The 72,089-nt window shown below is 29.0% G+C and overlaps 5 protein-coding genes and 1 long non-coding RNA gene across 9 annotated transcripts; 5 read left to right on the top strand and 1 right to left on the bottom strand.

The window, feature by feature from the left end:
* The first annotated feature begins 13,281 nt into the window (after nucleotides 1-13,281).
* On the top strand, nucleotides 13,282-15,024 carry LOC114189661 (uncharacterized). Its single transcript, XR_003605714.2, has 3 exons — nucleotides 13,282-13,388; nucleotides 13,500-13,571; nucleotides 14,719-15,024. It is a non-coding gene; the product is annotated as an uncharacterized LOC114189661 (long non-coding RNA).
* A 5,918-nt stretch (nucleotides 15,025-20,942) lies between these two features.
* LOC114191449 (sodium/hydrogen exchanger 2) lies at nucleotides 20,943-27,177 on the top strand. Its single transcript, XM_028080621.2, has 16 exons — nucleotides 20,943-21,244; nucleotides 21,327-21,476; nucleotides 21,835-22,162; nucleotides 22,756-22,874; nucleotides 23,590-23,687; nucleotides 23,797-23,856; nucleotides 23,934-23,980; nucleotides 24,062-24,256; nucleotides 24,400-24,446; nucleotides 25,091-25,157; nucleotides 25,248-25,348; nucleotides 25,436-25,537; nucleotides 25,808-25,946; nucleotides 26,028-26,090; nucleotides 26,250-26,333; nucleotides 26,589-27,177. The coding sequence occupies exons 3-16, from the start codon at nucleotides 21,989-21,991 to the stop codon at nucleotides 26,919-26,921; spliced, it is 1,629 nt and encodes a 542-aa protein (XP_027936422.1). The 5' UTR covers nucleotides 20,943-21,244; nucleotides 21,327-21,476; nucleotides 21,835-21,988; the 3' UTR covers nucleotides 26,922-27,177.
* Nucleotides 27,178-33,337: 6,160 nt separating this feature from the next.
* Nucleotides 33,338-35,746, top strand: LOC114190161 (protein CANDIDATE G PROTEIN-COUPLED RECEPTOR 2-like). Its single transcript, XM_028078951.2, has 6 exons — nucleotides 33,338-33,788; nucleotides 34,386-34,577; nucleotides 34,669-34,831; nucleotides 34,995-35,097; nucleotides 35,203-35,284; nucleotides 35,416-35,746. Exons 1-6 carry the CDS (start codon nucleotides 33,522-33,524, stop codon nucleotides 35,491-35,493), a joined length of 885 nt encoding a protein of 294 aa, XP_027934752.1. The 5' UTR covers nucleotides 33,338-33,521; the 3' UTR covers nucleotides 35,494-35,746.
* A 3,224-nt stretch (nucleotides 35,747-38,970) lies between these two features.
* On the bottom strand, nucleotides 38,971-41,614 carry LOC114190448 (acyl carrier protein 1, chloroplastic-like). Its single transcript, XM_028079335.2, has 4 exons — nucleotides 41,417-41,614; nucleotides 40,514-40,624; nucleotides 39,483-39,605; nucleotides 38,971-39,365 (listed from the first exon to the last, which is right to left on the bottom strand). The coding sequence occupies exons 1-4, from the start codon at nucleotides 41,477-41,479 to the stop codon at nucleotides 39,237-39,239; spliced, it is 426 nt and encodes a 141-aa protein (XP_027935136.1). The 5' UTR covers nucleotides 41,480-41,614; the 3' UTR covers nucleotides 38,971-39,236.
* Nucleotides 41,615-59,879: 18,265 nt separating this feature from the next.
* Nucleotides 59,880-64,136, top strand: LOC114191602 (uncharacterized). Of its 2 annotated transcripts, none has more exons than XM_028080872.2 (8): nucleotides 59,880-60,475; nucleotides 60,599-60,669; nucleotides 60,762-60,843; nucleotides 61,223-61,338; nucleotides 61,425-61,601; nucleotides 61,972-62,709; nucleotides 63,386-63,463; nucleotides 63,764-64,136. In XM_028080872.2, the coding sequence occupies exons 1-8, from the start codon at nucleotides 60,424-60,426 to the stop codon at nucleotides 63,872-63,874; spliced, it is 1,425 nt and encodes a 474-aa protein (XP_027936673.2). In that variant the 5' UTR covers nucleotides 59,880-60,423; the 3' UTR covers nucleotides 63,875-64,136. The 2 variants fall into 2 exon arrangements, with proteins under 2 accessions (XP_027936673.2, XP_027936674.2); XM_028080873.2 differs by having other exon boundaries at nucleotides 59,881-60,475; nucleotides 61,425-61,595.
* Nucleotides 64,137-64,432: 296 nt separating this feature from the next.
* Nucleotides 64,433-71,065, top strand: LOC114190529 (bifunctional 3-dehydroquinate dehydratase/shikimate dehydrogenase, chloroplastic-like). 3 transcript variants are annotated; one of them, XM_085675929.1, is made up of 12 exons: nucleotides 64,433-64,769; nucleotides 64,861-64,922; nucleotides 65,119-65,348; nucleotides 65,424-65,529; nucleotides 67,230-67,448; nucleotides 69,050-69,396; nucleotides 69,547-69,610; nucleotides 69,699-69,807; nucleotides 69,897-70,037; nucleotides 70,134-70,282; nucleotides 70,490-70,652; nucleotides 70,739-71,065. In XM_085675929.1, the coding sequence occupies exons 2-12, from the start codon at nucleotides 64,896-64,898 to the stop codon at nucleotides 70,780-70,782; spliced, it is 1,599 nt and encodes a 532-aa protein (XP_085532055.1). In that variant the 5' UTR covers nucleotides 64,433-64,769; nucleotides 64,861-64,895; the 3' UTR covers nucleotides 70,783-71,065. The 3 variants fall into 3 exon arrangements, with proteins under 3 accessions (XP_085532055.1, XP_027935255.1, XP_027935256.1); XM_028079454.2 differs by lacking the exon at nucleotides 64,433-64,769 and having other exon boundaries at nucleotides 64,776-64,922; XM_028079455.2 differs by lacking the exon at nucleotides 64,433-64,769 and having other exon boundaries at nucleotides 64,776-64,922; nucleotides 65,109-65,348.
* Nucleotides 71,066-72,089: the final 1,024 nt, after the last annotated feature.

The following is a 72,089-nucleotide window of genomic DNA, read 5'->3' as shown; positions in this document are numbered from 1 at the left end:
ATATATATATATATATATATATATATATTGTGATAGATTTAAAAAAATTGGTTAATAGTTGAATTTTATTATTAAAAGTGTAAATTATATATAAAATTTTATTAAAATGAGTTTTATTTTATAAACTTTTATCTATCTAGCAACTTTTCTTTAAATCTCCATTATCAATTCTCTAAGTTTTTAATTCATTTTTTATTTGTGTGAATATTTGAGTCTATCTTTTAACTCTTGACATCGAAGACTAACAAATTTGAGTCTACCTTTTAACTCTTGACATCGAAGACTAACAAATTTGTTTATCAGATTTGTGAATAGAGAATAAAATCACTTCTTTTCTCTTTTTTCTTGAGCCAATTCTTTATTCTGTTGTATGGGACTTTAGGTTGTTCAGTTTGATTTTCTACTATTTTGTGGTTTTGAGGGTGTGTTAAGATAATTAATCTTGAACTTTTTTTGTGTAGTTAGAGCTACTTCAATATTTTGAATGTGAGGAGTCTCTATGAGTGAAAAGAATCTCCTTTTTAAGGTAAGGGAAGCTACTTCAATTATATTAATTAAGTTCTATTTAATAAATTGATGTTGACGATGAACTAAAATTGTTAGTATATTAAATTGGTTGTTTGTTTGAATAGAAATTTTGTGTGTGGAATTGATTTGATTATAGTAGGATTATGAAATTTGCTCTATCTCACGTATCTTTTGAACTAAAATAAGGCATTTTGAACAAATTAAGGATGGACTAGAATTGTCTAGATAGGCAAATCGAATAACCTATTTTAATTAAATTAGGATTTGCTTTTATATAGTGTTGAATGGTACCATAGAATCGTTAGGCGCCAAGTAGAGAACTCAAGTTTGTGAACTCTAGAGGTTTAGGGCATTGGAAGCTACCCTGAAACCGGGGCGCTCACTTGACTGTGAGTTCTAGTGGTTTAAGGAGTTAGGCACTGACCTAGGACCGTTGAGCTCTCACTTAACAGTGACTTCTAGTAGTTTTGAGCATTGGGGACTACCCTGGGACCATTGGGCACTCGCTTGGCATTAAGCTCCAGAGAAGTTGGGGTTGGACACCCAATGGACATCGCTAGGCACTTCAGAGTAGCGTTGGGAGCCAAGAGCCTGGCGTTGGGCGCCACATGGAATTAAATTCCAAGGAGCACTAAAGAATTATGGCATTGGGTACCAAGGATTTTTTGATCGAGCACTGCCTTTTTATTGGATAAATTGCATGTTTAGATTGCTTTAATTATGCATGTGTTGTTTCCTTGACAATAATAAATAATGCCATATGATATGTATGATTTCTTGGTTGTATAGACGATGAGGGTGTGTGACTTCCAAGGAGGAAGTGCTAAATTGATATTGAGTTTAAGGTGTGATTTGATGAGATTATCCTGACTTTGCTAGTATCCAACTCACATAGAGAAAAATATATAGTTGTCAGGATCGAAGGAGGTTCCTATAATCCGGTGCTTCATAATGAAACATGATTGAATCACACAAGTACAAAGAATTTATCCTACCATACTTGAGGAGGACATTGGTCCTAAGTTATTGCTTTGTGAGAGCTTGCTCTTTAGGAGTGTGAAATGATATGATAGGTACATAATCTTTGAATCTACTTAATACATGAGTCTTTCGGAAATAAAGTCAAAATGTCAAAGTTTTATGGATCATTGAGGATCATATTTGTGGACATTTAATTATTGATGTCTTACATTTCAGGATTATAATGATAGAAATTAATGAACATATGAATGTGTATGAGGGAGTTATGGACAACAAAGAATTAGTACTAAACAATTGAGTTATATTCTTTTGTATACACACACAAGTAAGTAAAAGAAAAAATATTGTGAACTTCATCTATCATTAATTTTCTTTTAAAATTTCTTTATACTTTTCTTTCTTTATTTTTCTCATTTTTTTTTTCGAACCCAAATAATTAGTTATTAATGGTTCGGAAAGTCCAAAATTTTAACTAGGGTAAAGGATATTAAAATTAATACTTGGGAAAATGCATTTTATAAGGCGAGTATGTAATAATTGAACCAATACAATATGAAAATGACAAATATTATAAGGAAAAGGTTCCAATCAAGAAACCAAAAATATACACAATATATTACATAATTTTATCTTTTTTCCTGACATACCAAGAAAATGTAACTTAATTTTAAAAAATCGTAATTAAATCATGATATTTTTCATTTGGATATTTTTAATTGATATTTTATTGAATATTTAAATTTTTTTATATTTTTATTTGAATTTTAATGTTATTGCTTTTATTAAATATATTTTAGATAATGAGGTTGTAAACTTGCACATCATCACTTACGGCAATCAAGAAATTGTTTCTATTACTCTTATTGATGAAACTATTTTTATTGTTCAACATTTTTTTTTCAATAAAATCAATAATCCTTACTTGTTATTTTACATTATTCAAAATATAATATTATGTTAACTCTAAAATCTCATATATTTTTGCATCTAAAAATAAGTAAGCAAGATAACACTCAACTTATCTAGTTAACAAAAATAATTAAATAATAGATACTTAGCTAAAAAAATATAAAAATATAAAATATTCAATGTATACAAAATTTTAATATACATTGAATAAAAAATATACAAATTTTTGTGGATTTAAAATTTAATGAAGTTTTTTCTATTATCATATTTATCCTTTTGTTCTCGTGTCCAATAGATTCAATACTTATCAAAATAAATACTTGTGATCAAGAATTATAAGAAGTTTTAGTAATAAAGTTGGAAAGGAGATTTGAGGTTGTGGGTCCAACTTCTCTTAACCACTAACAATTGTTGTTAAAAAAAAAACTTGTGAACTATGTTGGTTAATTTAATAGTTGTTCCTCTTAATTCTAATGATTTTTACTTCTATGTTATTTTTTGAATTTATTAACAATATTTTCAAAATTAAAATAAACCATAAGCTTGCATTATTAAAAAGTGTAAATGATAAGATGTCTTTATATATACATCACAATAATCAATAATATTTAAATTATATTTATATAGATTTTATTTAAATAATATCGACTTAACTAACAATATAGACTTAATTTAAATAATATAAATTAATTAAAATAAAATACAATTACCCGTTTCTCTTATCTCAATTTATGTATTTTTTTTTAAAAAAATATTCTAAGAATATCAAAAAAGTTAAAAAAAGCCTCACCAACTTTTATATGTTTGATTTACAAATAAATATTTCATTATAAATTTAATGTATTAAGATTTACTTTTATATTGGCGGATCTTCACCAAAAGGTTTGGGAAGACAAAATAATATACTCAAAATTTATATATTTAATATTATTGTGACTAATTCAATTAAAATGAATACATAATCTAGTATATTTATAATTATCAAATAAATTACAGATATATAAAGGAATGTCTATCGTATTTTCATATTTTTAAACTTATGGTAATTGAATCATAATTAACTTTTTCAGTTAATTTTTTTTGATGTAAATAACTAAATTATCTGCAAAATATTCATCTTCCATTTTATTAACGTGCATTTGATTCAAAAAGTCTTCACAAGCTTTCATTTTATTGTTATGCGATGAACAACCATATTATCATGTTTTCATCTTCACCGGTAGTTTCTCTATCAATTTTAAAGAATAAATTTATTCTTTTATTTTCATCAACATACCTATTTAAAAAATAAGTTTAAGACTAGAAAATAATTTATAATAATCTAATCAAAAGTTGAGAGACATAATTACTAAAAAAACCATGATAATCAAGTTAGAATTAAAAATCGACTATGAAAAATCACATAGTATATTGTTTCATCTTCTATATTAATAAAAAATAAATATACAAAAAGGTCATGAGATAAAAAATAGTACTAAATGTTAAACAAATATTTCACTAGAGACAAAAGAAAGTTAACTTTTTATTTACTTATTTAAGAATAGAAGAGGAGATATGAAAAAATGATTAGTTTACGTCTAATTTTTTTTTAGTAGCAAAAGAAAATAAATAAGCATGAGAGATCAATACAACATATAAAAAATGCAAAAGACAATGAGAGAAAAAATAAAAAATATCTTAATAATTATATATATATATATATATATTTGATTTTATGTTTTATTATTTATTGTTGTACCTTATAAAATAAATAAAAATACTTAATTTAATTTTTATTAATTTTTAATATAATATTAACTTAATTTAAAAAGATACATACAATTTTTTAAAATTAAAAAATTTACATAATTTAAAAAATTTAAAATATAAATAATGTAAAAAAAATTCAAAAAATTTGGGGGAGGGGGTGGTGGCCCCCCGTCTACCCCTTATAACATTCGTCTCTGTATACGGTAACAAAACTCTTCGCACGTGATTAGGATAGAGGGGATAAAAATGTTATGAATGTTGTTAGTCCCTTAATTTTGATATGAAATAAGAAGTCGCTATCTGATATTTTGATATATGTTGGTCCTCAAAATTTTAAAATGAATGGTATAGTCATTTTAACTCAATTGTGTTAAATTTTTGATGTGTCAAATGCGTTTTTTAGCAGATATTGAGACGAAAATATACCAAATGATGTAAATAACTCAAATGCTAACATAAAACGCGTTTAACATGTCAACAAAATTAAGATAATTGGGTTAAAATGACTATATTCATTCATCTTTAAAAGTTTGAGAACCAAAATGTATCAAAGTTTCGAACTGGAACAAACTTCAATTTCAGATCAAAATTAATGGACTAAAAACATACTTAACAAAAAAAAACTTTAGATGTGAAAAGAGAAAAAAAAAACCTTAATTAAATTAAAAATTTAATTTATTGATTTTAATTATTCATATCTTTCTATAAAGAAAAAAATTAAAAACATAAAAAAGTTATAGTAAATTTTACAAGAAACAATTTAAATAAAAAATATAATTTACACATAAATCTATAAACAATTAAAATTTTAATTTACATACTAATTTTAAGTCTTATTTTAAAAGAATCACCTTTACTAAACTAATACAAATTTCAGAACCACAAATTAACTGCAAGTTCTCTCAAAAATTAGTTGACTCTGTTAAAAAGTGGACTTTAATATGATATTATGTTAAAAGATAGATTTTAAGTCTAATTTAACTCACAAAATTAGTTTATAGGGTGAGATTTACACACACTCACATATTATGAGATTATCTTATCTTTAGTCGATGTAAAACTTCCATCGTACTCGATCAAACTATAAAAATTAACTTTTAATTCAATAAAAATTTGAGAGTAATTTTTATCTTTTAAATCGATGTGAAAAAAGATATTAAATAAATTATACAATGGCATATATATCCAAACACATACTAAGAAGAAGCTTGGTACGTTGAACAAAAATCCCAACAAGTTTGAAGTTGAGGAGTTAATGCGAATAAAAGGAACAAATCATGATGTTATGTGCCTCTCAGACCTTTCTTTCAATTGTTGCCTGTAATAACCCAACCGTCATTATTACACTCCTCCATCCACCGTACATTAAGTTCTACGAATAATAATAAATCTCAATAACCTTCACGCCAATTATTCATAAAAATACAAATTTAAATTTAGAATTATGCTTCTACACCTTATTTTCAAATTTCAACTCAATGATCTTATAAAAAATTAATGCTTCATTTAATAAAGAAGAAAAAAGATAAATAAATAAATATGAAGAAAGAAAACGAAGACAATATTTTACTACAATACTGTTTTATTTATTATTATTATTATTAGTATAATGATTATTTTTACGATATTAAATTAAAATATTTGAAAAAATATATATCCAATGTAACATCCAAGTATAAAAATAATAAAAAAATACATTTCATAATAATATTCAAAGACATATTATCAGAATAAAAAAATATATTAGTATAGTCCTTTAAGAGTTCAAACTATAACAAAAATAATGATATTTTAATATACTTTTTTTGACTCACTTTTAACCCATCACTTCAATCACCTTTAGATCATCACATCACACCATTAAAAAAATTAAAATATATAATTAAAGGATAATCGGAGTGGTGGATTAAAAGTTGGTCAAAAAATTTTGATTAAAATATTATTATCCCTATAAAAATGTGTCATTTATACAACAACACCAAACCTACAAAAATATATATATGCCGAACATACTAACCATTCATACATCCATTGAAATCTCACAACTTTAACTACAAACTTTTCATCTTTCAGAGATGTCTCTAAACCTGCATCTTTAAGTGCCCTCACCAGAATGATGATCAAAAGAATAAAACAACACAAGACCACAAAGTGCAAGGGTAAGTTAGTATACAAAAGAATTATCCTAAGACCATTTAAATCATATCAATTATAAGTCATACATGGACAAATTACAATAATTCACATAATTGCACACTGACAACTGATATTAAACTCAATTATCTGGATACATGCATTTGGAATTGGAATTACTAGAGACTTGCATTTGTGGTGGCCTCACTACTCTGCATAGTCATTGTCAATGAGTTTCACCCTACCACGCACAAGGTTAATCCATCATTATCTAATGTCATTATCCTGTCATAGACTAGGACCTCCTCCTACTCTCACAACATGATTCATTCTACTCTATTTGAGTGTGAATGATCATTAGAGTTTCAGAATGTCACTTAACTTGAATCCATAATTCAATACATACACTAAAATAACACCACCATAAAATTTCTCCATCAGACCCATGGAATTACATCAAACACATACAATGCTCATATATATATATATATATATATATATATATATATATATATATATATATATATATATATATATATATATTAACAAACTCATTATGATCACAGTTTCACAACAATACTTTCACAATCATATACATCCTTAATCACATTTTAATATTCACATCTCAATCATTCACATTTATACAAAAACATATCAAGTCAAGGCTCAACATACCAACATCATTCATGTGTAGCTTCATACATCATATTTTCATAATTATCTTAGTCAATCACATATTAAAATAAGAAATTAAAACAACACAAGGTTTCGCTTGAGCGAGATTGTTGTCGCTTGAGCGAGATTGTTGTTGCTTGAGCGAGATTTTTACAGAAACTAAAATAAACCACTGTAGCATTCTCGCTTGGGTGAGATATTCTTGCTCGATGCGATAAGGGCTCTCGCTTGAGCGACATAGTTGTCACCTAAGCGATAATTAAACAGAGAAAAAAGCAGTTAGAGTGGTTTTCTCCCCTAAGTGAGAAGCTTGTCGCTTGAGCGAGAAGTTGTCACTTTAGTGACAACTCGAACAAAGAGCAAAGTGTAATTCTAGCTATTTTTGTTTGAGCTATATTTCTCTCGCTTGAGCATAAATAACAAATTCTCACCCTATTCTCAGCACCCAACCTTTAGAAACATATACCACAACAATTTCACATGCACCCATCAATTCAACACACCAAATCATAATTAAATAACAAGATGAACAGTTCATTTTGAAATTTCCACAAAAACCTACACCACAAAATAAAAAATCCTCAATTAGAAACCAATTTTAAAACCAAAAATAATTAGTCACTATCGTGACCAATTTAGATACCAACTTACAAAATTAAAAATTATTGGTTACTGAAATAGTCACTATTATAAATAAAAAATTATAATTGGTCACTAATTAATTAGAGACTAATTTATAAACTAATTCACTTTGGTAGCCAAAATCTAGGTAGTTAATTTTTAGTGACCAATTTTCTTTGGTAGGTAAAACCATGATTACTAATTTTAAAGACCAATTTAGTGACCATTTATAATTTTTTATTTATAATAGTGACTATTTTTGTAGCCAATAACTTCTAGTTTTGTAAATTGGTCACTATAGTTACTAATATGTATTGGTCCCTAACATTGGTCACTATTTAGAAGTTTTCTTGTAGCACTGGCTTTCCTTACCTGACAAAACGACTCAACAGACTCTAACAATTATAGGAACATCAATACATCTTTAGCCCCACAAGATGCTCTACTTATACCTATATTGTTATGATCACTGACCAACAAAGACTCATATTGATTATTAAAACCTCATAAGCAACCAAAAAAGACATGCGAGACAGAACATAGAAGACCCACAGGAAGATGAGCAAAAATTCAACTTACACGATTGAAGGAACTGATCGGACATAAAGGAAGATTTCACCAAGAGGATCATCCCAGCGGTCTCCGATCTTCAAACAAATGAACAGAATATGAGAATTTCCAAAAAGAAGTCAAAGAAGTCTAGAAAAGTGAAAAAAAAAGTTTTTAAAAAGATTGTATGTTTTAAAATAAAGAAAGTCGTTTATAATAAAGTTGTTTATACTGAAGTCTTATAATATTAAATTAATCGAGTCTCATTATTTTAAAATCACTATTACTTCTAAAATATTATTTTTTTGTATAAAACGGTTAATAAAATCGATAACATGAAATAAATTTAAACATAATTAATTATACCTTATTTTTTCGGAATTTTTTTTCTTTAGTTACTCTCACACAGAAACAAAATCAAGATATGAGTTTCACTTCTTTTTTTCAACGAAATCAGTCTTTTCTCTCCTTTTTTTTTCTTCTACTTTTTCTCTTTCATGCTTTACCAACAAGAAAACATTAAATAAAAATGGAAAAGTAATTTAAGATGGATCCCCCGTGATCACTGAGGCCATTAATTTTCATGAGATCTCCGTTAACCAAATGTCTTTTCATAAAAAAGGAGAAAAAAAGTTTTATATATATTTTGATTACTATACCCGTGTTTATGCACACATGTTAAGTTTGGGTTTTGAAATCTTTTTATATTAATAGGATTTCACATGTTTTGAAATATATTTAGAGTTAAAATGGTTGAATTCCATTTAAAAAATTTATGTTTAGATCGAGAAGGAATTAAATAAGTTACATATAAAACCATCAAAAACCACATGTCTTAAGAGTAAAATAATCAATTTATAAATTTTGTATTTGTATTCATAACATGTAGAATATTTATGATTTAAAAAAAAATTATATTAATATGATTTCACATGTTTCGAAATATATTTAGAGTTAAAATGGTTGAATTCTGTCTAAAATTTTATGTTTAGATCGAGAAGGAATTAAATAAGTTAGATATAAAACCATCCAAAACCACATGTCTTAACGGTAAAATAATGAACTTACAATTTTTGTATTTGTAATCATAACATGTGTAACTATTTAGGTTTTAAAAACTTTATATTAATATAATTTCACATGTTTTGGAATATATTTAGAGTTAAATGGTTGAATTCCATTTAAAAATTTTATGTTTAGGTCGAGATCAATGAATTAAATAAGTTAGATATAAAACCATACAAAACCACATGTCTTAAAAGTAAAATAATCAACGTATAAATTTTATGTTTGTAATCATAATAAAATGTGGAACTATTTAGGTTTACATGCCCAAAAAAGAAAACACTTAACCTAACCATTATCACATGACAAGACTTTTGTTTATTAATAGCATGAATATGAATAAAAAGAACTTTAGAAATGCCAGCCATTAAATCCAAAAATTTAATTTCACAAATTCAAATCTAACAAAATTTAACAATAATGGATCGGAATCGAAAGAGAAACATCCATGTGGGGCTGGGAATGCAGAACTTGTAATGTTTTGATAATTTGTGCTTTGTTTTCAATGCGATAATGATGAATAAAAAAGTTAGAAGAGAACAATTGAATCACGCAATTGGTCTAATTGATACATAGCCCCACTTATATAAGTGGAATGAGGTGTCCCGTTTTGATGAAAAAATGGATTTGAGGTGTCGTATTTAAAATGAAAACAAACACTGGGGTCGGTCCGTGAATAATTTAACGTAACCACATTTATTTAGTCATAATTTTTAAAAAATTAGTATATATTAAAAAATCTTTTAAGAAATTGAAACAAATTAACATTGTATTTTTTGATAGTTTTAAATTTAGCAATTGTGTGTTCATTAAAATTATTTATAAAATAAAAAATAATAATGATTATACTTACATGTTTCGGGTATAGGGACTAAGTACATATGAAATTTGTTTCTTCCGTTTGCTGTCTCGTTCTTTCTCCCGCTCGGTTGTCCAGACGATCGGGATACCTGTTTAAAAGGGTTCTGATACTGAAGTCAATTCAAGTCTGATTGGGATAGTGCAATTAATGTTGTAATAAATGCGAGTCAAAAGTCCTCATCAACTTAACTTGGACTCCTATTTATAGTTTTTGGTATGGGTCAGGGTTTTCTTAATCATGGTCCAATTGCTTCTTAAATTTGATTAGTGACTTATATTACTTTAATTTACTTTTTAACTTAGTGATTTAATTTTGGTGCGGCCGCCCAATCGGAGGACCATGCGTCCTGGCGATTGTCTCCATAAATGTGGAGACAAAGTTCAACTAAAATGAACGCGGAAGCCATTCGGTCGCGAACTCCCTTAAAACACTCCGGAGAGATTACCACATCAACAATCCAAGAAATGATCTACCTGTAACAAAACTTTTATCCTTGAGTTGCCTGACCGATAACGGTAGACCATACATTACATTATCTTTTCAAAACTTTTATCATCTTTCATATAATTCATCTAGTATAATCTAACTTTAATTTGTTGAGATATTAATCTATATGGATACAGGATTTAGAAGTTAAATTCAATTCGACTAATATTTTATTTGTGTTTCTCCATTCTATTAAAAATAAATTTAATTGATTTTATTCATCTTCTGTGAAAAATATTTACATATTGAAGAAGTATATTGTGGGTTTTGGAAACCCTGTTGAGGTTTTGAATAAAAATGTTAAATTTATATTTTTTTTTATTAGATTTCTTTTTATATCACTAATATATCCTCAAAATATACTGATTGTAACTTTTTTTATATTTTTGAAATATATTAAAAAAAATTATAATATACAATATCAACATATTTTTATTGTTTGATGACAACATAATAAATATGGACCTGAGAATATGTGGAGTCAAAGAGCTGTAAGTTCTGAAATAATGTATATTTAAGGAATATTGGACTTGGGATCTAGATTTCAGTATGTTCATTTTTATATATTTAAACTTTATGAATGTTAAATATATTATATAAAATACTGTATAAACATTCACACCGTTCAAATGCAAGACTTTGTTCAAGGGTTTCTATTTAGTATTCTTCACGACAATTGACAGGTTGACAGGGAAATTATTGTAGTTAGCTAGGGAATGATATGACGGGGAAATTATAAATAAAATAATACAAAATGTATGTAATAGAAACCTTGAGATCAAGAGGCTAAAATAATGTTGTTTTTTTTTTTTTCAAATTACATTGATATTCTATTTACTTTCATAATAATAGTTTTCCATGTATTACTCAACTAAGAATTTAATTTGGAATACTATAATAGTTTTGCATGTATAATGGGTATTTTAAAATATAAGGTGAAATATATTTTGGATTTTGACTGGTTAATCTGCGGAGTAACATCTGAAATGTACTTTTAAATACAAGAATAAAATAATATTAAAAAAAATTAATTTGGGAATGAATTCATTTTAAAAATTAAGAATTATGATAATAATATTAGAGATAGAAAAATGTACATATAGTTTATAATTTAAAAATAAAATGAAAAATGAATTGAATGACTTTCTTTTGACAGAAGTCATTAAGTTTAATTAATTTACTCAATTAATTAAAATTCAATAAAAATTAAAATTAATTAAAAGAGTTTCAAAAAAAAAAACACTTGATATTTTTTGTGTGATTAAAACGCGGAATTTCCCAGCCAATGAATGCGCAGTAAATGACTCATGAATAAAGAGGTTGCATTAACGACGATAAGAAATTATTTTGAATGATGTTGTACTAACTCCATACCTTTTAATAATATTTAAGTATCTTTTCATATATTTATATTATGGAGTATAACTAGTTAAAAATAATTAATATATTTTGAATTTTATAAAGTATATAATTAATTATAATAATAAATAAATTTTGATTTAATTATTATAAATATTATTTTATTTTATTTAAAAGATAAAAATATTTATAAGTAATATACAATTTTAATTAATAATTTATTGGATAGATATTATATTTAATATTATTAAAAAATTAAAAAATAATTAAACGTAAAGAAAAAAATAATTTGAGAGTGACAAAATATATTATTAAAAGATGAGAAATGTTTTCACAATAGTTTTATCACATAAAAATTTGAAAAGACAATAATTTTCAAAGAGATTTTTTTTTAATTAAAGACTTTACCTTTCAAACATTTTAAGTCTCCATTAAGATACTTTTTAAGTATTAAACATATATTTTTTCTTACATACTAATAGAAGTCTTAGAAATTTAAAAATTTTTTGTATGAGAAATATTGTTTAGAAATTTTGAAAGACATTTTTGTTTTTATAAAATCTGTTATATAAATTTATATTATTTTAATAAATAAAATTAATTAATTCAATTTTTAATGTAAAAATAATAAAATTAAATATAATTATTTTTACTTTAATCAATGTCCTAATGACATTAGGATTTTCTTGATGCCAGTTAGTATTTTCCTCTTATCATAATGGTTGTTTGATTATGGCCAAATAATATATTGTTAATTACTGTTAGAACAAATAATCTTTTGTCTTATATTTCAATATTTATACTATTTTTTAATACTTTTATTTATTATTATTGTTACATGGAAATATTTGATTATTAATTTTAAATGTTCAAACGCATAAACCTTACATTAAGTAGGTAATATAATTATTTATCTTTTTTATTCTCTTTCATCTTTAATTTTTGTTTTATATGAAAAATTTTTGTTTTGCTAGAACAATTTTCGTTATCTTTTAACAATTTCACTACTTTCATCTTATCACACATTTAGTTAAGCATTTGTTTCCCTTTATTTGATTTCATTAAATTATGCATCAAATTATTTTTAAGACCAATACTTAATCATTTTTACTCTTTGTTAATATGTTTATTTGTTGTTTACTTTATCATGTAGAATATTGTTTTGATGATTTTTTATATAATTATTTTTATTTTTTAACTCATTTCATCAGTGCAATTTCATCACCACAATTGTTAGACCCGTTTTATTTTCCTTGTTTTTTTAGGATTGCCCCAAACGGTTGGGCCTAAGGGCTGGCCCAAAAAGGGGGGAAAAGGAGACCCTAAGTCTGCCCTCACACTTTCATTTCTCTTGCCCTCAGATTTTCACAGCCGTCAAACCCTTTTCTCTCTCTCTCTCGCAACAGGAACCTCTGCTAGGGTTTGATACCAGCCCTTGGACAAGACAACTCTAAGCTCCGCTCTACTCCAAGTAAGTAAATCTCGAGCTCATACTTCTCCCTCTCTGGGCATCCTTTCTCTCGATGATCACAGTAGGGACTTTGTAGTAGTCTCGTTCCTAATCTGCTCCCCTCGTTTTCAGCCTTTTGGCTCACTCTTAGGACTGTGGTGCTCTCTGTGTGTGTGTCGGAACTCCCCGCTAGCCCATTTATAGGTAAGGGAAGCTAGACCTTACCATATCTTCGGTAGAATATGCCTGTTTTGATGAGTATATGATGTTTGAGCGGCCTGTGTGTGAATATAATCAGTTGGAAATGCATGTTGGACTGCATGGGTGTGTGTGGGTTACCGTCGCTCAAAAGAACAATGGCGGGTACTGGTTTTCTCGCCCAAGCGAGCATGCCTCGCCTAGGCGAGACTGACAAAGGCTCGCCCAAGTCTTCCTACACGAAAGGTCGCCCAGACGACCTGGCTTAAATTTTGAGCGAGGTACAATCTCGCTTAGGCGAGAAGGGGGATCGCCTGAGCGAGACCCCGCAGAAGGCACTGTCCCTTTGTCGCGCTCTCGCCTAAGCGAGATGGGATCCGCCTGAGCGAGAGGGTCCCCTCGCCTGAGCGAGCCCCGTTAGCTTGGGCGAGGCAGCGGACAAATTTTTGATGTTGTCGTTGAATGATTCATTGATGTGTGGTTTGTTATCTGACCCAAATGCTTTACTAGAAGGGTTGCGTGTTGATGGTATGATTAATGTGTTACATTTGAAATGGAAATGGCATGTTAGTTGATTGGGTATGAATTAGAAAGCATGAATTGTATGAATTGTTAATTTTACCTGATATTTATATTATGAGAGATTCTTGATTGGTGGGTGGAACATGTTTAAAGGATGAGTAGGGCATAATTCCATGACTCTTGTAGTGAGAGATCTTGGTGGCGCCTCATAGGTTGGACATAATTCCATGGACCCTCTTAAGGGGAGTCCCTGGTGGTGCCTCGACAAAAGGATGTAATTTCACGGGGGGTCGTGGTGGTGCCTCAGGGCCAGGGCATAATTCCACGAAGGCCACGTGGTGGTGCCTCCTGTAAGGGTATAATTCCGTGAAGGCCTCGCGATGACGCCTCATTGCTAGGACCTAATTCCACTGCCACGTGGTGGTGCCTCAGTTAAGTATCCGGATAGTTTAATCTTAGGGTTTTATATGGATAGGTATTTCACATGGGATAAATGTCATGTATGATTGAATATGAATGGTGTTTTGTGTGCCTGTATGATGACTTTTCGCTAGCTTACCCTTTTGCTTGCTTGTGTGTTATGTGTGGTCTCTTCCTTTGCAATGATCATCAACCTCGTTGATGTGAGCAGACGTGAGAACTCTTGGCAGTGGTGATGGAAATAGGGATGCTGCAGCTTGAGGCATTGGACAAGTGTTGGGCCCACCGTGGGGCCCATTACCGGCAGATTCTGTTATTTATGTTTTTGTGTACGAACAAGATCTACCATTCTTATTTGTGTTATCTTTCAGTTTAGTTCTGGTTGGGCCATGTGGGGCCCTTTTCTTGAAAACCGGGGATATTTGAAGTATTGTATACATTCTTACCCTAAACCCAGTACTCTCTGACTATTCATGCATGTGATGTTTTATTAATTGAGGTTATTTAGTTTTTGGGACGTTACAACAATTGCATCAAAACATTTTATTTACTATAATATAATAATTTAGTGTCATCGTTATGAATATTGTTTATCACAATCCAACATAGATTGAAGTTAAAAATATGAAATAAATATGCTAAATTTCAGATATTATTAATTTAATGATTGTTCTTTACAAGATTTTATTTAAGTGATGTATTACAATTTTTGTTATGTTCCTACTTAAACTCTGAAGCGAGTTTGACCAAAAACATTTACTATCTCTTTGGTATTGTGTCAAGAATTTTAGAAATTTTCCTCCCTTTTTCAGTTACCTATTGTTCTTTATATACTGATTATATGTTGACTAATCCATATGTCACAGGTTGCCTCACCTCGGTTCATGTCCCCTTAAGTGGTGAGAATTGTTCCACAATTATTAATGTCTTTTTACGAAGCGCAAGTATAAAGCCACGTGGCAGCTTCCCGTCACGTGATCCTACAAATAACATCGCACATCTTTTGAACATTGACCACATAGTCTCCCTATATCCGGCGGCATACCTCATATGCGTGGGGTCTGGGTATTCACACGATTTACGAACAACTTTGGTTGGTAAGAGAATCTCGTCATACGCTCATAACCCCATACCTCTGTTGGCGGTGGATCTCTATATCGCCCTATAGGAGATATACGGATCAATTAGTGTATTAAAAAAAGATTTACTTAGAATTTGGAGTAAGGAAGTAAAGACATTTAAAATATTTTCAAACTTTGATACTTTTTTTATAATTTTTTTAAAGTATTTTTAAATTTTATTAACTTTGTTTCATTAATGTTTGCAAACTTAATAAATATTTTATTTTTAAGGAAATTTTATGTGATACTTTAATTTGAAAGTTATACAATTATTATTTCTTTATAAATGTTTGATACTGAAAGCACAAGAATTCATCATTTTGATATTGAATATTTGATAATAATGTGTTTCTTTTGTCGTAATTTTTTATTTTTTACAAAAAAATAATTAATTGACATTGAAATAGTAAGAAAACGGATACAGTGTATACCCATTACTCGATAGGAATGGTGATGGGATAAAAATGTTATATCCTTTGGGTAAGGGTATGCGTATGGGGATGAATAGATGTTTTTTTTTTGGATGAGTACAGGGTTGTGGATGATTTTTTTTTCTTTGAAAATGGATATGAAATAATAAAACTCATCCCCACCCCGTCTCGTTGCCAACTTGTCATCCTTACTTACATATATACAATAAATCATACATATTACAATCACATCTTATCCGTACTCTAAACATTTGGAATATATATAATTTCAATTTAATCATTATTCTAACTATTAGAAATCAAGTGTTTATCTCACTCAAAAGTTTACATCTCATGTTATATGCTACTAACATGAGGTATACTCTTTTGACTAACTCATATTTTGAATTAAAAACAAAAACTTGATTTTACTTTAGAAAAATTTGTGCATCGAATCAGATCCAAAGATTTTTATTTGTCATAATATCTTCACTAAATTTTGACCATCCATATACACTTATTTTAAGGTTAAATTATAGTAACAATACCATCGATATACACTTATTTTAAGGTTAAACTATAGTAACAATACCATCGATAATATATACACTTCACATTATTTAAATATTGTACAAATGATATGATTTAGTTGAATAATGCGAGTTTAAATACAAAATGTATTAACTACCCCAAAATTTAATACCACTTATATGATTAAATAATTTCAAGGTATTCACTGATAATCTTCACATTAACCACCAATATCATATACACTTCACAATACTTCAATACTCATATTCAAAGATATTAATATAAACTTTTACATATTTTTCACCTCTTAATTAAAAGTAACACGTTTATTAACCAAATCTTTCATAAATTGAATTTAACTTCTTTACAAATTAAAAATATATATAATTTTTTAAAATTAAAGATAAACTAGTTTTAATTTATTAGGAATCTCAAACTTTTTAAACTGTAATTTGTTTTGAAAATATTTATCCAAAAATTATACAATGAGATAAACATATCATACTTTTACATGAAAATTAAGAGAAAAGATATATAAACTTTACTTTTATGTTCAATTATTATAAATAAAATTTACAATTAAACACAAACAATATAATAATAGAAAGATGTTTTTTAAAATAATTTTATCTGTAGTGTTTTAGATCTCAACTAATAATTTTTAAAGAATGTACCTTCAAAATATTTTAGTATACCCAATTGCATTTTATTTATTTATTAATATATAACATTTGTACTAAAGTTTGACGAATTCTGAGATGATACTATCAAAGTATTAATTAATATAGCGGTGTTCCCAAAAAAAAAAAAAAAAAATAAATATTAGTATGATAACGGTGAAGTTGTATATTTTGAATACGCGTTTTTTTTTTTTTTTTTAATTCACTTAATAAAAATGTGCACAAATTTGAAAGGTGGGGGAAGGTGAGGTTCTCTTCATAATTTAATGCCTAACTCAGGTAGGGCAGATGCAAGAGAAAATTATGGTACCAATAAGATAAAATTAATTTATATATAATTTTAAAAAATTTAAAAACTTATATGATTTTTTTTATATTAATTCATATATAACTTTGGTTTAATTATACAAAAAAAAGAAAATTTCTAATTTTTTATTTCTTTTTTTTATACATAGAAAAGCTCACAATTCATTATAGAGATTGAAATTTTGCATCTTATCTCTCTTCATATATCCTTTTCATTTATTTTTATATTAAATATCATATTTGTTTGAATAAGAGTAATTACAATTTTTACAATTAACCAAGAACATCACCACTATGGGATAAAGAAATATTAAGATATAATAAAATAAAAAGATGATAAAATATTATATAAGGCAATAAACTAAAAATATGAAGAAGGTCTTTTAATTAAATTATGTTAGTTTTACTTACAACGACATATATTTGGCTGAAAAGGGACGTATAAGTTATATTTTTGACAAATTATGGAAATTATAAATATAACTTTAACTCAACTACATAAATTTGTATTTTATTTACAAAAGTATTTTTCATATTATGAAAACATATACAAGATTTTCAAATTATAATTTTTATTTTAAAAATATTTAAATAATTGTTATGCAATCTTAATAAATAATACAATTTAAATTTACGTGTATCAATAATTACAAACATAAACATAATATATCAAACAAAAATATATTAAAAAGTTATACGAAAATATATTGTATTTATACAATTATGTTTTTCTATAATTATAAAACAATTATAAAAGTTTTTAAAATTAATATAATAACTTAAATATTTTTTTTAAATTAAGATAATTTAATTTTAAATATACTACTTACCAAATAAATATACTTTAATTCACTATTTTCTATACGATAAATATATTTGAAAATACACTTTAAATAACCATACCAAACAAATTAACCTATGTTCTATAAGCTTACTAACTTAGGTTATTAACTTACGGTATACACGACGATGACGGCAAATTTGAATTTTTATCTAGCCTCTTAGCTTCTCAACTAGTTTTTGTATTTAAAAAAACAATAACGAGAATATGTTATAATTATGTTTATTTAAATTCTAATACAAAAATATGTTAGAAATAATTTATTTTAGTTGTATAAATGTGTTTTAGATAGTTTGAGATGTATTAATTCAATTGCAACTAAGTTAATTTCGTGTGTAAAAATAAATTGATTAAAAATTTCATTACTCTTTAAATATAAAGTTAATAATAGTAAATAATTAAAGTTACAGAAATTCAAGTCAAACATTATATACAGAAGACAAGAAAAACAATAAAAAGTGAAGAAACAATGACCGCTGAAACTAGAAAGAGAAACAAATAAAAAAAATTTGATTTTATAGTTTTCTCTACTTTTTTTACAAGAAGACTTTCAAAATTCAATAATTTTTATTGTAAGAATAATTTAACTTTAAATATTTTAATTGATATTTTTAAAATTTTATCTTATTTAACTATATAATAAAATATCAAAAGATATCAATTGTCAAATCTTTTGAAATATGACAATATCTTCTTCAACATTTTATATTTTTAAATCTTTATGACAACTAAATATTGAAGATATTGAATTTATTTAAAAGAAAAAAGATTACAAAAACAAAAAAGAAAAAAATTCAGTCCAATTTCTATATAAAGACTTAAGAAAACACATTAAAGAAATCCTATGAGGAATCTAATTTAGACTTCTTCGCCACCTTCCATGTCCTTTTCCCAATTTTCTTATATCTTTATGTTATTTTTACCCTTCATGGAGTGCTAAACCTCTAAAGTTGATTATAGTGTAATTTCTTAACTGGATTTTGAAGTTAGATAATATAAATTTGCTTGTCTTTTTTTTTTTTTTATCATTGTTGTGATTTATATTTATGGGTTAAATATGTTTTATGTTTTTAATACATGAACTTTAACGCAAAATAAGAATTCGCCATTGTTTGAAACTTTGATATATTTTGGTCCTCAAACTTTAAAAGTGAATAAAAATACTTTTTTAATCAAATTACATCAAATTTTGACGTGTCAAACATGTTTCATGTTACTATTCAAGTTGTTCATATTGTTTGACATGTTCTCGCTTAGTAATAAACACGTTTTACACATTAAAAAATTTTATCGCAATTAGATTAAAAGAATTATTCATTTACTTATAAAATTTGAAGACTAAAATATCTCAAAGTTTCAGACAAGACAAACTTTAATCTCGCATTAAAATTTAGGGACTAAAAACATATTTGACATTATGTTTATCTATGTCTTATCACTTAATTAAGAAGTAATTAGATTTTAAGAAAAAATATATAAAAATTTACTTAAAATATAAAATAATCTTAAAAAAATCAATGATATAAATCTTATTTAGAAAAAGTTATGGAATGTATCATTTTCATTCTTTTTTATGATTTCTATCTATTTTATCTACAATTTTATTTTTTTATATTTAACCTTTTTTATCTTTCTTATATTTATTTATTTGACTAACGGTATACTTTTTATAAAGATTAATTTATTAGAAATCAACTTCAATGTTTATTAAGAGATGAGTTGATTTATTTATACTCATATTAATATATTTTTTAATTTTTTAATAATACTAAAATTGTTATAAGTAATATTAATCTGATATCTTTACGTTATCAATACATAACCATAAATTTAAAATATAATTTATACATTCTAAAAAATAATTTTAATTTTTAAAATAATATACTTCATATATTTTAAAATATCTTGTCTATTATAAATTTGAGCTATATAAAATGGTATATATTTACACATTTTAAAAACGAGTTTCACAATTAAAAAGATCCATTCATACATATGTTGAAGTTAAAATTTTTACACTATCAATTAATAACAGTATTTTTAAACATATTTTGTAAGATTATCGTTACTACAGTGAACAAATTATTGATATGTTGTATTAAATATATATTATTTAAATAAGTGTGAAATCTAGATTAGTGTATAAAAAATTATACTTTAACTTCTATTTTTTAACTCTTCTTTTTGTTATCTATGTAGGTTAGTGTGACCATCGATTCTTTAAAAAAAAATTATGACATATTAATTAATGACCTAACATTAAATTATGTATTAAATAATAAAAAATAAAGTAAAAAAAAAGTCATAATATTATTATTTTTAAGGTATTGCGATAAGATATTTTAGTGAAATTATCTCAGGAACCGGTCGTTAAATAGTTAATATGTACTAAATGATTACAACTTTATCTTATCAAAATTATGATTAAAAGGGGAAGATTAATTACATGAGGATTGGGTTTATTGTAATAATTAATGCTTCGGGAACAAAGTTTGACACACCAGAATACAAGAACACCATCACATGATTATAAATCCCAAATCTGATTGATACTCGTAGCGTCAACTGCTACAGCTCCGACGGAGCAATCTCCTACTTGCCATCCACACGTTAACAAATTATAGATCAATCTCATTTTCTTCATCTCTTCTCTTCTCTTCTTTTCTTTTCTCTTCTCTCTCTCTTTTTTTTTTTTTCTTTCTTGTCCCTGTCTCTTTGTCTGTCCACACGCTTTCCTCTTTCTCTGTCTAATTTCTAGAGCTTTCGTAATCCCCTCTTTTTCGCACGCTTTGGTTTCAATACCAGAAAAATTTTCCTTGTTGATTCTCCCAGCCGAGTTCGCTTACAAGTACGTTTATTCCTTATTCTTTGTTTGTTTTTTCTTTCAATTTTTAGTTTTCCTTCGTTTCTTACTTGATCCCCTGTCTCAGAGCTGAAACGTGTTACAGTTACGCCAGAATTCGAACACGAGATTAGTTTGTGGCTTTCTCTGTTCGAGTTCTTTGAAAGTTGGATTCGTCGGGTTTCCGCAACACTAACCAAATCGTGCCCTCTCCGCAATGCTGCAATCGTGAGTTCTGGTCAGGAATCGCTCTTGTTTACTTCGCTGACACGCGAAATTGTTTTTTTTTTTTTTGTGGTGGCTGGGTTTCATCTTTGTTGAAGACCGCTGAAGGAAAAAACGGGACAATCATTGCTGCATGTTTTAGATTCCGTTCTGAATTGTGTACTTTAATTCAGTCATGCAAATCTTTTTTATTTGTCTGTCTTGGGATTGATGATTAATTTCGTTGCATGAATTTTTGCCCAATATTTTTGTTTTTCTTTTGCTTTTTTATTGTTTGCTTCTGGAATAGAATCATCATAGGTGATGGTTATTTTTTATTTTTTTTCGTTGTCTTGGAAAATCTTAAAAGCGTGTTTGTTGCTGTATTGCAGTGATTTTTTCCATGGCGAGATCGTGAAGATCTTAAAATGGGAACCTCGGAGAAATAGATTTGCATTGTAAATTGGGTTTGAACTTGGCGACTCAGCAGGAATCTGAATTGTGTAAAATCTGCTTGTGCAATTATTATCGTGGAGGGTGGACAAAATGGTCTTTGAAATCAGTTCTGTTGTTTCAAAATTACAAATGGTATCCACTTCGGACCATGCCTCCGTTGTCTCCATGAACTTATTTGTGGCTCTTCTCTGTGCTTGTATTGTCATTGGCCATCTTCTTGAGGAGAATCGGTGGATGAATGAGTCTATCACTGCCCTTATGATTGTAAGTATGCACTGTCCTTGAGCTATTTGCCCCATGCTATTTAAAAGTTTGTGTTAAATTTTTCAGTCTTACTGCTAAAATTGATTTTCCTCTTGGTCCGTTTGTGGAAAATTCTATATTTCGGCCTCTACGTGCAAACATGTTTACAAATTGGTCTTTGTTGTTTGAGAATGTTACAAGAACAATAAATTTACTCTCTGTATATTATTTCTCTTGTCTGCTTATGATTGGGTTCCAAAGTGAGAATGGTCCATACATCTAAGAAGTTTTTTTCTCTTTGGTTCCTGTAGGGAAAATATTTTAAAACCTTTACATTGTTAACAAATGCTAGGGAATAATCTGCAAAAAAATTTCATTTAGGAATCAATATGTAGGATTCTTTTATGCGGAAACTTAACTGGAAAATAGTGTCAAAGTATAAGGATCAATTTTTTTAATTTAACCTGAATTGTCCAACTCCTCCAAATATTTTGCCATCCTTTAGGAGACAATGGTATGCGTGTATTGATGCCTAGTTTGAACAATGGTTCGTGCAGCTTTTCTTTTTCTTGTTTTTATTGGACAATGATTAAATTTCATATTGATTTTCTCAGGGTATTTCCACCGGCGTAATCATTTTGCTGTTTAGTGGTGGTAAAAGCTCACATATTCTTGTTTTCAGTGAAGATCTTTTCTTCATATACCTTCTGCCGCCTATAATATTCAATGCTGGGTAATTTTTCGTCTTCAGCACCTTTATCTATTTATCATTCTGTTGTTAAAGAAAAAGGGAAGTTGTTTTGGTTTGCCCCTTTTCCTTGCAGGCATCCCAACTTCCCAATGATAATCTGAAATGGTATACTTGTTGATGATTAATGCACGTTTGGTGTTTGTGGTTCTTTTCTTTGGGAGGGTTTTGTTGGGGGTGGGTTTAGGGGAGGGATATAACATTTTTCTGCAGAATTAAAAACTAGTCACAATTAGAGTTATATAATGGTGGATAACTTTTAGGAGCTCATTCAATGTCTAGAGTATGGCTGTTTGAAATACCTGATACTACCACTTAGTTGACTTGCTTGCGCACTTGTACTTACACGAGTGACATAGAACTCAAGTCCTAAGTTTAAGTTCCCTATTTCATTCATTACTTCAATTATTTGAAATATGACTTGAACAAGTTCTACTTTTCTTGTAGATATTATTGGTGGTTTTATATGTGATAATTGCTTTCATGACTATGTAGTTAAAAGCATCGGTTTACGTATCCATGATATGATCATGAAATGTATTAATTCCAAATTAAAACTCCTGAATCATATTGTTTTCCCCTCCTAAAATCCCTGTCCCGAGTCCTGAAATCCATGTTTTATCTTAACTTTTGACTTCACGTGTATGATACATTGCAGTTATTTTTTTCTTATGATTTGGTTCTGTGTAATTCATTTCAGGTTTCAGGTGAAAAAGAAGCAGTTTTTTGTTAACTTCATGACCATCATGTTGTTTGGTGCTATTGGTACATTAATATCTTGTGCTGTCATAACTTTGGGTATGCATTATTGCTTTACGTGTACTTATTAAGTTATTATTTAAGATTTGACGCAGTTAGAAAATAAATTTGCCTAGTTATTTGACTTAAATTTGAGGGATTATTTCAGGTGCATCGCAAATTTTTGAGAAGTTGGATATTGGTCCACTGGAATTAGGGGATTACCTAGGTATTTTACTTGTCAATATCATCTACTTGGCAATCTCTCATTTGGTTTTTGACCTACTAATTTATGATAATTTCCAGCAATTGGTGCAATATTTGCTGCGACAGATTCTGTTTGCACATTGCAGGTTTGAAGCAATATATTCTTTACATTTTTCTTACAACTAAGGTATCACTTATAGTTACTGAACTTATGAATGATTATGCAGGTGCTAAATCAGGATGAGACACCTTTGCTGTACAGTCTTGTATTTGGGGAAGGTGTTGTGAATGATGCTACATCAGTGGTGCTTTTCAATGCAATCCAAAGCTTTGACCTCAACCACATAGACCCTTCAATAGCTTTGCACTTTTTGGGCAATTTCTTGTATTTATTTGTCGCAAGCACAATGCTTGGAGTGTTGGTAAATGTTTTTCTCCCTCTAATTCTGTCATGCATGCATCATATTGAATCATAGACAAAATTTATATCAACACTGAGCATGCATGCACATAAATATTTATATGGACTTGGGGCTATGTCTAATGTCTGTTCATCACCTTGTAGACAGGTCTACTCAGTGCTTATATTATCAAAAAGCTGTATATTGGAAGGTATTTTCTTGACATTTTCCCATTTCCATTGTCTGTTCAGCAGTAACTGTTATGGTATTACATTGTTTTATTGGATATGCAGTTAATTCTTAGTGAAATAAAGTTGCGGACAATTCTATGATAATTAATAAATTTCTCACTTCATCCAATCTAAATTTTTTGTATTGTTTGTTAACTGAACAAAAGTTTACAGTTTAACAAGACTACACCGAAATAGTTTTGATTGTTTGAACTTTGAAGGAACCATGTATGTTAACTGGTTCATTTGAGTTTTTTTATTCTAAACGTTGTATTGTTCACCATAAGTTATTTCATACCACTGAAATAAAATAGAAATCAATAAAAATGTAAGACTTGTTAGGCATTGGTCTCTACTGAGTTATAAAACGTTGTGCATCCCAGAATTATTGTTTGGCATGAATTGGTGTCATTTTAAGTTGTATCATGTTTTTATTTTTTAGGAAAAAAAGTCACGTTAGTTGAGTTGACTTTTAGTAACTTGGTATCTGTCAGTCTTGGTGCATCTGTTAGTTCTATCTTGAGTACAAGGTTTTAGATCCTTTCTTTGGTAATTATGAGGCACGGCACAGGATGGTTTGAAACAATTCTTTATTGATGTTGAACACATTTCTTCTTAATTTCAGGCACTCTACAGATCGTGAGGTTGCTCTTATGATGTTAATGGCTTACCTATCCTACATGCTAGCTGAAGTAAGTTTTAAAGAATTTTAGTAACATTTTGTGGATGGGGTCAACATTTGACATTAACATGATGTGCTGATGTATCTAAATATTCTGCAGCTATGCTATCTAAGTGGCATCCTCACTGTATTCTTTTGTGGGATTGTTATGTCTCATTATACCTGGCATAATGTGACTGAGAGTTCAAGAATCACTACCAAGTATGTCTTCTAAACATATTTCTTCATGTTATATACACTGTTCAAGTTTACACATTCCTGAACATATTTTTCATCTAACCCTTGCAGGCATTCTTTTGCAACCTTGTCATTTGTTGCCGAGATCTTTATCTTCCTTTATGTTGGTATGGATGCCTTGGACATTGAAAAATGGAAATTCGTCAGTGATAGGTATTCTTTAGACCCATCAATAATAATCTATTCATTAATTTGCACTCATGAAAAATTGCTGAACGGCATTCTTTCATGTACACAAAAGGTCTGCTTCTCTACTAAAACGGTCCTTGTATTACTTGATGTGACTCGAGAGCTCTTCTCTAGTGTTTTTAGCTTTTATTTTTCTTTAGTGAATTTTTATTCTGCATTCATCAATCTTCTCAATGTTTCCTTTTTATTATATTAGAAAAACAATTAATTTGCTGTACTTGGTTCTTTCTGCAGTCCTGGAACATCTATTGCAGCTAGTTCAGTATTGTTGGGCCTAATTCTTGTTGGAAGAGCAGCTTTTGTTTTCCCCTTATCCTTTATATCCAACTTGGCTAAAAAATCACCAAATGAGAAAATTAGCTTCAGACAGCAAGTATGGCTAAATTTCTGTCAATGTCTTTCCCAGATTTCTTGTTGTACTAAGTTTTGTTGACAGGTTTCGCCTTGTTTCTAGGTGATTATTTGGTGGGCAGGTCTTATGAGGGGTGCTGTTTCAATGGCACTTGCATATAATCAGGTAGGAGCAACAATGCTTATTAGTGGTTTTGTTGTCTTTTGGAAAATTGAATTATTGGCCACTGATTCTGCCAATGGTAAGTGAGGAAAGAACAGTGGTCACAGAAGATAGGATCTTATAACCTGATGCTTTAAAATGTGATGCTCTTTTCAAATGCAGTTCACCATGTCGGGGCATACTTCACTACGAAGCAATGCAGTCATGATCACTAGCACCATCACTGTTGTACTTGTCAGCACGGTGGTAAGATATATGTTTTGTAGTTGCTGACATCCAGAGACAGTGTCATTGATTTCTTTTTATTACAGAGGCTATTTTGTCTTTCCTATATCACTTCCATTCATTCCATTAGATTAGCCATTTGACCTGCTTTCTATGATAATAAAAGATTGATTCTTCCACCTTGTGATGCTCAATTTAATCAAATTTGACATGGTTAAATATTTATATAAATTTTTTTTTAAGATGGTGCTGACATTTCGTAATGACAATTCTCAGGTGTTTGGTTTGATGACTAAGCCACTCATAAGGCTTTTACTACCTCATACTCCAAATCATAAAGAAATAAACATCGTGATAGCTACAGATACATCTACTCCAAAATCAGCCACTGTCCCACTTCTTGGGAGTGCTCAAGACTCTGAAGTCGATATTGATCCAATCCATCGTCCAAGCAGCATCCGTGCATTGCTTAGAACTCCAACGCACACTGTTCATCGTTTGTGGCGTAAGTTCGATGATGCATTCATGCGTCCTGTTTTCGGTGGAAGGGGTTTTGTTCCTGTAGAACCTGGTTCTCCATCTGAACGTAATGGTCATCAATGGCGTTGAGGAAAAAGGCAAGAAATATGTAATTTGTATTGTAAAACTGCATAAATTTTTGTGGAGGTCAAGCAATGCGTGTATAAGAATCCCGTACTCAGATTTTGTCAGTTCTTTGGGTAGTGACTGAGAAGTGAGAGCATATGTCATCTCAACTCATCCCAGCGTCCTTCCTAAAGTGTAATATTTTATTATTAGATTTCTTTGACCATTATCATTGTATTTAAACTTTTAATAGCTAAAGCTAAATATTTTTCAAGTTTTATTTATTGGGTTTTGTTTGTTGGCAGCTTCTGCCTTAGAAAGATTAATTTTTAGTGCACCTGATTACCGACAAACCTTTCACATAATTTGACATGAAGGATTACTTTGCAGAATAGGCGAAATTTCCGGAGTCTCACGCATTATTATAGCAAAATAAGGTGGAGTTTAGATTTTTCCAAAAAATATCTTTTTATAAACTAAAATTAACTTATCGACAACAAATTAAAAAAATAAAAATTTAACATTATCTATAACTATGTATAAAGAAAAATTCTTTTTTTGGTATCTACATTTATTTTTCAAAATTATTCTTTAAATAATAGTCTTTTAAATTAAAATAATTATTATTACTAGTTTTGTTATAATTTTATTTTAATTTATAAAGAAATTTATTTATATTTATTTTGATATATCTTTAAGAATCCTGAACTACTGGATAATGAGAGGTATGACAGGCAAAAACCTTTCTAGTATCAATTGCATTCCCTCTTCTTTAGTTGAGGTTTTTTTTTTTTTTGAAACTTTAGAGTTACGGAAACCTATGGTTCTTACATCTATGATTAGAAAATCGGTTTAGGAGGTAACAGCATAAACAAACTTTAGAAAAGAAAACATCAACTATATTAAACTGCTAGTTGTATGAATTAATAACAAATTTATGTAGTTTGTTTTAACCACGACAGAACTCTATGATATCTTAATGATTTTGCTTTTCGGCGTTCGGTTATGAGATTAATCCTCAGTTTGAGATGTTTCAAACCAGTTGGGGATGTAAAATCCTGTATGTTAAATCCTATTAATTTTACAAGAATAATTATTGTAATAAAACTAGACACATTCAAAATTAATGTTTTAAGAGAAAAAAAAAAGGAAAACAAAGACAAAAAGGTCAAGTGAAAAAGAATTATCATGAAGGTGATAGAGTGGTCGAACTTGGACTAAAATTGTAGGGTGCCAAATTAGATTTGTTATATATAATTTTTCTTTAGAAAAAAAATTATTCATTTTTTTCTTTTCACTTCTTCTCCTTAAAACAAACACACATAATAGTAGAATTCAAAAAAAAATCATTCGCTATTATATCATGCTATTATATCATGATACCAATTCATGAATACCATTTTAGATAAGTCATTCGTATCTCATCAATTTGATTTTGTGGTATTATTAAATTTGATGTCGTTTTTCCCATATCACGTTCTAATGAATTTTTAAATTCATTGTATGTAACTCTGAGAACTTTAGAGATTTGTTTTATATTGTCTTAAAAATTCTTAGTTCTTATTAAATTTCTCAAGTTTAGCTAACGTAAATGCATTTCTTTTTCATCTTCATCACAAATCTTCCTCTTTGAAAAAAAGGAATCAATTTTTTTACTCTTTATCATAATCTTTCTAATATAAATTTATCACCTCTCACCTATTTAGAAAAAATAAAATTTATATTCACAAATCACAATTATCACAATGCAAAACATAACAAAACTCATACTACTTTAATTAAATAAGCAATATTGTATAAATTCAAAACTTAAAAAAAAAATTACCATAAGTAACGAAAAACACAAAATCCCTAAATTTCATAATTAAGGGTTATAATAATTTAGGAAAAAATATAATTAGGGTTCATACCAATTTCATAAAAGAATCCCTAAAATCATAATTAGGGTTTATATTAATTTGGGATAAACTTAATTTGGAAGAAACATCCTAAAAAGAATCATAAACTAACTAACATACATACATCATAATAAGATACTAACCTTGATTTGTGAGAGATCATGCAAGAATGTATACAAGAATCTCAATCTATGTGTTTTCAACCTCAATTTCTCAATCTATCTCTTTGTATTTATCTCTCTTCACACACTTTTATGATAATTTACATGGTGGAAAGATCTTATAGTAAAAAAAAAAACCTAATCTCTTTTATAAATTAATGTCTTTATTAAAATTTTTTATTTTATCTTTTATTATAATTTTCCATAATATAATCTTAATATAAATAATATATAATATAATTTTAAAAAATATATAAATATATATAAAAAAAAATTCAAAAAAAAAAATGGGGGAGCCGTGGCTCCCCCTTGTCATATCCTAGTTCCGCCATTGAAGGTGATAATTATATTACTACTGCTATCACATGCACTGATTTTTTTTCTTTCATGACTTTAAGTATGTTAATCATTTATCTAATCACAACATATGGTAATTAAAAGTAATGGTACTATGTACATTGGACCGAGAAATAAATTATTCATATCTTTCGTTTTTGGTGATTTAGGAGTGTTAAAGATGAGTAATTATGGTAATTCGAAGATTGTTGGTGTTGGTCATGTCATGTGTGGACTTTTTTAGTAGGTTCAAATACTATTTTAGTTCATGTTTTGGTCTAATTTGTTCAATTTGGTCTCTTTCTTTTTTGGTGGTGGTGGTAACGACAATAGTGGTGGTGATGACTAAATTGAACCAATTTAACTAAAATAAGGATTAAATTGAACAAATTAACTAAAATAAGAACTTATTTGAACAAAACACTAGTCATAGTGTTAATATTGTCACGTCATGTGAATAGTGTCAGCATATACATTATGCCGCTATCAAATTAGACGGCATTAACAAAAAGACGAAATTGAATATAATTTAGCAAATCAGAAACCAAATTGATTAAACTGGACCAAAACAAAGACCAAAATAATATTTAAACCTTTTTTAATATTATAAACCATTTTATCAACCTCAATAGACCATTAGTTTCTACTATCAAGTACAATTTCCTTTTACGAAACATTAAATTCTCATTATGTTTCTTTCTTATTTGCAAGCTGTTTGCTGTTGGAATCCTATTTTTTGAGGTGCAATTTCCTAAAATATTTTTTTTCTAGGTTTATAAATTTGTATATTTATTTATAATAATATACTTTATTAAAAATTTATAATTTTTTTACAAACTTGTGTAAATATAAATTTAAAAAATATACTTAATTTAATATTTACAAATTAATCAGCAATAAAAATTTGAAGAGTGATTATAATAAATAAAATAATTAAAATATATTGCTATTATGGTAATAGAAAGATTATCATAGTAAAATATTATAACTATGGTTTTTTTGTTTTGTAAAATTATTTTTGATACATGTATATTTAATTGGTTAAAATAATTTATGTAATATTTTTGTGAGTGTAATAAGTTAGAAAAATAAAATTAAATAATAATATGATTGTAGGTGAAAATATTTGAAAAAAAATTAATATAAATTTAAAAATTACTAATATAAATTCAAAACATTTAGGTCTATTTATAGAAAAAAAATCTTTAAAAAAATATTAAAAAAGTATAGACTTTTTTTAAAAAGGTTTTAATGGAAAAAAATATAATTTTAAAATATAGCAAAATACAAAAGGTATAAAATTCAAAAAGTCAATTTCAAATTAAATAATTATTTGTTGAAGTTATTCATTATTTAAATTAAAGTTAATAATTAGAAAAATTGTACTAAAAAAAATAGTTTTGAAAGAAAGCTAAAATTTAGTTTTGAAAGAAAGTTGGTAATGGATGTAGTAAAGAAATAATAAAGAATAATGAATTAAGGGAATTGATTTAAATTAAATTTTTTATATGTATATTTATATAGTTAAAATTTATTTTATTTTTTCTAATTTATTAGACCCAACAAAATTTATTACATAAATTATTTTAATCAAATAAATATATATTTATCAAAAGTAATTTTACAAAAAAAAAATCATAATATAATATTTTATTATGATAATTTTTCTATTACCATAATCACTGTATATTTAAATTATGTTATTTATTATAATCACTCTTTAAATTTTTATTCTCAAGTAATTTAAAAAATATTAAATTAAATATATTTTTAAATTTATATTTACATGAGTTTGTAAAAAAGTTATAAATTTTTAGTGAAGTAATTTATTATAAATAAATATATAAATTTATAAAACTAGAAAAAAAAATGTTGCTAAAAATTTGTTTCTCAAAAAAAGTATAATTTCAGTCACAAATGATATGCAAAAATAAAAAAATAAAATAAAAACATGTTGAGAAGTTACTCATTCGCAAAAAGATAGTCTACTTACATAATTTACTCAAGTTAATAAAGTTCAAAAGTTGTCTATATCTAGGAGTATCAAAGTGAGTCAACTCGGCTCACACAGGTTGAGCTAAAAAAGAACCAGCTCAACTCAGCTCACTTTTTTGCTGAGTCGTAAAATTTGCAACCCGGTCTAACTAGAGCTGTCAAAGTGGGTAAGAACTTGTGGGCCAACTCGGACCGGTTTGGGTTGAAATTTTTTTACAAATTTCAGTACGGGTCAATTTTTGATCCGACTTACTAAGAACTCAGCTCACCCGTGTTGAGGATAGTTAATATGTATTGGATCTAAAAAAATACATAGTTAAGTGTGATATTAAATAAAATATGACTTAATAACCATTAATGCAATTTTATTTTATGTAAAGAATAAAAACACCTATAAGTTTTGTACAAACGTGTTTAATATTTTATCTAATGCTCACCAATCAAAATTAAAAAAAATTAAATAATAGTAACTATATTTTAATGTTGCTAAAAGCTAAATATAATTAAACATAAGAAAATTTAAATTAACATAAAAACCAAAAAAAAAAAAAAAACTAGAGGTGTCAAAATGGGTAACCCGGCCCGATCCAGACCCATCACGGATTGATCACTTAGTAAGCCAACTCAATCTAGCTCACTAATTAGCAAGCCAAAAAAATTCCTACCGACCCGACCCACTGCGGATTGATGAGTTAAAAGGATTGGTTCACGAACTCATTTAATTAAAAAAATATTATTTTTTTATTTTTTTAAGTCAAAACTATATTATAATTCTAATTAAAATCTAAATAAACTTTAATACAATCCAAATACAAACCAAAATCACAAAAATACAAATTATATATGTGTTGGCTAAAAAACAACTTAACATGACCCAAATACAAAGTCAAACTTAACAAAAAAATACTTATGTGACCTTTTATTTACGGGTTGGTGAGCCAATCCGGCACCACGAGTTCAACCCGGCTGAGTCAGGTTCTAAGTGAGCCGGGTCAAAAATCAACCCATATTAAAATTTGTAAAAACATTTCAACCAAACTTGACACGAACCTGTAGTGAGCCAGGTTGACTCGTTGGTTCCAATCCATTTTAACAATTCTAAAAAAAAAAATATTAAACATCTAAAAAACTTATAAAAAAACAACTAAAATTAAGATATTTTTTTTGCTTTTTAATAAATACCTTAAAAATTCTAAAATTCTTATTTTGTATGAGATAATTGTTGTCTAAAATTTAAAAAAAAAATTTGTTTATATAAAATTTATTATATATATTTATACTATTTTATTTAATATATTTAATTATTATAATTTTTAATGTAAAATGAATAAAATCCATGTATATTAATTATTTTTTAACGAGTATCTCGAAGACATCGGTTAAAATTTTTCTAGTTTTTATAGTAATAATAATGACGGTAATTAATGTAATAATAATGACGGTAGTTAATGTACGTACTTAGTATTTATATCCAAGTACAACTTGTTGAAAATGTTACAATACAGCTACAGACATTAATCATGACTTTAAAAAATTAAACACGTGCTACTCAAAGGTACCGTATTACTGTTATTATTATGAATTTTTTATTATTAGGAAAATAAAATTAATTTTTTGTCTAGGTGTTTTTAAAAAAATTAAAAAAAAATTATACGGGAATTCACCATTTTTGCGTACACAATTTTTCTTTCGTTTTATTCTTTTATTAACTATTTTTTAAAATCCAAATAATTATTCATAATAAAAATTTATTTTTCAATTTTATATTTTCAATAATCACTTTTATAGTTTAAAATAGTTATTTATGATAAAAAATCATTTAAACAATAAAAAAGTATAAAAAATAATTATTTTTTTATAAAAATTATTTTATGATCTGTTAATGTTTTTATTTTAATAATTAATAATTGTTTTATACTTTACTAATTTTTTTGTATAGTGAAAAAAACAAAATAATAATATTAATAGTTATCGAGGTAAATAATTTGTAGTTTGATAGGGTAAATAATAAATAGGAGATAAAATCCAGAGATGAAGCCCAGCCTTGGATAGACAATAACAGAAAATAGATCATCTTTTGTATCAGTCGGAGCCACAATTCTCCTCATACCGTTACTGTTCCTCAATTTACCTACCTCACACTCTTCAATTCCAAAATCCTCTTTTCCCTTTCAATTCTCCAAATTAGGTTTAGGGTTTTCCTTCTTTCGGAAAAAAAGGAAGTTTTGGGAGATATGGTAGACCCATCGTTGCTGACACTCGAAAAACAAGGGCAAAATTCAGTGGTATCTGAAGGAATCCACAATTGGGTGTTTGAGTGCCATGGGTTTTTGCACAATGCGGTTTTGATCATCGCTTCCTTTCTCTTCGTCTTGTACTTAGCACTGCAAGCTAGACAAAGCTTTCTCAAACTCTCACATGGTCGTTCTTACATCATTATATCCTATTACGCTTCTCTCTGGCTTGTCAGTATCCTCAATCTCGTGTGGTGCTTTTCCCAGGTCAGCTTATATTTTCCCGCAATTTCTTTAATCCAGCAAAAAATAAATAAACTAGTAAATTTACAGTTTAGTTCCCAAATGTTTTCAACTTGTGTAGTTTTATTCCTCGAATTGTTTACAGCTTGTTAATTTGGTGTGCATGTTTGGATTTTTGTTGGATAATTTATAATATTCAAAGCCAGGTTGAAATACTGGCTAGTTAGATGTTAAATGAATGTTCTCGAGTTTGGTTTCAGGTTCAGCTTGAAGAATGAATCGATTCCGGGCACAAAATTGATTTTGAGATTAAGCAATTTTATGTAGTTTTTTGCATTAATTTTATACCATATCTCTTTAAAATAAAAACATCTAAACATAAATCATATCACTTAACATCAATTTGAACCAAAATCAGTTTTACAAAATCAATTTGCAAATGTCTACTCAATCACACACTTAGTAGGATAAACATGTTAGTAACTCTAAAGATGTTAATTATTGGATCAAATTGAATATTGTTATTATTATTATTAACTATACCTTATCTGCTGTAAATGGTGTTAGTTATTGTTGTGATCTGCTATTGATGGTTAAAGTTTAATTCTTTGATTGATGCAGACATGGGAGTGCTCTCCTGGGAAAGAGTTTGCGTGGAACTTGTTGTCCCTCTTTACTACTTCTGGAATGTTGTTTCTTGAAGTGAGTTTGCTTGCGTTTTTGTTTCAAGGAAATAGTACCAGTGGCTTAGAAGCGTTAACTCGAACTTTTGGTATATCAGGGATTATTGTTGGTTTTGATATCTTGTTGAAGGTAATTCTGTGGTTTTTTCTGCAAGCTTGCTGCTTGTCCCTATATGGTTTTCAATGTATTAATTGTTCTAGTTTCACCTTTTCCTTGTTAGGCTATATATCTGTTTGCATTTGGGATTCCAATCTTCATCAACAGCGGTTACCCTACTCCTCATGTGAAGTGGAACTTGTGGGTCATTCACAAGCTGTTGCTTACCCTTGTTTATGGTTTCATATTGTTTATTTATCATTCTAGGTGGAGAGAAAGGTTACCTGGTAAGTTTGTTGCCTGGATAGCTTAATTAATGTCTTTAATTAGTTTTATGATAGCTTAATTAGTATTATGATAGCTTTAATTAGTTTTATGATAGTTAGTTTCCAGTATTTAATGTTTTTAATTAGTTTTATGATAGCTTAATTTCTATTCCTCCTTTTGCAGCGAGGCCTGCATACTACAAGTATGTTACAATCATGTTCATCTTGAATGCAATTGCACTATTTGCTTGTGCCATTACTGGAAACGGTGCTTCTTTTGGTTTCTGGTTAGATTCTTCTATTATTCTGTAGCTTACTAGAAAGTGATTCTTTTGAACTTTTTTTCTTTTGGCTTCTTTCTCTAAAGATTTGTTTTTTACTTTTTCCCACAGGTTATATCATTTCACGATTGTGTGTTACCATGCCGCTTATCTTCCCCTTCTGTATATAACCTTCCTGGCTGACTTTTTTCAGGTCATAGTGTCCTAAACTTAAAGCCTGGAGTTCAGTTTTTACAGTTCAAACATTGGTATTGTTTGCAGTTAGGAGTTAGGAATGTTCCTTGTCTTATTTATCTGTGTTTGTTGTCGTTGTGATTGTTACAGGAGGACGATTTGCGTTTGGAAAACGTGTACTACTCTGAAATGAAAGATGCTGGTTTCTTCGAATCAGATTGGAACTGATGTGGTAGTTGCTATATTTTTAGATTAATAAGACCTCGATGTACCAGGGCACCCGTTCACGAAATTTGTAAATAAAGTAAATATTTCAGTAGATCGCTTTAGTAGATAAATTTTTAAAAGAAGTGTTAGTAACCTCAGGTTAATGGTATATCAGAATGTTCTATGCGTGATTTAATATTGTATTTAAGTTTTCTGTTTGTTCAATTAATCAATTTCGGAAAAATAATAATGAACAATCATTACCCTTCAAGCATTTACACAATGCGAAGAATAGTCGTTTGCTGCATTCTTGTTGTGTAAATAAATTGTTTGATTAAAATATTAGGAAAGGAAGTAAGAAGTTTGAAGATTGCCCATCCTGATAATTCATTCTTCTGTATTGAGGATTTTTAATATGGAAGGCCAAAACGAAAGCTTATCAGACTTGAGAGACCTAAGTTGGATGTTATAAGAAATCTAATATCGAGATTTGATTTTGTAAGATGACCATATTAAAATTGGAATTTTATGTACATTTAGTTAAAATTTTATTAATATGATTTTAACTGCCTGTATGGTAAGAGAATTTTATAATTTTAAGCAAACTTAATTATGGGTTTTTGGAGGAGATCTTAGAGATACAACATCAATAAGATTTTAACACCAATAAAATTTTCAATTTAAAATTTTTAGACAATAGGTTCACACCTTTTAATGTGTTCAACTTTTTCATCTCTATTTACTATGAAACTTAGACTTATTTTGATTATCAACAATATCTCATCAAAGAGGAGTTATTTTCACATTACTCTTTTTCGAGTGGAAACATTTTCAACCACCAATAAGCACTTATATTATATTTGTTTGAGCTGATCATCAAGACAACTCATCGACTTTGATACCATTCAGCCAAAATTCTATTAATCTAATTTTAACGGCTTGTGTAGTCAAATAATTTTAAGCAAACCTAATCATGGGTCTTTCGAGAAGATAACTAGAGAGACACAACACTAAACATCAATGAAACCTAAGCCAAACTTATATATGAAAGAATGACACTACTTCCAACCTAAAACCTTAAAATAAAGAGATTATGAATCTTCTATCTTATAATATAGTCAACTTTATCATAAATATTCAATATAAATCTTAGACTCATACTTTAATTTCCAATAATATCACCCTCAATGTTGAGTCATTTCCACATTGGTAGACTCTCATTTAATAAGAAGTATTTTCAACCACGAGTACCTCAAGCACTTATACTTGTTTGAGTCAATCACCAAGACAAACCTTTGACTTTGATAGCATTTAGCCAAAATTCTATTAATATGATTTTAACAGCTTGTGTAGTTAGAGAATTTCATAATTTTAAGCACTTAATCATGGATCTTTTGAGGAGATCATTGGATATCCTAACACCAATGAGACCCTAACCAAACTTACATAAGATAATGACACCACTTCCAACCTAAAACCTTAAGATAATGAGTTTATATGAATTTTTTTATCTTATAATGCATTAAACTTTCTCGTCTATGTTCGATATGAAACTTAGACTCATACTTTGATTCTCAACTATATCACCCTCAATGGTGAGTCATTTCCACATTGGTATACTCTCATTCAATTATAAACATTTTCAATCACAAGTACCTCAAACACTTATACTTGTTTGAGTCTATCACTAAGACAAACCTTCGACTTTGTTACCATTTAGCCAAATTTCTATTAATATGATTGTAATCCCTTGTGCAATAAGAAAATTTCATAATTTTAAGCAAACTTAATCTCTAGTGATCTTTCGAGGAGATCACTAAAGATACACAACTCCAATGAAATCTAAGTCACTTTCATCTCAAAGTCTTAAAATAATGGATTTATGAATTTCTACTTTAAAAGGTGTTTAACTTTCTTATCTCTATCTTATGTGAGACTTAAATACATTAAAATTAAATTTATATCATTTATTAAATGTTTTATTATATTAAATGTTTTATTATAAATTAAACAATTTAAATATATTAATTTTAATTGTATTGTTTAAATAGAATATTTACCTAATATAAAAATAATTTTAGTATTAATTAATATTTAAATAACTTAAAATTGTAATCGGTAACAATTTTTAGTTTATATTGATTGAGGGTATTTTATTTATTTTGATAAGGTTATAACTTTTTTGTAAAAAGGTTTATAAAAAGATTTTAATTGATATGAACAAGGTTATTATTGTTTGGGTGATAGTGATACTTCAATAACTTTTTTACCTTTTTATCAATGCTAGTTATAATAAATTTTGGATTATATTAGTCAAAATAATCTCAGTTAAGAATATCCAAAACGTTTCCCTTTTAAAATAATATGTAACATATACATTATTTAAATATTCTATTTTTTATGATTGATAAAAATGATAAGAAAAAAATAACATGATTATCATATGTACACTACTAAACAATTAGTTTATAATATTTATTTGTTTTATGAGTGTTGTATAATTATAGTATTTTTGTTTCACGTTATTTATTCATGTTTCCATGCTGTAATGGAATATAATAATTATCAAATGTAAAAAAATGTTAAATTTTATAATTGAAGTAATTTAGTATATTATTTTTTAGTTATTATGTCGCACTGTATTGAAATTTCACTATAGTAGTTAGAACTATAATAAAATAACATTTGCTTTCTAACCGGAGACACGTGCTTTGGTTTTTTGTTAACGTTTAGATGTCTGATATCTCTTAGTATTTTTTATACTTTACTATTAACTATAATTAGTTATAATTAATTTATTGTTAAAACAAAACAAAACTAGATTCCAGACCGAGTCATTGTTTGTGGTGAATATGTTTTTAAATTCCCCACGATGTAGACTATAAAATATTTGAGTTGAATCAAATAATTATTGCTATTGCTAACATGTACTAAGAAAAAATAAAATAAATCAAGGGAAAACAATTTAAATAATAAAATAAAATAAATTTTTCATGAAAATTAATATCCATTTATAAACTTCAACTTTTTCAAAATAAAAAATAGATAGATAAAAAAATAAAAAATGAAATTCAATGTAAAGATCTATAATAGAATAGAAATAAGTTCGAAACAAAAAAATTTTAAACTTCTGTAATTTGCCTGATTTAATAAAAAGAGAAAAATAGAAAAAAGAATACAAACTATCAAACACAAAATTAATATCTCCCTTACATTCTACTGAACACACTATTAACTAACTGCTCTATGAATTCAAACCATAACAAAAAAATAACATTTCTTACTTAAAAAAAAAAAAATCGTATGCAGCTGATATGTATCTCGGGTGAAAGTTTCCCTTTTCTAATTCGAATTCCAATACCAAAGTTCACAAATTTTTAAAAGGAGCAAAAGGTACAATGTAGATGGATTCTACCTTACTCGTCTCCAGCTTCTTTCGCAAACCTTAAAATAGCTATTAAAAACAGAATACAAACGTCTAAAAATTCAAAGATAAAATTTTAAGCAAAACTAGGACTCCTGATTCGGACAGCTAATTATTTATCGTAATTATTACAAAGGCATACCGTCCACTGAAATCGTCAAATGTGAAAACCACACTCTTCACACAATTTCGCCCCGCAATTTTTTATTTTTTTTTCAAACCTAAACCAGGCTTAACAAGTAGAATATGCAGATAAAACACTTAATCAATTACCCCATACTACAAATACTACAATGGAAAACTATGAATGCCTACAAGAGATGTTTTTTTATCATGTTTACTAAGGACTCTGTTTACTGATGATCTCCTCGATAAGATCTGCAGCATCCTGAACCGTTGAGATGCTCTGTGCACTATCTTCTTCTACACTGATACCAAATTCCTCCTCAAGCCCCATCACGATCTCAACCTAAGGAGTACAAGTAAATCACAACAATCAAATGATGTGTATTAAATCATGATCAGGTTTGCGAAATTAAATCCAAGGAGTATTGAATGGAAGAAGTTATGGCAAGATGTTATTTACAGTGTCAAGTGAATCAGCTCCAAGAGCTGCGAATGTTGACTCTCCGGTGACTGTAGAGTCATCTGGTAGAGCCAGCTGGTTCTTCACTATTTTGCACACCTTTTGTACTGTCTCCGGTTTAGCCTGCGTAATGAATTCGACATATAAGCATGAAAACATTAAGCACATGGAAGAGACAAAAAAGTATTATTCAGTAAAAAAGGAATTCTGGAACTTTCTTACACATCCCACGTTATTGAAGTGTGCATTGAATAATTAAACAGTTATGCATACTCATACTCCCACCCATGTTAAATACTGAACCATCTATATATAGTTAGACTAGTGCCAAATTGTCAGCATAGAAATGTCTCTCAAAGCTTCTTGAAATTCTATAAAACACAAGATTGAAGAATTATGAATATTGTTTAATATAAAGGCCAAAACAATTTTCACAGCTAAATTTGTGTGAAAATCAGCAGTATGCAAAGGTTGTGCACACTTTAGTTTCGCTAGATAAATCCATTTCTAAAATTCTAATCATACAAAACAATGTAGTTCAAAAAACTAAAATCAAAAGCTACAACTTAGCGAAACTAATACCGAACTAAAGTACATTATAAAAATAAACTCGTGAAAGCACAACAAAAGAAAATGAACCACTGTCCCCAAACCCAAATGTGTGAAGTGAATTGTAGCTTATAAGATTGAAATGTATATTTTAAGATAAGATGTTACAAGAGAATAGGTCAAACAGTTAAAAATCAGTGTAGAACCATTCGGAGCGTTCAACTCATCCAAACTATTCTGCAGTTAAGTTTGTTTTAACAATTGCTTAAATGCAGTTGATCAAACCGCTTCTATGTAAATATTTTGTCTACTCCCCTTTGAGATGATAGAAAAATCTTAAAATGTGTATCATTTCAGTTTTGGGTTTAACTTTTAAATTTCCATAAATATAAAATTTCATATTTTCCCGCACAAATTATCTGTATTCAAACAGTGTGACTTCATGAGGTGAAACCAAAGCCGAAGAAATAATAATAACATACAGCACAGGAAACCCGAATGCAAGTTGAGCGCGGCTTCGAGCTAAAAGAAACATTCCTCCTCCCATAGCTTGAAATTGAGCTAAACCTCGGACTAGGAACTGCATTAAATGTCTGTTCAATAAGCATCAAAGAAAATTCATTAAAGAACGAATACAAAATAACGAAACAGAACAAGAAACAACTCTGCCTTACTAAATAATGGAGTAACTATATGAACTATTACTTAAAATCATTGGAGTTGTTCAGACGTGGGAAAACAATATATAAAGCATTTTATATATTCTGATCTAAGATTTTCAACTTCAGTTTAAATCTTCACTAACAATACTGGGGAAGGAAATATGATACAGCTTTACCATCCATGTCCTTAGAACATAACAAATACTACCAGCACTAAACACTTCTGAGCAGGCTTTATCGTTTAATAGATGATAATTTCATGTGTAACGGTTTTCCAAATGACAAAACAACACAAAATATCAATTATGAAATCAACCAGAATTTACACAAACAAATGTATGCGCAAATACGAACTCACTTAGTAGTTATTATAGCCGTATAATCAAATGCAAAATATTTGACAAAATAAAGACAAATAGTAAAAAATATCAATCAAGATCATCACGCGTTACCCTTCGTCAAACAAGGAATCGTAAAACAAGAAACTCGTCCCCTCCGTCAAACAGGAATCGTAAAACAAGAAACTCAGCCGAAGTGGAACACACTTCATAACAAAACATTCATAACAAAACTTTTCACGTAACAATAACAAACAACGCATAAGCCCGAGAATCCACAGTTCCAACACTCACTAGAAAAACGAAGAATAAAGCAAAACGCAGAATAACTATTATAATGAAAAAAAAAAATTCAAAGAGATCAAACGAAAATCGAAAACGATACCAATCTCTGATTGAACTGGAGACGTGCGGAAAGTGATCCTCCGTTAAACGTGTTGGTTGCCATGGAGGTGGGTGCGAGTATGCGAAAAGAATTGAAAGAGTTGAGAAGGTGGCGAAGAGTGTGAATAGTGAAGTGAAGAGTGTTAAAGAAAGAATAAATAGCTCCCTCCTTGCGCTGCCTTCGGTACTGTTTTGATTCTTGACTCTCTCCACCTTCCAACTCGGACCTATCTTTAGACTGAAATGGTCCTTTCGACTCTTGTTTGAGTCATATTTGAGCCCAAACTTGTTGGGCCAGAATATATATCAGGACAAATGAAGCCCATCAAAATCACTTACCTTACTAGTACTACTAAGATCAGTTCCTTGAGAAGATATATACACAGTTATTGAGTTTCAAATGCAATCCCATAAGATTTATAACTAGATTGGGACCCTACGTATCATCTTATTTTTTTATTTTTATGTTTAATTTGATTAAGAAAATAAGTATAAAATTAGTATATCTAAATAAATAATTTATTTAAATAATTATATTTAAAAATTATAACAATGTAAAATTATATATAATATTTAAATAATAAATTTGAAAATATAAAAATATTAAAGAACTAATTATCATTATATTAAATAACAATTATAATAATATCAACAGCAGTAATAATAAGATTAAAAAAATAATATTTAGATATTTTTTTTAAATTATAATTTTGACACTAATTGATTAGTGATATTGTAGAATTAAAATTAGAATGAATTTAGAGTTATATATTATATTAGAGTAAAATGTGTATGTATGGGTAGTTGTTAGAGTAAAATGTACGGATATTATGTACAAAATATACATAATAAATAGAACATGGAATAGATGTTAAATTTTTTTAAATAGTTATACATATAGATACAAATACCTTAATAATAATAAGAGAAGTAGAAAGTTGGACACAAATTCATACTATCTATATTGGTCATGTATTTTATTTCATTGAGGTTGGACACAAACTCATACTCTCTTTTGTCTCATGAGAGAAATATTAGTTTAATCAATAGTATTTTTTTATTTTATAATTTGTTTTTATATATTTAATATCGTGATGATTAAATTTAAGAAATAATTATATATAATAAGCTTGATATATATATATATATATATATATATATATATATATATATATATTAATTATGTTATATATTATATATTAGTTTTGTAATTTTGTTATATTAAAGTGTTTAAATATGTATAACTATTTATAAACATTTGTAATATATTATTAATATAATTATTAGCATTATTCCTACAAATACGTGATATTATTATTAATTAAAATGATAATAATAATAATACTAATACAAATAATATTAATACTACTAGTAATAATATTAATAATACTAATAATAATGCAAAGGTTAATGATAATAATAATAAGAAGTATATTAATAAAAAATATAATAAAACTATTATTAATTAAAATAATAATATTAATACTATCAACAATAATAATCCTAAAAATAATAATAATAATAACAATTAAAAAATAATGATAATAAAAATAATAAATAATAATAATACTAATAAATATAATAATAATAATGCTAATAACAATAAAAAATATTAATATTAATATTAATAATAGTATAAAGAGTAATAGTAATAATAATAATTATTATTATTATATTAATAATAATAATATTAACAAGTAAAAATAATAATAATACTAATATTATCGGTATTAATGCTAATAGTATTACTAATTAAAATAATAACTTAATGATAATAATAATATTTTCAATATTGATATTATTAATATATTAATATTATTAATTTCAATAAATATTAATAATACTAATAGTGTTATTAATTGAAATAATAAAAAAAATGATAATGTTAAAAAATAATAATAATAAATGCTAATAAAACAATGATATTAATGCTAATAATATAAAGAATAATAACAACGGTAAAAATACTAATTTTAATAATATTATTAACAGTAGTAACAATAATAATATATCTATATTAATATTAATACTATTATTAATTAAAATAAAAATTCTAATACAAACAATAATACTATTATTAATAATAATAACATTAATATATTAATATTATTATTAATTACAATACTAATTTAATAATACTAATTGTATTATTAATTGAAATAATAATAATATTTAGGTATAAATACACATTTGGTACCCAAACTTTTTCGGAAAATTTAATTTGGTACCCGAACTTTAGGAATGTTCAATTTGGTACCCAATTTTCTATAGAGATTCAATTTGGTCCTCTCCGTTAAGTTGGAGTTAACACCGTGTCCGTACAGGACATGTGTCAAGCCATGAAATTTTTATTTTTATTTTTAATTTTTTTTTTCAAAAAAATTAATTTTTTTTTCAAAAAATTTAAAAACTACCACGTGTCAGTTTATCATCGTGCCACGTGGCAGCTTACAATCATGACATGTGACAGTGTAATAATTGTTTTCAATTTAGTGCCCTAATTTAAATTTTTGGTTCAATTTAGTACCCAAATTTTTTAAAATGATCCAATTTCGTCCTTTCCTATTTGAGACCAAATTAATAAATAATTTAAGTATTTAGGTGAAATGATTTCATGTATATATTAGAAAAAGTTATGGTAACATGTATATATAGGTTGTAATTAAGCTTATTTACTAATTTGGTCTGAAATGGAAGATGACGAAATTGAATGATTTTAAAAAATTGGGGTACTAAATTGAACCAAAAATTTAAATTGGGGTACTAAATTGAAAACAGCTATTACACTGTCACGTGTCATGATTGTAAGCTGCCACGTGGCACGATGATAAACTGACACGTGGCAATTTTTAATTTTTTTGAAAAAAAATTAATTTTTTTGAAAAAAAATTATTAAAAAAAAATAAAAATTTCATGGCTTGACACGTGTCCTGTACGGACACGGTGTTAACTCCAACTTAACGGAGATGACCAAATTGAATCTCTTTATAAAATTGGGGTACCAAATTGAACATTCCTAAAGTTCGGGTACCAAATTGAACTTTCCGAAAAAGTTTGGGTACCAAATGTGTGTTTATACCTAATATTTATAATTATAATATTAATAATAATAATATTTATAAATATAATATTAATATTTATAATAATAATAGTATCACTACTTAAAATTCTCATATTACATGAGAATTTCCTTGCAAATTTGTTAAAGAAAATTGCAAGAAAAGACTTTTTCCTACTATTTGTTCTAAGAACTTTAATTGGCAGGTGTAACGTCCCATTTAATTATTAAGCGAAATTAAAAGAAACGTCATACAAAATAGCAATGTGGAGTAGTCCTGGGGTCTTAACACAACTCCTACAAACTGGGCACACCACGATGCCAACGGAAACCAGATAAAAGTCTAACAAAGAGAGAGTAGAATCGTAAGGCATAGAACAATACATGGGCTGTAGCCCTAAAGAAGACCCATGAAGAAAGAAACATAAAGTCCCGCCCAGATGGCTAAGCAGTGGAATCGCCATTTCCTTGCTGACCGCGGAAACATCGCCCATCTGCTCCCATCAATTAAATTGATGATCATCGCAAGAAAGAATAGCCACATACAAGACAACCATACAACAAACAGGGTAAGCTAGAGCCAACAACATTCTCATCATACAATCAAATATATTTTCACCATTCAATATCCATACAACAACCAAGCATGTTATGACTTTCAATCGATACACTACGACTCAACTCGACTCATCCGGATACGTATAACTTGGTCGGATTCAGCGGATGTCCAGACTTGTGGTGGATACCTCTGCTCACCCTCGAGCTATGTGTTATAAGTGTTATAATGAATCAATTTCCCTCACCACAAGGTTAGCCCTTAATGAATTTCAGGCCTCCTGCTACTCTCACCACAGGAGTCAGTCCGCTCTAGGTGAGACTAACTGACTCCTTAGAGCGTCAGGATGCAACCTTACCTTGAATCCTTACTTAGTTATATAGATGGGGCACCACCATGGAATTACGTCCCGACCACTGAAGCGCGACCCTGAAAGTCTCACCTAGAGACTCCAAGGAATTATGCACTGACACAGATCAATCATATTCACACAGCCAAAGAATATTCACCATGCATAGATATACATTAATCGTACCAACCTTTAAAGCCAATGCCTTTCATGTTTCAGGCCCAACCCATTTCAACTCATCATAAACCATCCATGCATAAAGGATTTCCATCTCATCTCATTATCATGACTCTTTGATACCAACCATGTCATTAAAATCACATGCTAAACTCATAACAACCCAATATTCACAATTTATGACTTGCACCACTCATTCATACTCATTCATCTCAAACTTTCAGCACAATACTTAAAATCAAGCAAGCATTATCCATACAAAGCCAAGAAAAACAATCACACCTCGCATTGCCTCGCCCAACACCTCGCTCAGGCTGAAAGGTCTCGCTCAGGCGAGACGTTCTCGTCCAGGCGAGCCCCCTTCGCCTAGGCGAGGGCTCGAAAAAGGAAGCAGGAGCACATGCGGGATCTTGCTTAGGCGAGACCCCTCTCGCCTAGGCGAGATGCTCGCTCGCTCAAAAGGTTGAGCTAGTCACCTAGGCGACCTTTCGCGCAAAAGTCCTGGGCGAGCTCCCTGTTCGTCTCGCCTAGGCGAGACTGGCTCGCTTGGGCGAGATTAATAGGTCTCGCCACTGTTCTCCTGTAACAGTCACCTGTTCGCACCCAAAAGACAGTACATGGCAGTTCACGCATTCAACACAAACATATAGTGCATACAACGTCTAACAAACTCTAACCCAGCCATAAAATAATCAGGACTCAGACTCTAACTTCCCCGTACCTGGAAAAAGCTTAACGAAGACCTTGACTGCACGACCACGAGCACGACAGCTCTAAGGATGAACTACAGGGCTGAGATGAGAGTGGAACAGAACCAGAAAAATGAGGTTAACCAAGGCTCTTACGGCAGATTACGAAAAGGTTATAAAAAAGGAACTAGCATGAACTCGAAGGTCACTTACATGGAGTAACGGAACTTCCTGGCTCAACATAACAGCGGTGGCAGAAACCCTAGCAGAGGGGTTGACGGCTGCAGTCTTAGGTTTTTTGAAAGAGAGTGAAAAGTGAGACTTAGGGCAATAAAGGGTGGTTTTATCTACTGGGCCAGCTCTTAGGCCCACTCGCAAGGGCAGCCACGTACATTTTTGGGCCAAAAGGAAAGGAACATTTTTAATGGGCCTTACAGTAGGTAATTCCTTCGTAAGTAATTATTTCCAACAAAATTATAAATTTCGCAAGTATTTCCTACAAAATTTATTGCAAAAAGTGTTTTATACAAAATATTAGCAATTTTCTGCAAAAAAAATTTCACAACAAAATTTATAAATATTTCCTACGAAAAATATTTTAAAACAAAATTGACAAGAAATATGGATTTTGCTAGTAGTGTATCAATAATACAAATATATAAATATTAATACTATTAATATACTTATACTATTATTGAAAGCGATACATGTATTATTAACACTATTATTAATTAATTGAAATAGTAATAATAAAAATAAAAATAATAATACTAGTAAATAATAATAACAATTATAATACTATTAACACTATTATTAATTGAAATAGTAGTAATAAAAATAATAATAATAATACTAGTAAATAATAATAACGACTATAATAATAATAATCAGGTTAATGTTAATAATAATAATTATTATAATTATAATTATTATTATAATTATTGTAAAGTCCATTTTCTATTTTAAAATTTTGGGTCCAGTTTAATAAAGGATTCAAGCCAGTCAGTCACTTGTTTTTTCATTTTCATAAACCTTTTCAACTTATTACTCTTCTGTTTTCTCACAAATCTCTCCTCCCTTCACAGCTGTTGTTTTTTTCTCCAACTCAATTGAAAACCTTTCCTGAAATAGAGGATGAATCTGGAGTCTGTGTTTCATACTCCATGGATCAAACTGAACAATTTATTCCTCAAAGAAAGTTGAACATCAAACCTTTGTCTTTTCTCCTATTTCAACTCTATTGTGTTGGTTCAGTTTTTGGTTCTTTCTTTGAGCCTCGTTCTCGTCCTTGTGCTCATGTTTTCAACTCTTTAGTTTGTTTCTAGAGTTGTGGGTCGCTTTTAGTTTTGAGGTAAACGAAGCTAGGGTTCAAAGCCTTTTAACAGTATTGCATGTTTCTTGGTTTCTAAATTATGTTTTCAATGCCTGTTTGATGTTCACATTGCATGGAAATGATTTGGGTGTTGTGTTCATTATGTTCTGGATTTGCATGCATGAGCAGATGAGAAACTTGTTATTATTGCCCAAGCAAGCAGTTATCGCCTAAGCAAGAGTAGCAGAAACTCTCCTCTGTTTCTGTTCGAGTTGTCGTTTAGGCGAGGAACTTCAACTTTGAGCGAAGAGCAATTTCGCTTAGTTGAAAAGGTTTCGCTTAAACAAGAACTCGCAGAATCTCACATTGCCGCCTCTGTTCGAGCTCTCATCCAGACGAGAATGCATAACTTAAGCGAGATAACCTTTGTGGCTTAAGCGATGGGTTTTAGCTTGAGCGAGACTGGTGTAAGGAAGTGTTTAAATTGCTTGATTTCTTATATGGTTGGCTGTTTCACTCCTTAAGAGCATGTTGTATAATATTGTGCATGTATGATGTGGTATTTGAGACTATATTTCATATATTTGGCATGAGATGATAATGTTTGAGATAACATGTGGATTATGTGTGGGAATTTCATGGAGAAATCCCTTTTGATGATAAAGTTGTGTGTGTAGTGACTTGAGGATTAAAAGTAATGTTACATCCTGACACTATCAGACTCACATAGAATAGACTGATTCATGTGGTAAGAGTAGCAAGAGATCATAGTCTTTGGCAAGATAATGATCTTAGATGATCCTGGACTAACCTTGTGTGTTGTAGGGTGAAACTCATTGACAATGGTTTTGCAAGCAGTAGAAGTCATCACAAGTGCAAACAACTAGTGAATCTGATTTCATTATAAGTATCCAGATAATTGAGTTAAAAGGTTTGTCATGGTTTACTATCACATGTTGCTTGTGTTTATAAAAATTTGCTTGCTTATTTACCTGTTAAAAATCATTTTCTTCTCTGGCTCACATTTTCTCTTTGAGTCTGTTTATTGTTTGGTGTCATGTTTACAATGATCACCAATGTTGGTGTAAGCAGATGCGGAGATCCTCGTTGACCACCAAGTCGATGGAGATGTTGTTGTTTAGTTTAGGCATGTTGGGTCTTACTCATTGTTGAGCCTCTTTTGAAAAATTACTTTCTTTATTTCTTTGTAATTCCTTGTTCTTTGGTCAATCTTTCGCTAAATTGTTTTGCATTTTAAGACATATTTATGACATTGTTCTATGTTTGATATCTCTATTCCAGTATATTTTGAAATTATAAAAGATTGATTTATAAATTGTTTGTCGCGTGTTTTATTATAATATGTGATATTTTATTTGTTAGAAATTTTATTAAATAGAATCTTACACTAATATTAATAGTATTAATAATAATAATTATAAATATAATAATATTATTATAATACTAATATTATTAAATGTAATAATAATATTAATAGTAATTATGTTTTTAATTAAAATAACACTACAGATAATGATAATATTAAAAATAATAAATGTGAATAAATAATGATAATGATAAAAATAATAATGTGAATAAATAATAATAAAAATAATAATGATAATAAATAATAATAATATTACCAATATTAATACTAATACTACTAATACTAATAATAGTAATAAAAATAAAAATAAAAACAATAATGCTAATAAATAGTAATAATAATGCTGTTAATAAAATAATAGTACTGATAATTATAATTCTAATAATAATAAAATTAAGAAATGTGTGTTGAATGATATTTTCGAGAATAAGATGAAATATTGAGGATAATAATCGGGTGACATTTGCGTAAATTTTGAAAATTGATAGTTATTTCAGAAAAAAAAAAGGGTAAATGGAGTGTGTGCAATGCCAAAAAAGTCATGAAAATGGACAGATGTCAATATTTAATGATGGATTTTTGTGGATTTTTCATAATACTAAGGGTTTGTTCTCTTGCATGGATGTAACTGTTGAAGGGAATAAGCGAGCACGAATTCATTTTCAAATTGTGTTCCATTGCATAGATGTGGACCGATAAGCGAACGCGGATTTGAGGGATGAACAAGTTTTTTCATCCACTATAGAAGTAGAAGATTAGCGAGTATTATCGACCACATTACCATATTGTCCTCGTTTTTACTTTCACACGCAGTAGAATATTCGTCGTCTGCCATGAGTGTTGTTGGAGGTGTTGTAGGAGGAGTGGCGCACCAGTGTGACAGGTGTTGGGGTGGTGATAGGAGTGGGATGGCATTGACAGGTCTTGCACTGGTGAGGGAACTGGGATGACACCGGTGTCTTGCAGGTGGTGAGGTGTTGTGATTGTTACGGGAGGTGTGGGATGGCACGGTGTGGGCACCAATGTTGTGAATGAAGAGAGAGGGACGACACCGGTGTCGTTGGTTTTCTTTTTTCTTTTTACCTTTTTCTTGACTTCTTTTGACTTTTTTTTTAATTTTTTAAACTTTTTTTAACATTATTTAACTTTAGTTTAAAATTTAATTATATAATTTTTCTAAAAATTTAATTGTATAATTTTTTTTACATTCATAAAAATTTAGTTTTTTTTATTTTAAAATTTTATATAATTTTAATATTTTTTTAATTCGTATTAATTAATTATAATTATTTTTATAATATCAAATTACAAAATCATTCTCTTTTTTTACGCAAGGGTATTATGGTAACTTAATAAATATATCTATTTTAACATATAATTTTATCTATCACATCAATCAAATCTTTCACTAACTTTCATAAAAATTATCTCCAAATTCACCCACTTTACCCTCTAAATTCACTAAAAAAAACACAAATATCTATCTACCTAAATCTACATAAATTCATCTTCACACTCTCCCCCATATCCATCTACACAAAAGAACACACCCTAAATTTTCATGTATATTTAGCAGAATTTAGTAAAATTAGTAGATAATTCACCAACTTCAAAATCGGCACGAGTCCAAATCCCACCTCCGCATAGCATTATTATTATATATTTTTAAAAATTGAATCAAACACTCCTAAAACACATTTCAATAATTAGGTTAAATATGTTTTTTTCTTTCACTCATAGTAAAAATTAAAATTAGATTTTTTTTTTCAAAATTTTGGACAAAGTTAATTTTTTATTTTTAAAAATACGTGAATTTAATCATTTTAATCAAATTTTGTTAAATTTATTTAACGTTTCAAACATTTTTTCTTCTAATATTAAAATGTAAATATTTCAAACAATATAAACAACTCAAATATTTTAGAACGTCAAATAAATCTTACAAAATTTAAAAAAAAAAACTAATTTTAATTTTCATCGTTAAAAAAATAAAAATATATTTAACTCTTGTGACTTTTAATCTAGAGAAACTAGATTTAACCAAAAATTTCAATAAAAAACTATTCTCAATTTTTACCGAATAATAATATATTTAACCCTCGTAATTTTAACTGTAAGTGTAGTGACTTATTCTTTATTATATGAATTGATATGAATGTGATGATTGTGGATGAAGCTGGTTGGTTAGGACGGAGCCTGAAGCACGGCAAATTTATAAATGTGAAAGGAAGAGGTGTTTGATTGTGAGATGGGTGTGTGTTCTTTATCGTCATTTAATGTGACCCATAAATGTATATCTAGTTGCCTTGTCAAGTATTTATGTAGTTTGAACTTCGATGTCGTTTGTGTATTTAGTGTACGTTTTTCTTTGGTGGGGGGTAGGTAGGTTTCAGAAAATGTGGTAGGAGCTTTAAGAAAAATAAAAAGAGGTGAAAAGTGGTTTTCATTTTAGTCCATTCATTTTTTGCCATCTCAAATCATTTTCAGCTTCAGTTTTTCAGGTAATCATTCTTCTCTGCCTTCATTCTTGCCATTTTGAAATTAATGTCAAAAACAGGTGCACTGATTGCATCTTAGATGTTAGCTCTCACCCGGTCCCACTTTGAAGCAGATTTGGATTGGGGTAGGAGCTACAACACAATCATTTAATATTGATGATAAAGACTTCTTATTTGCATGCAATATTAGTTTGGTCTGACGTTGATTTCAAATATGGTGTGATTAATACTATGATATTATAATTATTGTTAACAAGACTCCCTTATAAATTTTTGTTAGAAAAACTTTAGATATAAGGATTATACTACTCGTTCAAGTCAGTTTTAACTATCGGCTTTGATATTAATTATTAAATTTAAGAAGATAAGAGGTTCATTGGGAGATACAATAAATTAATGAGACTTGAGTCCAACCACGTAAGTTATTAGGTATTGATATTATTTTCAACCTAAAATCTTAAGATTTATGGGTCTTCACTCTTTATAACGTTCTATTTTATCATTTCTAATCAATATAAAACTTAAACTTATCCTTATATTCGTAACGATTACAACTGATATTGTTTTTTTATGTAAATTAAAAGAGGAAGATCAAAACTTTAACTTACACTCTACCGATATTTGGAACAAAGTTATAGGCTAAAAGTTTGTTTTAACTGAGAATGGAAAAAATTATGAACCACATCATTAACTTCAATTTATGATGAGATCTTAATTGACTAGTCAACTTCGTAATCAATGGAAAAGTTAAATTTTAATTATGAAGAAGGAGCTATTATGGTGATAATTTTTGCAGAAAGTGTAAATAGTAACTATTGAGGTAGGCATAATAATTAAATTTGAAGAGTGAAAGGGGAAAAGTGGAATGATTGTTTGCAGATTAAACTTGGTTGCATGGCATCCAAAGGTATAAATAAGATAAAGTAATAGAAGCATGTTAATACGATGTTTTCGGCTACTTTAAGTAAATGTGTCCATTTATATTTTAATTTCCGTAAAGGGTCTGTTTGTTTAAAATATTATAAATGGGTGAAATTGTAGGAAGGATTTAGGAACGACGATTTATAATTTTTTTTCTTTTTTTTTTTAAAGTATGAATTCCTCGTATGTATAAAGATTTTGGTTTGATTTTATTTTTATTGTGAACTTTTTTAATTTATTTTATTATTTATTTAAATGTATTCTTAATTTGTTTAAAGTAAAGTAATATTATGATTTTTATTCTATAATATTTTAATGACTTTTTTCTGTTTAACTAATTTAATGTTTAAAATTTATTTAATTAATTGAATGTATAAAAATCGGAATGGCCTCAATTAATTAAGAATAAGCTAAAAAATGTTTTTATTATCCATGTAGACAATGTATCATTTTATATTATTTATATGTCCATTCTATTAAATTTTTTATATTAAATAATCTCAATTTTATTACCATATCAATCTTTGTCATATTCAATTAATTAAATTGATTTTAAACATTAAATTAATTGAATAAAAAACAAAAAATAAATCATTAAAATATAACATAATGAAAAATATAAAATCACTTTATTTTAAATAAATTAAAAATACATTTAAATAAATATAAAAAAATCACAATACAAAAATTTGAAACTAAAATCTTCATGCATCCAACAACTTCTCGCTTCAAATAAATTCTAAAGTAGTTGATCCTAACACAACTTTTTGTTGAAATAGAAAAATAAAATACATTAATGTAAAAACTTTACTAAAAAAAGGAAAAAATATATGTCAAAGTCTATGTCCTCTTACAACTTCACCCAATTTTATAATATTTTTAAAAATATATCCCTTTACTTAAATTAAAAATTAAATTGATCCACGTAAATTAGCCCATGTTTTCATTGATCACGTTCTATAAAGCTTGTTATCATATAATAACTATTTTAAACCATGATAATAAATACAAATTATTGTATGTTACTTTTGTAAAGATCATTCAAAAACTTATTATTAGTAATTCGCAGATAATTAAATAAATATATGGATTTTGTATAAACTATATGAAATTAAAAATTCTTAATTTATGCGCCATTATACGTATAAATAACATTATGTAACAAAAACCTTTTTAGAATATTTAGAAGAAATAACAAAGTAAGGAGAATTTGAAATTTCAAAACATTATACGAATCTTACGAAAAGAAAAAGTTAACAAAGTACTTTCTGATAAAAAGTTTCAAAAAAAATTTATGTAAGATAATGTATTTAATAAATAATGTTTAAAGATCTTTAGATTTTTTAAAGAATAAAAAGTAGAGATATAAAGATGTTTCAAAAAGTATAAAATTGGAAAAACTTTTATTCAATAAAACTTGAAAAAGATTATATTTCAAAGTTGAAAGAATATTCGATAAATTGATAAATTGAAGAATGTTTTCAAATTAGAACAAAATTAATATAGTTATTTAGATATTCATTACTCTTGACGACTGTAATTACTCATAAAGAAATTACTAGATGACAAAAAAAAATTTATGATTTAAAAAACATATTATTTACTGAAGAATTTTATATTATAAAATATTATATTAAATTTTATAATGGAAATTAATTTACAAAAACTTTATTTTAGACATGTTTGAATTTGAATAGAAAATATATTTTAGATTATGTTTCATTGGACAGTATTTTGGATTTCTATGTATATTTTGAGATTTTAAAGAAATACTAAAACTTATTGTGTTTTAAATAAATAATAATATAATAAATTAATAAAAGGAAATAGAAATAGTTGGGTGTGAGGTGATAAAACATGTAAGAATAAAAACACTATTTACAATGAGTTATTATATTACCATTTCAAAACACTTTAGAAGAAGAACTTTAAGTAAGTCATAAAGTCATAATCGTGTGTGTGCAGTGTAATTTGTTAGGATGAGAAGTTCTTCTACCTTTTTTCTCTATAAATATACAAATTTTTAAAGTTCTAGCACACTTGACCAGTTACAAAAACTTGTTTATAGATACAATGCTTACCACCACATCTATATGATATTGTGAACAATTATATATTATTTTTTTCATTTTTTTTTCTTTTCATGTGGCTTATTCTACTCTCTGTAACCTTTTGTTTTGTTATTTCTAAGATCATTTCTACTACTTATATTTTATTCTTTCTACAATTCCATATTCTCTTTATGAGTCATTTTATTTTTGTTATTTAAGATATTTTCATGTTATTCACAGTAAAAGTTCTTTCCATAATTTCATATGCTCTTTGGTTGATTTTGTTGCTTTATTTATGATAGTTTCATAATGTTCATATTAGAATCATGTCACAAGTATCTACTATTCCAAATATTGTAATATGATATTAAATTAAACCTTAAATACCATGTTGAAGTCATAATATACTTTAAATTTTAAAATTTACTTTCAAGTTATAATTTCTCATATCACGTTGATTTTTTTGTCACCATTAATTAGAAAACTTTAACAATATTTTATACTACAAAAAATATTTTACTAACAATCAATTTTAGTAACCAAAAGTTATTAATCAGTGACCAATTTAGATACCAATTTATAAAATAAATAATTATTAGTTACTAAAATAATCATTGTTGTAAATAAAAAAAATCATAATTAGTCACTAATTAATTAGAAAGTTACAAATTAATTTATTTGGCAGCAAAAACTTTCGATAGTCAATGATTAGTGATTAACAACTTTTTTGTCACTAAAATTTGTTGTCCACAATATTAAAAAAAAATTATTTGATAAGATTCATAAAAGAAAAAAACTTTCAAACTGATATTTATAGAACTTATATACTCAAACTATATAGTGGATAGGGATGTCAACGTCGTGGATAGAGTTTAGGTAGTAGCTCCCCATTTTCTATCCGTTGAATAAATATGTGTCTCGTACTCAACCCCATACCTGTGGCGAGTATCCGTTGTGCATGTGGATACCCGCATATTTATTTAATATCCACGAATATCTATGGGTACCCACGAATATCTATAAAAAAATATAACATATTTTAACCATAAATTCAAATAAAATGCAACACATTACATTCATACATTCCAAACAAAGTCCCAATAACCTAGCTAAATAATTTTAAATGACAGTTTGCAAATAAATGAAGATTTATTAAAACCAATTAGTAATATTCTAATTTTTAATCATGTTTTTTATTTTATTTTTTTAAAATTGACAGTTTACACATTACATTCATTCGTTCGATTTGTTAATATTTTAATCATATTTTTTAATTTCTTTTAGTTTAAATTATAGTATAGCGGATATGAGTATCAAGTACATATACTATGATACACATACACGTTCCTGTTAACGCAGGTATAAAATATATTCGTACCCGTTACCTGCAAATAAATACATCTGATTATCAATTTTTTTTAGCATCCGCATCACTTAGAATTAAAGAGTTGGATAAATTCAAATTGTGAGTTGATTGAGTCATCATCAAAACAACATTCTTAAAATACTACCATAAAAATATTATTTTGACACAAATACATAAAATTTGTTATATATATATATATATATATATATATATATATATATATATTTTGGTGAAAACAAATTTTATGTATTAAAAATGTTAAATACCATATTATGTGAAGATCTCAAAGTGTAACCCATTGGTTTATCTTAAACATTTAAAAATTTTGCACGATACGAAGAGCATTATGGGATTCGAATAGGGTCTTTGTGCAGATCAACAGCACCGAAGCAAGACAAATTCTTACGTCTTCTTCGAGCCGAAAGCAAGCTGAGAAGAAATACTTGGGGTTTTGTGAAAGTGTCACGTGAGGGATAGTATATGCACGTGACCGAGTAAAAAGAAAGATCCTCAACCAACAAGCTAATATTATATTTTAGAAATTTATATAAATAAAACACTATTTTGTTTTCCCTTATCCAGTGACCTGTAGGTAAACAAAGCAACAATTTGTATAAATAAATCACTATTTTGTTTGTATTAGGTTTTTAACACACTCGTTGACTCAACCAAATTTCACATAAATTATTCAATAAGTATGTTCGATGTTAACTGAACTATTTAATAATTTTCTCAACAACAATTATTTATTTTACTTTACCATTTTTCACTTGTCTAAATGGATGTGATTCTCCGATAAACATTCCATTATTATCTTTAGATACGAATCCTGTCTTTATTTTTATATGAAAATGAAATTTCTGAAAGTACCATTTTCCTTATGCAAAAATGCCTTGGAGTGCTGGTCCACAGTTCCACATAAGTTTATGGAATTAAAAGAAAAAAAGTAAAAAAAAAATATTGATATGTTAATTTGGAAAAGGAAAAGATATGGAGGTAAGTGGAAGATACATCTAAAGTGATCATAAAGTGATGTTACTAAAGTCAAATATTTTTTTTTTTTATCTTTATCAATCGGGTCTTTAAAATATAGTAACATTTTAGGAAAATCATGTGTCATATAATAAATCAGTAAGACCGTTCAATAAACATAAAAAACTCTTATCAACTTATTATATTTATATTGAAAAAAAAATACTAAGATATGTGATATACCGTTTAAATAAAATAAATCTACTCAATAAAGTATCACAAAATTATAATATTAAAGGAGCAAACAGATGAACATGAAGCATAAGAAAAGAACTCATACAGTCATCCGTAAGAGTATTGGAAGAGGAGACTTAGGCATACTACCATGCCCTGAACAAAAATTTTCTAAGAGCTGACAGTGTAACAGTTTTCAAAAGAGGTTGCCACTAAGACAACTATTACAAAAAGGCCCCATGACCTGAAAACGGCTCCTAAGAGCCATCAAAGCAGAACACTCTAAGTTGCATCGTCGCTACCACCAGACCCACCTTGAACGTTCCTCTCATATGCTCCCACCCAGAAGTGATCATCGCAAAAGAAAAAGAAAGACAAGCACAAACACGAAAATGGAAGGATAAGCTAGTGTAAAATCATTTAAACATATTATAGCAATCAGACACTTAAAACAATTCCAAGTATACAACATATTAGGCATAATGAATCATGTTATAGCAAGCAAGCAGGACACTATGACTCAATTATCCGAATACATATACTAATATCGGATTCACTGGACGCTTGCACTTGTGGTGGCGGTGGCCTCTACTGCTCTGCAGAGTCATTGCCAATAGGTTTCACCCTACCACACACAAGATTAGCCTTTAAGCGTCTAAGGCCATTATCCTGCCAGAGACTAGGGTCTCCCGCTACTCTCACCACTTGGGTCAATTTGCTCTACTTGAGACTCATTGACCTTTTAGTGTTTCGGGATGCGATCCTTACTTGAATCTTTATCTTAATATATACACTACACACCACCATGAGATCTCCCCACGAGACTCATGGAATTACGCCTATCTCACACCAAATTCATGTTTCGTACCATAACCACCACATTTATCTCAAACATTCAATTCTCATGCAAGTTCTCAACCAACCAACCAAAATCCAACCAACATACCAATTTCAGTCCATAGGAATCAAACAATCATGTATATTCACATACTTCAGGTTTTAAAGGGATAATTAAACCAATCACGCAAACCATCAACCAATCAGGAAAGAAAGCAGAACTAAATCACCCCCCTACAGCAGCCTCGCTCAAGCTAAGCGCCCTCGCTCAGGCGAGGAAGGTTGCCTCGCTTAAGCCGTAGGCTCTCGCTTAGGCGAGTCTGCAAACAGTGGCCCTGGGAGATTTTCTCGAATTCTTGCTTAGGCGAGACCTTCTCGCCTGAGCGAGACAGGGTGTCACTCAAAACGCGAATGGTCGCTTAGGCGAGCGCTCGAGGCAGAACCTTAGGTGAGCCTCTGATATTCTCGCCTAGGCGAGACGAGCTCGCTTGGGCGAGAATATCAACTCTCCCCTACTGTTCCACGCATGCAAGGAAGAAAAACAACTCATAGCACATCCAGAATATAAGCCAGCCATTTACACATGATTAATATACCATTCAAGCACCCAAAACACATAATAACTTGCAAGCATACAAAAATAGATTTAGAACTTGAAAACCTAGCTTCCTTTACCTTGCTTAGATGCTAACAAACACAAACAAATCCTCCACTAAGGAGCACCACAACCCAAGGACTAGAGTAGTAAGCTGAAACGTGAAAAACCAGAATAAAACGAAGTGTGGGGTCAAACCCTAACCAAAAAGACACGTCCCAAGGGTAAAAAGGAAAAATAGTGAAGGAGGCGATGAGGCTCCACTTATCTAGAAGTAAAATATCCTTAGCTAGCTCGAAACAAAGGGGAGAACCTCTGTGTCCTTGCAGAGCTCTTACAATAGACCAAGGGAGGGAACAAGAAGCTGATTTTTTTTAAAAATGGAACACAATGATGGGGTTAGGGGCTGGAGAGGGGTATTGGGTCCCCTTATTGAGCCGATCTTAGGCCCACGAATGGCTAGGTCCAAACACTTATAAAACTGAAAGGAAATGGTAACTTACAAGATAAAAAAAATAAGAAAACTATACACTTCGAATGACATTTATTGTTAATAAAAAAAATGCACTACAACAATTTTATGACAATGTAATTATCATGGTTGGAACAGCAATAACTTTTTTGTATCCTTAAATGAATATTGTTGTATGTATTTATGTAGAGGTTATTCCACATTCAAAAGTTAAAGATTATCCACATTTTTTTTTTGATATGTTAAAACTTTGAAAAAAAAAAGATGTTACTCTATCAATTCAACAAAGCGAGATTTGGATGTTCATGGCCACAAAGGACACCAAAATCATTCTATAATAATAAACTAATAGATTTGAATTGCATAAACTATAATAAACTAAAGCATAGGAGGGATAGCTTTTTTGGAAGTTCCAACAGAGTTATACGAACCTTGACAACGGCACCACTTAAGCACCGTCCCAGAAGTTGATTGACCAAGAATAAAGGAAACGAAAACGTGCGTTCCATTCCATGCATCACCATCTTTTCAATTCTGTATTATTGAATCCATTTTCATGGAATAGGAGCCATGCTAGAAAATCAGACAAACTAGCTTAGCTCAAGGAATGGACAACAATGTTTACTAACCAGTCAACCAAGCCGAAAATTTATGAACAAATTTGAATCGTTAGCACAACAAAATTATCATTTTAAAAATTTCAAATATTTTTTATTTTTATTCACAAAAAGAAATATGTCTTCTTTAATTACACATTAAAGAAAATAAGAGTTTTAATTTTTTTAAGATCAAGGAAAAAAATATGTCAGCTGCACCGAGCCATGAGAAAGGAGCACGTAAATAAAAAGCAGCTCCGTGTCGGTAAAAGGTCACTACCATCAACGGCTTCCATAGAAGTCACTTTCTCTCACTGGAAAAAAGGCATAATTATTTTTCAAAAAATTAAAAAATAATTTATATTTATAATATTTCAACAAAAAGCCCTTTTGTTTTCCACTTCCCCCACCCCACCCAACTTCACTTTTTTCTTTCTCTCTTCTCTTCTGCAACTTAATAATCGATGCATTAATGGCTTTATCTGTCTACTACACTCTCCCTTTAGAAGAAGATCACGATTCACACGCTTATTCCCATTCAATGCATCCACTTCTGTTATCTCAACACAACCCTGCATAAAACAAAAAGAAAAAGAGAAATTCCCACCACCATATTCGGCCTAATTCCTGACACATCTTTCGCCTCTCTCTTTCTCCCATTCTTTAAACGCTGCCGTTTCTTCCCATTTTCCAGACTCGAAAAGCAACTTACACTAGTTCTTGCTGAATTTTTTTGACTTCGTGTGTGTGACCTGACCACAGTTTAATTGTTTTTTCCGTTTTCTGTTACGAGTTCAGTTGAGTTGACTCGTTGATCTGCCGGCGACTTGACTCGTTCCCCTCTTTTTCACTGTCTTCTGTGTCGAATCGAACGGCTTAACTGAAACACTGTCGTTCTAGGTGTCGATCTCGGCTTCGGTTACCCCTCGGGGACAATCATGAGTAAAGCTTCGATTCTCGAAATCGAACCCAAGGAACTCAAATTTATATGTGAGTGCATTTTCACATTTTTCGATTAGTTTTCGTGGCCATGCATGCTGATGATGCTGTTGAATCTGTTATTACTTGTGTTTGTGATGTTGAATAATATGCCGTGATCTTTTGCCTATGTAGTTGAATTGAAGAAGCAAAGTTCTTGCTCGGTTCGGTTAACTAATAACACCTTCGACTATGTGGCGTTCAAGGTCTGAACACCTTTCTTTTGTGCTTGTTGCTTGGGGCTAGGCGCAGGGCTGGACGGGGAGATTAATCATTTTGGTATTATTGATGTTCGCAGGTGAAAACGACGTCGCCTAAGAAATATTCGGTGCGTCCAAATGTTGGAGTCCTCGTGCCGAAAGCTACTTCTGAATTCATCGGTATAGCTTCGTCTTATGTGTGTTCTTGTTTGGTATTTTTCCCTTTTGAGATACTTGATTTGTCATTATATACATTAGTTAATCTCTCTCGAGAATAAGTTTAGTCATTGTGGTGAATTATTTTGGGATGGAGGCCTAATTGCCTGAATTTGGCACGACATAGTTTTCTTTGACTACTTATGTTGCTTTTCAATTTTAAATTGCTGTAATTGCAACCAGCTGTTTTTAGTGAAATTTTGTTTTTTCAAAGAATACTAGTTTTCCCAAAACAATAGCTGAAGATGAATCCTTAAATATGGAAATTAATTTTGGCATCGAAGTTTCTGTCCTCTTCCCCTCCCAAGTTCATTTTTTATTGTTTGCATTTGTCATCAAACAGTTACAATGCAAGCCCAAAAGGAAGCACCTGAAGATATGGTGTGCAAGGACAAGTTCTTAATCCAGGGCACAGTGGTTCCTGCCGAAACAACCACTGACGAAGTTACGTCTAGCCTGGTATGGATATTTAATAGTGTGTGATTTGGTACTATGGTAGATTTTATATTGATTCTATATTTTGACTTATTGTTTGGTAATGTCAGTTTGTTAAAGATGGAAGTAAATATATAGAAGAGAATAAGCTGAAGGTGACCCTGATCAGCCCACCCAATTCACCTGATCTCTCTCCTATTAATGGTGACTTCAAGAATGGTCTTGATCATGGAAAAGTTCAGATATATAGTAAAGATGAAACCCAATCGCCAGAGCCGATGGTCAGAGTAAACTTCACCGATACTTGGCCAAATTATTATCTTTTCTCAATTTGGTTTTCGAGATATTTGAAATCCGTGAGACTAGATAATTGAATTTCTTAGCTACATATTTTGAGGGTATTTTGGTTTTTATCTATGGATTGTTATTTTCATAATTTGAGAGGTGCATCGTTAGAGTTGCAAATTTTTATGTTTTGTTGTATCACTTTGGAAGCATTGTTTAAGCATGTTATTAAATTTCTTATTTTCTGGGAGCTGTTATCTCTGCTGTTTTTGGTAGTCTTTGTGCATGTAAGTATGATCAATTTTATGATTTTAATTCAAAAGTGTTGCGCAATTCATTCAAATGTTTTGTTCTACTCATTGTGTATGTCAGGTTCTCAAAAATCCAGTCATGGTTCATGAGGTATTAAAGCTAGAAGAGGATATGGAGTTGAGGCCAGATTATTATATGGGGTTGGACAATATGAAGGATGTAGAGGAGCCAAATGAAGAAGCCCAGTTAAAAGTGTCTAAAGATAAGGAGTTGAACATGGTAAAGGATGTAGAACTGAAACCACAAAAAAAGTTAGGGGTAGAAGTGTCAAAAGATGCGGATTTGAACAATGTAAAGAACGCAGAGGAGCTGAAACCAGATAAAGCAACACAGTTCAAAGTGTCTAATGTTATGGATTATAACAAAGCAAGGAATGCAGAAGAGCTGAAACCTGAGAAAGCAACAGAGTTGAAAGTGTCTAAAGTTCGGGATTTGAACAAAGTAAAGAATACAGAGGAGCTTAAACCAGAGAGTGCAGCTGGGTTGAAAGTGTCAGAAGTTAAGAATTTAAACCCAGTAAATTCGGTAAAGGAACTGAATCCAGAAACAGAGTTAAAAATGTCAAAAGATCTGGAGTTCAAAACAATAAACAATGTTGAGGAACCGAAGCCAGGAAACGTTGAAGAGTTAAAAATGTCAAAAGATATGGAGTTGAAAGCATTAAAGAATGTTGAGGAACTGAAACTAGAAAAAGAAGCCGAGTTAAGAGTTTCAAAGAGTATAGAGGAGCTCAAATTATTGAAAGCTATTGAAGAGATGAAGTTAAAGCTTGATGGACTTGAGTCAAAACTAAATGAGGTTTGGCATGCCACCATTCTTTATTGTTGAAACTGTTTATCTGCTTGCACGTGTGACATGCTTACTAGTAAGTTGCAAATTGAAGCAAATTTGGTTTATAAATTTTTTTATGATCAGATCAGGAGTTTGATTATTTTTATGCCTTCTCATGGCACATTTTGGGCTAGTTTTCATTCGAGAGGTTTGAAGAATGAAATATTTTTTAGACCCTTTTCAGTTTACTGAAATATTTATTAGATACTTGTTTTAAACTATATGGCTTCACAGATTTTTGTGTGATTGTATGCTTGATTGCTATTTACATTACTTTTTCCCTTCCTTTCATTTGATTGATTTGAGATCCACTACATTGTGTTTAACAAAATATAAGTTGGAATTAGAAAAACCAAAGGATACAGCCTGGCTGCTCTTTTTACTTTTTAATATACAGGGGTGCAATTCGTGTCATGATTAGGGTCACAAAATGGTATAACTGTATTAGCAGACTCTTACATTCTTCTTGACTTGATTAGTTTGGCATTTTTATATACTTTATTTTTTGAAAAGTGTTTTTTTTTGTTGCAAATAGCAATGGATCAATGGATCCTATGGGTTTCCTCATTAAAACGGGGCGAAAGTAATAGTGGGTCTTGAGAGGATATTGTTTCTTATTCCTTGTTTCTTATTTACTCTGCAGTCTGGAGTAACAATATCTAAGTTAACAGAGGAGAGGAGGCTCAGCAATCATGAGACAAAAATCTTGCAAGAAAAACTAGTAAGCTTGGGAGTCACTACTGTATAGTTTTATTACTAGTATTTATTGTGACCTTTATTAATTGGTTCTTGCCATAATTCCTGAGATGAATATAAGTCGTCTGCCATTCTGGAGTTTGAATTACTGTCGACACATATGATGCTTTGTCTTGAGAAAGTAATAATCAGTATTGTAAATTAGATATGTGTTGCTTTAGAATTATTCCCCGTGTACATGCATGAACTTTTGCAGTTTTATTCCGTTTGTTCTTTCAGGGTCAGTAGATTTCATTTCTTAATGGTGGTTTTATTCTTTTTGTAGGCAGATCTTATTAATAAAGGTCCAAGAAAAGTTCAAGTCGGATTCCCACTTTTATACGTCTGTATGGTGGCGCTTGTCTGTGTCTTCTTGGGATACCGTTTGCACTCGTAATACCGTCTGCAGGAAGCTACTAACATTTTGAATTTCCCTGAATTTTTTAATAGCAGAAGTTTAGGCATAAATCCACCTTATAAAATGTAAGTGGGGAATCTGTATACTTGACGGTCAGTGATATTCGATCTGATCTCTGTAGTCATAGTTCATAATCATGTCCGTCTCCTCATTTGTATATGCAAAGCTACTCAGGCGTACAAGTACAAATAATAAGATATGGCTGTCTGGTAGATAGATCACTTATGTTGATAGTAGAAAACTGAGTGTTGTGTACGCTCCTTGATATTTTCATTTGTTTCCACGTTGATCCATGTTTTCTCAGCGGCTCTGAGAAGTTTCCATGTGAAAAAAGGTTATTTATAATCACCTTACTTAAAGTGGAATACTTTTATTCCAAACAATATTTGTTTATCCTCCCAATATCATGATTGTGTTTGAGGCCGATGATTAACACCACCAACTCTGTAATATTAATAACCCCTGTTGAGGCCAATGATTAACACCGCCAACTCTATAATAATATTAATAACCGCTTCCTTCGTGGAAGTGAAATCTCGCAAGTCATACTGATTTAAACCTTAGAATAAGTAGAAGAAAATAAAAAGGTTATAATCCCAATTATGCACCTTCAATTTATCTACGGCGAGCACAGACATTTTGGTTATTTTTCTGACAACGCAATACGAGCCTACGGTTTTATGTTTAACATGCCATACATTATTTACTTTTTGTGTTTTGACATACACTACTTTAATCGCAAGCGTAATGAAATAGACAAAGGAGAAAGTAGTAGTTAATTTGAATAGCAATTATCTCTATGTATGGCATGTACCCCACGCGACACTCATCTTCTATAAATTATTCGCCTGAAGGAATAGTAGAAAGACGAAAGGTGGAACAGATGAACGAATGCAATATCTTCTCTTTCCCATTTGCCTATTTTTCTAAATAAACACATTTTCTTTCTTTCTTTTCCTCTGCAGCATAACACACTAGTTCAACCTCACTTCCTCGCCAAATGACGATCAGCAGCAGCAGCGCCCGGGTAATGATTTTCTTTTTCTTTCTTTCTTTAATAAAAAACGAAACTGCTCTGTACACATTCTCTGAAAGAAAATGAAATCAGTTTTTACTTGGAATAGGATTTATCCTTTATCTTAAAACTTGAAAATCGTATTCTTATCATTATCTATCGAATATGTATCTCACTGGATATATAATAACACGGTAGCCAAATCCAGTTCCAGTGCGACGCCGGAATTCGAAATGAAGGCAGAAGAAACTCAACACTGATTTGTGGTTCAACGACGGCAGAGACGGTGGAAGAAATGGTGTTTGAGATGGTGAAGGCAAAAGAATTGGGTGCTGACTTGGTAGAGGCTCGGTTGGATTTGTTGAAGGACTTCCACCCCACTCAACATCTTCCATTTCTTATCAATAACCGTCCTTTGCCCATTTTAATCAGCTATAGGTTCACAGCATTTTCTTTTCGTTAATTGTAGGTTTCAATTCTGAGTTGTGTAACTCATGCATGGTTTCGTTTCAGACCAATATGGGAAGGAGGAAAGTACGAGGGCGATGAAACCAAGCGACAAGAAGCCCTACGTCTAGCCATTGATTTGGAGTGTGAGTTTGTTGAAGTTGAGTTAAAGGTAATTTAATTACCTGCTATACTCTTTACCTACGCTGCAAAACTCAATAAATTCATCTGTCAAAATTTTGCTGCTGTTACGGATAATACTACCTAAAAACAATTGTTCCTTTAAGTTTCATTTATTTTACCGCAGACAATATTTTATTATGATTTATCATTTCATAGATACGCGTTTTATTATTAAATATTAAATACTAATAACATTATCTGAAGGAGTTTACATTTCTCTCTTTGTGAATATCGCAGCAGAGTCTTGGAACTACAAGTTTGTAAAGTAAATAGATAGGTGCATGCAAGTAACTCTAATATTATCATCGTGTATATAATTCCTTTTTTAATAATACAAATGCAATATATATATATATATATATATATATATATATATATATATATATATATATATATATATATATATATAATTATACTATCGTTATCAAACCAATTAGAATGATCCTAAACGTAACTTCAAATATAAATTACAAAAATTTACGATTTGATCACATGTAATAATCTATAATTGATACATTGTGTTTGCATTTAATCAAGTTCAAAGGAACATCGCATCAAACTAGAGGTGTCCGTGGAATGAATAATTTCAATTCAATGTAAAGCTAAATAATTGAATTGAAATTAAATTTAAATTTATATATATTTTTAGAGTAGCTTGGGTTTATATAGATTTAAATTTAAATAATTACATTATATTTTAAAATCAAATTCATATTTTAAAAAAAGTAGTTTGATATTTGTAAATTAATTTGATACCAATTTTTATTTCAAAATCAATTTTAAGTTCAAAAAAATTAAAATTATTATATATCTTCTAAATTTAAGTTTAGAGTAAAAATTTGTTGAAATCTTTCCGTATTTCATAAAGTTTATAGTTAATTAATAATTTATAGAAACGAATTAGTTTCTTTATATTTAATATAGATTTAGGTATAACGTTTGATGTGTCCCTAAATATAGGTATATATCACCTTCTAATCAGATTAAATGATGTGGAGTTTCTAATAAAGATCAAATGATTTAGAGTTTAGAACTAAAACATTAGCAAGACATGAATTAAATCTTTTAAAAATCTAATTCAAATGTTCTAAAAATCTAATCCAACTTTTTTCTAATAAATAATTGGAGTATATTTTAAATCCAAAGTAATAGGTAGAGTTGAACAAAATTAATCTAACTGCACTATATTATATTAAAAAATTGAATTATTTATAATAAAAATTGAACTGTACTGCTTTTGTTTCATTGTTCAATTTAACTACTCACCACGGTGACTTTTATTTTCTCTTTTCTCTTCCATCATCAAGTCCTATCTTATATATATAAGTTAAATCATGAATCAAATTTTTAGATGGATTAATAGATGTGTTTTTGTAAAAAAAAACACTCTTACCAAAGTAATAATATTTTCATTAAAGAATTTATTACACCTATTTAATTTTTTTTTCTTTTTACTATTCATTTCATATTTTCTTCCCTTGTTATAAAAATGTTGTATTAATTTTAGGTATAATTTCTTGTAACAACTTTTGCTATGTAACTTTCACCAACTTCAGTTTAGCGTAATTTTGTAAAATAAAAATTAATTCAGTTGAATTCAGACGATTTTTTTTTTTCACAATAGTTTTTAACATTACAGATTAATTAATTTTGTCCACCTCTATAAATAGGTGTGTTTGTGTATTGAAGGTGGTCCATGAGTTTTACAATGACATTGGATTGAAGAAAGCAGAGAGGGTGAAGATGATTGTGTCTTCACACAACTTGGAAAATACTCCATCTGTGGAGGAAATTGGTAACCTTGCTGCTACAATTCAATCTTCAGGGGCAGATATAGTGAAGATTGCTACAACTGCCTTAGACATCACGGATTCTGCACGTCTTCTCCAAGTCCTACTGCACTCTCAAGTAACTTCTCAATTTATCACTCTTCCTACATTCATTATTTATGTTTATCATAAATTCAATTTTAAATTTAAATTTTTTTACTTCTAAAATCTACTTTAAAAGGGTTTCATAAACAAGTTATTGTATTAGAACAAAATAAATGTATAGTTTTCTTAGAGTAAATCTAGATGTGGAATTGGTATTATAGTATTTTGTTTGTAAAAACATAGAAAAATATGAAAAATTTAGACTAAGAAGTTATTAATATTTGGGTTAAATATGTTTTTATCCCTCAAGTTTCAGTAAAATTTAGAATTAGTCTCTCTTCAAAACTTTTGACCAATTTAGTCATTTATTTTTAAAAATACGTGAATTTAGTCTTTTAAACAAATTTTGTTAAGTTTATCTAACATTTCAAACGCATTTCATAATAATATTTGAATTGTTTACACAGTTTGACACATTTTCGCTTTAATGTTAACTCAAATATTATCATAAAATGTGTTTAAAATGTCAAATAAACTTAACAAAATTTAGTAAGAAGGACTAAATTTACACATTTCTAAATATGGACTAATTAATATTTTATTAAAATATTCTATACAAAGAGCATAAATTATACTATATTACAATTCCTAATTTTATGGGTATAACAACATTAATTAAAGTTAAAAATCATAATCATAACAGTCTAATATCCAAAATGCAAACAATTTAAGGAGATCTCTACAAAAATAAGTCAAATATATGATTCAAACAACTCTTATGGTATCCTGTTCAACAAATTTATTCTTTCCTTAAATGGTTGTTTTTTTAGTATGATCTTAAAGTTTCAAATTTTATTTTTGGAAGAGCTTTTGTTAAAATATTTACATTTTTATCTTCGAATCAGCAATAAATTAGCTTGACTCTTCTTTCATTTTTCACATCTCATAAGAAAAAGAACTTAATATTAAAATGTTCAAGTAGAATTTAAGCCTGATATAAAACAATCCATCAAATGTTCGCATCTCTAAACAATGTCACACTTTTCACCAATGCATGTTTTCAGATGTAGAACAATTCACCAACATGAAAATGTATGACTCTCGTTTCATAATGTAACATTGTTGGTTGTGCTTGAAAAAGTAATATGCTCCTCTTGTGTTAGATTTAGAGAATTTTTAACCATGCTTAGGTTAAATTAACTAATAAGTTATGAATTATTTGAGATTTTTTAAATAAGTTTGTTTACTTTCAAGAGTCATAGATGAAATTCAAAATACTCTATAAACTTTGACAGAACTCTACATTAAGTATTCAATTACAAATGATTCAGAATACGTTTGAAAAAACTAAAGGTTGAGTGAGCGAAGTGTGTGAATGGACATCTGATATTTTGTAAATAACCAGCCAAACATGCACTAGTAAGTTTAGAAATCTGATAGTAGGTTAAATTCATAAGTAGTTCAGGTATTCACTGGCCAATTTATTTATGATAAAAAAAAGCATAACATCTGTTGGAAGTTCCTAGACTAAAAATAAGATCAATTGGTAATATATATAAGTGGATTTAAACATTATCTTATAAGTATCGGAAGTTTACATGAACTAAAAATAAGGTAAATTTGCAATAACCGTAGGTCCCAATGATAGGAATTGCAGTTGGAGAGAAGGGGATTTTGTCAAGGGTACTGTGCGCAAAATTTGGAGGATTTCTCACGTTTGGTTCAATTGAGGATGGTGCTGTATCAGCTTCTGAGCAACCAACTATCAAAGAATTGTTGGATTTATACAATTTTAGACACATTGGTGTTGACACTAAAGTACACGGTGTTATAGGAAATCCTATCAGTCACAGCAAAAGTCCTCATCTTTATAATGCAGCTTTCGAGTCTATGGGATTTGATGGAGTTTACTTGCCTTTCTTGGTCGATAATGTCTCAGATTTTCTCAGCACTTACTCATCTCTTGATTTTGTTGGATACAGGTATGATCATATCCTCCAAGATTCTTCTATTCTGTAACACAAAAATTTATGGTTTCAATCTCATGTGGCACAAAAATTTAGCAGGATCATGTAATGTAATGGTTTCAATCTCACGATTGCTAGTAATTCTTAGTTCTTTAACAAAAACAGTTACACGATTCCTCACAAGGTGGATGGACTTAGATGTTGTGATGAAGTCGATCCTATTGCTAAGGTACATACTATTTGACCTTAAGAAACCTCTGTCCATTTTTTCTATCATTTGAACTCAATTTAGCTTCCTAATCAAATCATTTTATCAGGAAATAGGAGCTATTAGCTGCATGATTAGGAGGCCAAGTGATGGAAAACTGATAGGTTATAATATGGATTATCTTGGGGCCATTGCAGCTATTGAGGAACGACTACAGGGTTTCTACATAAGTTTCTGTATTTTCTTTGAGGAAGGACTTTACAAGGTTTTGGTTTATTTATAGGCTTTTTGTTGCAATTGTTTGCAGATTCAAACGGAAGATCCATGTCTGGTTCACCTTTATATGGTAAACTGTTTGTGGTCATAGGAGCTGGTGGTGCAGGAAAGGCACTAGCTTTCGGTGGAAAACAAAAGGGTGCAAGAATAGTTGTTGCTAATCGTACATATTGTGAGAAAGTGTTGTTGGCTTAGTTTGATAATTCATTCCTTGCGATGAATGAAGATGAGGAGCAGCATAATCTGTTTATTTTCTCTTTGTTATCAGCCAAAGCCCAAGAACTTGCCAACAGAGTGGGAGGAAAAGCTATTACTTTATCTGAATTGGAGAACTTCCACCCAGAACAAGGCATGATTCTTGCAAATGCTACATCTGTTGGAATGGAACCAAAAATTCACGACTCACTCGTACCAAAGGTTTGGCGTTAGAGTTGCATATTCTGATATTGCCAGAAGTTACAATAAATTGCTCTAGAAAGTAACACTAACCATAGATTTTGAGAAGTTGGTTTCAAAAAATTGTTGAAATCAATTTCATAATACATAAGTGCAAACCTGCAAAGCTCACTTTAAAAATCGGTTTCATGTGGCATGATGCCGCATGATGTTTCGATGTTTTAACAGGAAGCGTTGAAACACTATTCCTTGGTCTTTGATGCCATTTACACACCAAAGTTGACAAGACTCCTTCGAGAAGCACGAGAAGTTGGTGCTGCCATCGTCTATGGTACAGAAATGTTCATCAATCAAGCCTTCGTGCAGTTTGAAAGGTTCACAAGGTTGTCAGGTTAGACAAGAACGAAAGAATGACAGTAGTAACAATTAATCAGCTTTTATCAAACTTTTTACATGAATTCACTGTATCTGTTACAGCTCCAAAGCAACTCATGAGGGATGTGCTGGCAAGAAATACCTGAGAATAAGATATATGAACATAAGGTACATGGAAAGGACTTGTGATCTGTTTTTAACCTTCACTCGCATCTAATGTGGGATTTTTGGTGAGAGGAACAAACTTAAGCAATTTGGTCGATTTCCCTCAAATGTATTAATTTAGATTTTGTTATAAAGTCTAATGTTAGAGTATTTGTCTATTTTAAAGATTGAAATTCTGTATGATTTTATCAATGTTAAAGTATTTAATTGTATCAGTTTACCATTCTCCCAAAGAGATAAGAAAACGAGATTTTGTTTTTGGAATTTCATTATTATTCTCACAAATATAACGACAATGTGTTAACCTCAAATTCCTTAACACAATATCATTAGAATAAAGGTATTGTTATCTCAATTTTGTTTTAAAAGACACGTGAGATAGAGGTGAAAGATATACAGAAGATATAATTATCAGTTAAGGTAAAATTATCCATCATTATCAACTTTGTGAATGTAAATAGCATTTTATTTATGTGTTATGGTGTCTTTACCAATAAAAGATTTGTATGATTATTTAAAACATGATTTTTATTTATTGTTTGCTTCTCTTAGTTACAATTTTAAAATTTTATGTAACTAATTGTGGATCTTTTCTTTTAAAAAAATATTTATATACCAATTTTTATTTTGAGGTAAGATAGATATGGTAAACTGTTGCTCCCCCGTCTTATTATTACAAAAAAAAAATAATCATATTTTGGCAATTTGACGTGCCGAGAAATAAAGATTCTCTTAAATAGGTATGGATAGCAACCTCTTAGCAATTACAAAATAGGTTTAATTATACCTTTAATTCCTATTCTGGAGTTAAAATCTCAAAATGATACCCAAATTTTTAAAAGTCTTAAAATGGTTCCCTTTTTTGTTGAAACGTCTCACGTTTGCCCTTCCCGTAAAGTCAAGGTTGACGCCGTTAGAGGAAATGCCACGTGTCAGTTCCTCGATTTTTTTAATTTTTTTATTAAATTTTTTTTAATTTTTTATTTTTTTTAATTTTTTTTATTAATTTTTTTAAAAGAATCAAAAAAATTGTCACGTGTCAAGCTGTCATCGTGCCACGTGGCAGTGACAGTGACACGTGTCAGTATTACGCCACGTGTCATTTTGTTAGTCTCAATTTGGTCCCTTTATTTTAATTTGTCTCAATTTAGTCCCAATTTTTGTAAAAATTAGCAATTTTGTCCCCCTTCAAATTGAAACAAAATTTAATTTTATATAAATGTTATACAAATATTTTTATTAAATTTAATATTTGTATTCAAATTGATATTTTTATTATATATTTTTA

The sequence above is a fragment of the Vigna unguiculata genome, chromosome 7 (genome assembly GCF_037176805.1).
Source record: "Vigna unguiculata cultivar grain cowpea cultivar isolate G323 ecotype 2 chromosome 7, ASM3717680v1, whole genome shotgun sequence".
Taxonomy (NCBI): Eukaryota; Viridiplantae; Streptophyta; class Magnoliopsida; order Fabales; family Fabaceae; genus Vigna; species Vigna unguiculata.
The sequence above is the reverse complement of the archived record's forward strand: the minus strand, read 5'-3'. Positions and strand labels throughout refer to the sequence as shown.

Bases quoted from the DNA above. Each gene is read 5' to 3' on its own strand.
- LOC114190529 (XM_085675929.1), top strand. From the start codon at position 64,896: ATGACGATCAGCAGCAGCAGCGCCCGG. The intron at 70,038-70,133 runs GTGAGAAAGTGT...CTTTGTTATCAG, and splicing joins TGTTGCTAATCGTACATATT to CCAAAGCCCAAGAACTTGCC. The intron at 70,653-70,738 runs GTTAGACAAGAA...TATCTGTTACAG, and splicing joins AAGGTTCACAAGGTTGTCAG to CTCCAAAGCAACTCATGAGG.
- LOC114191449 (XM_028080621.2), top strand. From the start codon at position 21,989: ATGGTCTTTGAAATCAGTTCTGTTGTTTCAAAATTACAAATGGTATCC. The intron at 22,163-22,755 runs GTAAGTATGCAC...TGATTTTCTCAG, and splicing joins CTATCACTGCCCTTATGATT to GGTATTTCCACCGGCGTAAT. The intron at 24,447-25,090 runs GTATTTTCTTGA...TCTTAATTTCAG, and splicing joins AAAAAGCTGTATATTGGAAG to GCACTCTACAGATCGTGAGG.
- LOC114190161 (XM_028078951.2), top strand. From the start codon at position 33,522: ATGGTAGACCCATCGTTGCTGACACTCGAAAAACAAGGGCAAAATTCA. The intron at 34,832-34,994 runs GTAAGTTTGTTG...CTCCTTTTGCAG, and splicing joins GTGGAGAGAAAGGTTACCTG to CGAGGCCTGCATACTACAAG. The intron at 35,098-35,202 runs GTTAGATTCTTC...TTTTTCCCACAG, and splicing joins GGTGCTTCTTTTGGTTTCTG to GTTATATCATTTCACGATTG.
- LOC114191602 (XM_028080872.2), top strand. From the start codon at position 60,424: ATGAGTAAAGCTTCGATTCTCGAAATCGAACCCAAGGAACTCAAATTT. The intron at 60,670-60,761 runs GTCTGAACACCT...TGATGTTCGCAG, and splicing joins TCGACTATGTGGCGTTCAAG to GTGAAAACGACGTCGCCTAA. The intron at 60,844-61,222 runs GTATAGCTTCGT...GTCATCAAACAG, and splicing joins AGCTACTTCTGAATTCATCG to TTACAATGCAAGCCCAAAAG.
- LOC114190448 (XM_028079335.2), bottom strand. From the start codon at position 41,479: ATGGCAACCAACACGTTTAACGGAGGATCACTTTCCGCACGTCTCCAG. The intron at 40,625-41,416 runs GTATCGTTTTCG...CTTATTGAACAG, and splicing joins TCCAGTTCAATCAGAGATTG to ACATTTAATGCAGTTCCTAG. The intron at 39,366-39,482 runs GTAAATAACATC...TGTACTCCTTAG, and splicing joins GAGCTGATTCACTTGACACT to GTTGAGATCGTGATGGGGCT.